We start from the raw sequence: 72,089 nt of genomic DNA on the forward strand, positions 1-72,089 counted from the left end.
AGTTACACTTTACAACATACAACAAGTTATAGTAGCATTCTTTTTCCACCAAGTTTTATAAGTATTCGTAAAAGTCATATAATTCGTAAAAAATGTGTTTTATTTTTTTCAAGCTAAAAATTCATAAATTATTCAAAATAATTATATAATCGGGAGAATAAAACTTTCAGTGAAACAAAGAAAAATTCACGAATTTTTCAAGAATTAAACGGGACATTGTTAAACAAGGATCTCCACCTTCTACACCACACATTATTGATTTGGAGATAAGAAATCTGTCTACGATTGGACAATAATTGCAACTTTATTAATTCAGATAATTCACTTGTGGAAGATGTGCTAGGTTTTTTAGACCCCACACCAATTGATGGACCTATGAAGCGCTATGTATATAATTTGAATCCAACTTTGAAGTGGGAGCCTGCTTCAAATTTTGAAGGAACCTCTTTCTTATCATATGACACATGGCATTTTGAAATTATTTTGCACCCCTATATTTCTGTCAAAATTTTAAACACCTCCTTAGAAATTCCACGTTAATACAATGGAGTGGATTTCTTCAAATTTTTGAAGTTGGCTGCCCTGGTTTCAAAGTTTTTTCCATATAATTTAAAAATGAACAAGTTTACAAATGGTACAATTCTAATTATTCTTTACCTTAGAAATTGACAATTCCTGAAATATTTACTATCGTTTTCTCATACCCCTCAGTGTTGGTGGTCCTCATGAGATGTTAATTAAAAAATTGAACAATAATCAAACTGAGTTGGTAAGATTTCAAATCTTATTAAGAGTTGTTGGGCCCACATGGATAACCACATGTAATCCAACTAGATTTCAAGGAAAATTTCATACTAAAACAAAACAAGAAAATTATTATTATTATTTCGAACTTGATCCAGAGTCTAAAAAGTGGAGAGTTATCAAAGTATAAAAGTTAAAATTAAATTAAAATATAATGGTTAAAAATAAGAATGTTGATGATCTGACTACTACATGTGGCAAAGTCAATTGACTACCTTGAAGTGACAAGTTCGGAATCATAGATATGTGCTCCTTGGTATACACAACTGCTTTTACCATAAAGAAGTGTATCTCGAGGGAATCATGTATACTGAGGAGCACAGTCAATTGAGTTTGCCACGTGGGATAGTCAGATTATCACGACTCTAAAAATAATTTAAATATTTTTTAGTCGTTGTAAATTGACTTCCTATAACCATGCTGATGTGACAATGTGCACAGTTCTTAGATTTTATCTTGAGATACAAAGAAAAAAATGGTAATGTGCAGATTGCCACATCAACACTGTATTGTAGGAAGTTAGATCAACATCTTTCTATTTTTTTTCTTCTCTTCTTTTTTTCAAATTTAGTAGAATTTTATGTGTCTAATATATCCATGTGGCATCGAATCATGGTTTTGGATGCCACAAGGTCACATACATTAAGAACCTTTCCAAATTAACTTAATTAGGAAGGAAAGTGTTTTTCTTATAAACTTTAAAGTCAAACTAGGCTTACTAACTTAGTAAGATATTGACTCTTACTAAGGGTCATTGAGCTCACCTTGTGACAACCAAAAACATGATCCAATGCCATAGGGTTTTGCAAGACAAAACTCTATGAATTTTTAAAAATCAAAATTAAAAAATATATATTATTTTAACTGTTGAATTTTAAGTTTAAATTTGGGAGTTCTAAGGTAGTTTGGAACAGTCCATTTTTCAAAACCTTGGATCAAGGCCAAAAAAAAATTATTATATTTTTTTGTTTTGGATATAAGTTTTTTCATGGAATTTGGAAAGGTGCGGTGTTGGATTGCCAATGTTCTCACTTCATCAAGTTTGTTATCGAGCAAACTATGGACTGAGGATCCATATCATAAAATTCAAATTTATGTTGTTAAATTGTTATTTACTTAACTGCATCAATTTGTATTATTCAAAAATGTGATCTGATGTCACAAAATTATAAAGGATAAAATTCTATTAAAAAAAAGTTTAAAAATATTAACTTTCACTGATGAATTTTAATTTTAAATTGAGGAGTTCAACAACTGCTCAACACCTACAATCAAGCTTAGAAAGGGTGTTTTTTTCTTTTTTTTAATCTGATTTTCTCCATAGAACCTAAAAGGCTGTCTTGTGGATTTCTAATTTGATTATACACGTGTAACTATACAATAATTGTAACAATATTATTTGTTCAAAAATTTACGAGTAGTAGTGGCCCCTATATATCTCATACCCCGCGCCACACGTACATTCTTAATTTCGAGATGACTCATATCTATCTATCTAAGCTTCAAAAGTAAAATAATTTTTCCACCTCCTAATGTTATTTCTCTAGATATTACCCCCATGTAAAATCTAAAATTCAACTTTCTTCTTTTTTTCATTTTTCAAGAAACGATGAAAGGGTATAATTCGTTTTCCCAAGAAATTTACATTCCCTTTCAAATAGATATCCTGCAATTATATTGATATCCCAACAAGTCTCCACCCTTGTTAGCAATTCAGAATATGGAAAAAATTCGAGTTCTATTTGGTTTTGAATTGCAAAAATTTGATCTAAAATTCGGCCAAAAATTCGATAAATAAAAAAGTATACGGCATATGCTTCATATGTGTTTTATCCGTTTCATTTCAAAAGTTCGAAAATAAAAAATTCGGCCATATGATAGTGATTGTGATGATGAAATTGGACATGTTAATGGTGATGGTAATAATGATGGTGGTGATAATGAGAACATTGAGGTTATTGTTCCATTGAATTTTCAAAGAAGACCGAAGTCAAGTGATAAATCATCAATTTGAAAATTTAAAGGTAATCTCAAATAAATGTACAGAAACATGTCATTATTTTTTTAAAGATAAAATGGATATTTGTCACATAAAAAAGTGGATTCCTCCAAAACTTTGAAGTATGGCCACTTCAAAATCGACTTGTTTTACACATCACAACTTACAAGTTACACTTTGCAACATACAACAAGTTGTAGTAGCATTCTTTTTTCACCGAGTTTTATAAGAATTCGTAAAAGCCATATAATTTGTAAAAGATGCATTTTATTCTTTTCAAGCTAAAGATCCATGAATTATTCAGAATAATTCAACAATCTGGAGAATAAAACTTTCAATGAAAAAAAAGAGAAAAACTCACGAATTTTTCAAGAATTAAATGGGAGATTGCTAGACAAGGATCTCCACCCTCTGCACCACACATTATTGATTTGGAGATAAGAAATCTGTTTACGATATTACAACTTTATTAATTCAGATAATTGACTTGTGAAAAATGTGCTAGGTTTTTCAGACCCCACACCATTGATGGACCTTTGAAGCGCTCTGTGTATAATTTGAGTCCAACTTTGAAACTGGAGCCTGCTTCAAATTTTAAAGGAACCTCGTGGTTATCATATGACTTGTGGCGTTTTGAAATTATTTTGCACCCTTATATTTCGGCCAAAATTTTAAACACCTCCTGAGGAATTCCATGTTAATACAATGTAGTGGACACAATTCTAACTATTCATTACCTCAGAAATTCACAATTCCTGAAATATTTACCATCGTTTTCTCATACGCCAGAGTGTTGGTGGTCCTTGCGAGATGTCACTTAAAAAATTGAACAATAACCAGATTAAGTTGGTAAGATTTCAAGTTGGGCCCACATGGATAACCGCATGTAATCCAACTAGATGTCAAGGAAAATTTCTTATTAAAACAAAACAAGAAAATTATTATTATTATTTCTAACTTGATCCAGAGTCTAAAAAGTGGAGAGCTATCGAACTATAAAAATTAAAATTAAAATATAACGGTTAAAAATAAGAATCTTGATGATCTGACTGCTCCATGTGGCAAACTCAATTTGCTATCTTGACATGACAAGTTCAGAATCATAGATCTGAGCTCTTGGGGATACACAATTGCTCTTCATCATTAAAAAAAATGTATCCCGAGGAAATCGTGTATACCAAGGAGCACAGATCTATAGTTTCGAACTTGTCATATTAGATAGTCGATTAATGTTGCCATGTGGGGTAGTCAGATTATCACGACTCTAAAAATAATTTAAATTTTTTTTAGTCATTGTAAATTGACTCCCTATAATTGTGCTGATGTGACAATGTGCACAGTTCTTAGATTTTATCTTGAGATACAAAGAAAAAAATGGTAATGTGCAGATTGCCACATTAACACTGTGTCGTAGGAAGTTAGATCAACATCTTTCTATTTTTTTTTTCTATTTTTTTCTAAGTTAGTAGAATTTTACGTGTCCAATACATCCATGTGGCATCGAATCATCGTTTTGGATGCCACAAGGTCACGTAGATTAGGAACCTTTCCAAATTAACTTAGTAAGGAAAGTGATTTTCTTATGAACTTTAAAGTCAAACTGGCCTTACCAACTTAGTAAGATATCGGCTCTTACTAAGGGTCGTTGAGCTCACCTTGTGGCAACCAAAAACATGATCCAATAACATGGGGTTTTGCAGGACAACATTCTATGAATTTTTGAAAAATAAATTAAAAAAATATTATTTTAACTGTTGAATTTTAAGTTTAAATTTGGGAGTTCTAAGGCAATTTGGAACTGTCCATTTTCAAAACCTTGGATCAAGGTCAAAAGAAATTATTATATTTTTTATTTCGGATATGAGTTTTTCCATGAAATCTGGAAAGGTGCAGTGTTGGATTGCCAAGGTGGTAATCCATTTGAGCCACAGGACCCTTGGTACCTAAGAGTTAAAATCTTTCTAACTAAGAAAATTGTTTTTCTTAAAAACTTTGGGTTTTTTTAATGTGTGCTCTAGTGTGCACATAAAGAGCAAGAAATACACTTTGATTTTTTGAAAGGGCATTTTCGATGCAAAACACAATTTCCCAAGTGTATTTACTGTCCCTTAACTAGTTGTTTTGGATGGATCGGACAATCACAATGGAATCTTCGTTCCCATATTTTATATTAAAGATAGGAGCTTTAAAGAATGAAGTGATGGGACCATGGTTCAAAATTTTGCACCATTTGGGAATTGTACCAGAAATATAAATATTTTGACAATGGTTCTAATTATCTCGAAATGTTTGGGTGTGACTCCCTATTTTGCTGCTTGTTTTATGCTATCTCAAGTGTTTTTTCCTTGGGTGATTTTCTTTTGTGTGTGTGTGTGTGTGTGTGTGTGGATAACTTGAGATGAAGCAATCTTTGATGATCACGGACCAATTGTAATTTTATCCGTTCAAAAACTTAAAAGTAGTGGAAATGTCTCCAACCTCTCTCTTAAATTCCACACCACACATTATTAATTGAGAGATTTACAGGAAAATCTATTTATTGCATTTTTATTCAAAAACTCCTGTTGTTAAATTATTACTGAACAAATCTTAGAGTGAAAACTACATCTTTTAAAAAGATTAAATACTTGTAATGCCTTCAATTCTTTAAGTTAATACCTGTCATGTCCCCTTTCAACATCTACTCTCTCCCAAAGCATGAAAAGGATATAATGAATATTTGATTAAAGAACTAAAGGGTATTGTAGATATTTAATTAGTAAATGATGTGAATCCGATTCTAAAGTTTCTTAAGAAAGAAAAACACTTTCTTAAGTTAGGAAGTAAGGTTTCCTAATTGCATCAATTTGAGGCATAAAAAACATGATCTGATGTTAGAATGTAGAAAATGTGTTGATTTCCCATGCAGGCCCTCCACACCATTGGATGATCCTAGACATCTGAGTTGATTTTGTATTAAATAGGAGGCTAATGATTTTTGAACTCGGGTTTTTCATTCAATCTACACTTGATTGATGTGGCAAGAGCATAGAATCATAGATCTTTTTCCTTGTGTATTCCGAAGAAAATGATCTATGATTTTGTACCATTGCCACATCAGCCAAGTACAGATGGAGTGAAAAAAAATCGAGTCCGAAAATCAAGACTCTAAATAGGAGCTCCAAATGAATTGAGAAAGGAAAATCCTAGAGTGACTGTGTTACCCACTTGTCAATCCATGCATATAGATAGAATTCATTTTCCAAGGAATTTATACCCCTCTAGAAATGAATTTTTTGGAATCATACTGATCCTTATTCTTCATCCACCACATGACACTTTATTAATTTTGAGATGACACATTTTAATGTACAATAATAGAAGCTTTATCCATTCAAAAATTCACAACTCGTGAAAGATGTGATATAGGTTTCTCAGACCACACTCACACCATATTTAGATTGTCCTCAAGATCTATTTAAATTTAGAGGTGATCGACACCTCTACCATCTTTAACTGTAACTTTATTTTCAAAAAATCACAAGTAGTGGAAAATGTGTCACGTATCTCTCTTAGACCCCACACCACACATTGATAAGTGAAAGATTCATGAAGCAGACTTACTTTTTGTATTTTTATGACAAAAACTACCTTAACTTTATGATGTTTGTCACACAACAAATCTTGGAGTGAGATTTACAATTTTTACAATAATTAAATATATGTAATACCCTCAGTTCTTTAAATTAATACCTGTTAAATCCTATATCTGATTCTCTCAACATCTATTCTCTTTGAAAGCATGGAGAGGATATGAGTATTTGATTAAAAGAATTAAAGGTATTATAGGTATTTAATCATTTATCCATTAAAAAATAAACATATTTAATGATGTGGGTCCCACCAAAAGTTTCATTTGTGGCATTAAACATTATCTGATGCCACGGCGTAGTAAAGGACAAAATTCTAAGAAATTTTAAGAAGCACTTTTAAAAAAAAAGTAGGGCCTGTTTGGATTGACTTCTCAAAGTGCTTCTGACTCTTACAGAGAGTCAGAAGCACTTAATCTATCGTTTGGGTATTTGATGCGTTGAAAAAATAACTTTTTCAAAGAGTTAAAATAGTGCTTTTATGAGAAGTACCGAAATTGGTACTTCTCAATTTCGTTTTTGCGGAGAACAATTTTCCCGTCAAAATTTTTAACAATTTTCCAAATTTACCCTCTCGTTTTATTTATCGATTTTTCCCTCGTTTTATTTATCGATTTTTTATCCTAAAATAACGAAACGTAAAAGAGAAGAACTCTGTCTTCTCCACATTACATCGTAAGGAAACCGTGAGAAGCTTGTTCCACAGAGCCAAGATTCATCTCCTCCGACTGTCTTCTTCTTCAAAATTTCTTCTCCTTTCGACTGTCTTCTCCTTCCGACACATTACATCGTCAAGCAGATCGTGAGAAGCTCGTTCAACAGAGCCGAGAGTCATCTCTCTCCCTTCGACTGTCTTCTTCCTCTGACTGTCTTCTCCTTCCGACTGTCTTCTCCCTCCGGCGATTACGGTGGCTAATCCCATCAACGGAAACCCTCAACAGAAACCCTCAACGGAACTCTCAACGGTGGCGAGATCATTCTCATCCTTGAAACCCTCGACAGAGAGAGGTAATTATTCTAGTTTTTTAATCCCACTTTGAAGTTCTTGATTGAAAACACAACAGAGAGAGGTAACCCTCGTCTGTTCTTCAATGGATTGAGTCCAATATTGTTCTATAACTGATTTGTCGAATGAACCTCGACAGAGAGAGGTAACTCTCATTTGAAACTCTTTGAAATTTTCGACTAAACCTCGACTGAACATCGCTTTCTTCTCAAATCTTTTCTGAAATATTTTCATGGGTTGAAAAGATAAAATTTTCATGTGGTAAATCCTGTTTAGAAACTCAAGTTTGATTTTTTTTTTAGAATGGCCTTTTTTTTCTTTAGAAAAAATAAATAATAATAAAGTTAATTGTTAATGTTGGTGTTTCTTTTTCGCCAATGTTTACGTTTAGGAACATTTGCTAAAAACTTATTCTGATGGGTTGAAGAGGAAGGGTATGTAGGACTATAGCCTACACTTTCAGTTTTTATTTTTTATTTTTTTAATTTGACCTTCAACACTATCTGTAAATCATTGATTCCTTCGAATTCCATTCGTATTTTTCCTATGTTTATATAGTAAACTTTTTCTTTCTTAGTAGTCCCTCCTTATTGGCGAACTCACCATTTTATTATTGTACGGTCGAGTTCACCACTTTTTAATTGTTATCGAATTCGACATTTTTTATTTACCAGCGAGTTCACTACTTCAGATATAATTGTTGGTTAATGATTTTTTTTTTTTTTTTTTTTTTTTTTTTGAGGTATTGGGTAATAAATTTTAGTATCTAGAGATATCATTAAACTGTGAATTTTGTTTTTTAGTTTTACTATAAGAACCTCAAGATGTATGACTCGAAGCTTACACATTTTGGCATGGTGTGAATTTCCATATGGTTCGTCATCTTTTTGATCTGTTAGGATTTGCAATAGTGAGTAGGATCCTTGTTGTGTAGAACCTAAGATGGCCTACTTTCTTCTGTACGTGTGCTGCACATGGTTTTAAAAATTAACTTGTACAGAGATACAAAGCAAGAGATGGTAGTACAACATGTTATGTTAACTATTGTTTCATAGAAACCAAATTCTGGATCTAACCATATACAAGAACACCAGTAGAGAAGACAACCATACTCATGTTTCTTTTGAGTTAGAGACAGTAGCATTGATATAAGGTGTAAACTGAGTTGAAACATGTGGAATGGGCCCTGCTTCACCACCGGGAAACATTATAGGTCTAGGATTGTAGATCACGTAGTCTTCTTCCTCCAGAAATTCAGATTTAATCCCATATTCTGAAGATCCTCCTTGCTTGTGAATGCGAACATCTATTTTGAGTGATTTAAATCTTGTAAGAGCATGTTGTTCAATTACAGCCTCTCAAATATCTACAACTTTCAAATATAATTTTAGGTGATTTTTAATGTTTTTATATGTCTATTTAGTAACTAAAATACCCTATACTTATAGAAGAACCTCGAAATTAAATTTTGTGAGCAATGCTGTAGTTATATATAAGACTCGTGAGATCGGAGTTGTCCTTCCAAGTCCCTAATCATTGCAAATGCCTTTCAAATAAGAAATCTTGGTTATGGAGACTTTTAAATCATATAGATTTAGAAGTTTTCCAATGATTCTCGATTTAATCTAATCCCTAATTGTCCTAAATGAAGATTGCTTGATGAATTGGGTCAGGATTCAATACCAAGCAATGGTTAGAATGCACCAAATTTAACTCTTGATCTCAAGGTTGTATTGTGATATATCGACAAACCAAGCTATGACTCTAAGCCTATTATTATGGGTTCCGTTCCCCACCCTAAGCTTTACCCTACACTTTAACAAACGTGTTTTGTCCTGCATGGGTTAGAAGTTTTGGACTAGGCTGATTTTTGGTGAGGATGATCTCTATGGTGAGGAGATCATCCTCACCAAAAATCAGCCCATTCCAAAACTTCTGACCCCATAAAAATGATTTACAAAAAATGGACGGTCCACGATTTTTCAACTTGTAAACATGGGGCTAAAAATTTTGGAATGGGCTGATTTTTGGTGAGGATGATCTTCTAATCATAGAGATCATCCTCATCAAAAATTAGCCCATTCCAAAACTTCTAACCCACGTAGGACAAAACACGTTTATTAAAGTGTAGGGTAAAGCTTAGGGTGTTGAACATTTCCCTATTATTATTTAGCCAAAGATTAGTGAAAAACAAACAAAAAATATATATAAAATGGAGAAAAACTTTTTAAACTGTAATCTACTAGCATTGATATATAATCTCAGGTGCATAACTATGACATGAGATCCTATAATAGATGCATTCACCTCTATCATATATGCAAATAAAGCTAGTTCAAATGCAATTTGGTAATCATTGATTGGAAGTCCAAGTGCCTAAACATAGTATTATTGAATTTCTTTAAGAGAGTTACGATTGCAACACTAACTTTTACTAACGCCACACCAACTGTGTGTAGTTCTTTTGGTGTTATATATGAATTGGTGAGGTTTTAGTAAAAATTGTTTGTTAGCATGTTTGGGTGATGTAGATTATTAACTCTTTTTTCTTTATTTTTTTGTTAAAAATCTATGGGTGATGTATAAAATCTTGAAGTTTTTTTTGTTTCTTGTAATTATAATTTCTATTGTAGTCTGTGGTGGATTGGTTTATCACAGAATCTATTTTTTACTAGTTTCCTCATCCCCAGATGTGTTCGATTTTTATCGTTGTGACTTTTGAGGATAAAATTTTATGGTTTGCTAATGTTTTGGGATGAATTTATGTTAGAATTAGTCTCATGTTCATTCGAGGTTGTGTTTTAGACTTTGATGACATATTGGGGTGCTTGAATTGATAATATTTATATAAACTGTTGCATGGATGTTAGATTGTGTACTATGCAGGTATTTTTTTTATCAGAAAAATTTTATACGTCCATTTTTAAGAGGAGATGTTGCCGAAATTTCGATAGAATTATAAAATTTATAAATTTATTTAAATTGAAAATAATTATTTTTATAATTTTTTAATATAATTTTATTTTATATATATATATATATATATATTTAGTGTAATTATATATTTTTTAAGGTATTCTGATCATTTTTTGTGCATTCTGGGTGCATTATCAACAGTAAGGGTATTCTTTATCTCTCTCTGTCTATTATATTTCTATTTGCTACATTTAGGATTTTATATGAGCCTTATCCTAATTGTAAACAATCTTAAGAGTACGTAATACAAGTCCTACATCAAACATACATTGTCTTATCTCTTCTATTGGTTTTAAATCCTATCAGAATCAGTTTGTTGTGATTAATTTTTCTCTAACACATGATATATTTATGTTTTTTTCTAACACATGATTAATTTTTTTCTTTTAAATATTTATTTAATTTTTTTCACATATTTGTTTGTTTTCATTTTAAGATGTCTTCTGAAACAACAAATATGAACAAGAACAAACAAGTTGCAACACAAAATGACAAGGGTAAAGCAAATTGGAGTCCGTATTTACACAAGACCTTTGTTGAGCTATGTGTTGAAGCAGTCGCGCAAGGTCATAGAAATGGGCCAACTTTAGATAGGTTAGGATGGAAGTTTGTTCGAAATGAATTTTTCAAGAAAACAGGATTTAAATTCGAACAAAAACAATTCAAAAATCATTGGAACAAAACAAAATTAGATTGGAAGGCTTGGTCCAATCTAATGAGTGTAACTGGAATCGGTTGGAACGGTTATTCTATAATCATGAGCGATGAATGGTGGATTGAACGAGAAATGGTAATGCATATTTTTTAATATATTTAATTTCACTTATTTATAAAGATGTCAATAAATATCTATTAATAATATTTATCATTTTTTTATAGCAACATTCTGGAGATAATAAGTTTCGTTATAAGGCATTGGAGCATAGAGATGAGTTGGACAAGTTATTTGGTGGTACCACAGCTACCGGATCTCGTGTTCGATATTCTACAACGACAAACATGACGAATGAGTCAATTGCTGATGATGATGATGATGATGATGATGATGATGATACTCCTGAATACATTCCAGCGACACAAGAAAATATACTCCCAACTCACCCTGATGATGATATTGATGAGTCACCAAGTTCAAGACCATCACAGAGAAGACCGTCAATAAGTGGGGATTCTAGATCAAAACGCAAAAAGGGAAGAAAATCTGATTTATTTGAGGTTGAATTCAGTCGTTTGGTGGATCTTTTCCAATCAAAAATTCATAAAGATAAACTTCCAAACGAGCAAAAAAAGCTTACTCCCGGTGAATGCTTGCCACTTCTTAATGAATTAGTAGATGAGATTCCTATAGGTAGCAATCGATATTCTTATGTGGTATCCAAATTCGTGGAGAGTGTAGATTTTAGGAATGCCTTTTATAACTTGCCAACAAATGATACTCGTCTATCGTACATTGATTTTGAATATCGTCGTTATTGTGGTGATCACTAGAGGATAGCATAGTTTTTTTTATGGGTCGGTCTTTTATGAATCCTTTTTTTTTTATGTGGTTAATAAAAGAAAATTTGTTTCATGGATTATGGTTGGATTTATTCTGTATGGATTAAATTTCTATTTATTTCTGGTTTGTGGATTGTTGATTATGTCTCATGGATTATAAATTATGGATTATGGTTTGATTGTTAAAAATGTTTGTTTTAATATTTTATATGATTGTTTATAGATTGAATATATTTATATGATTATTTATATGGAATATTAAATGATATTTTTTTATATTAATAATGTAAACAGAAACAAGATGGATTATTCAGATTCAGACGATGAGATTATATGTATGGCTGCACTTGTTGCAGCAAATCATTATCGCACGGCTCGTAAAAATAAATTAGTTCGACAACCAAAGACTAATTGTAATTTTACTGGACAAAATTATATGAATTATGTTTTGTCTGGGAATAATGCAATATGTCACGAACAATTTCGAATGGAGAAACATGTATTTGAGAAATTATGCAATACTTTACATGAAGATGTTGGTCTTGAAAGAACAAGGAACGTTTCTTTGGAAGTATCCTTAGGAATGTTCTTGAAGATATTGGGACAAAACGAGGGCATGCGAAGTGTTGGTGATCGATTTCAACGTTCTGAAGAAACCGTGAGTAGACACTTTCATAGAATCTTGAAAGCTGTCCTAGAATTGTGCAAAACTCTTATTGTGCCTCGTTCTTTGGATGAGATCCCTCATCAAATTCGCACAAATCGAAGATTCTGGCCTTTCTTTAAGGTAATTTTAAAGTTAAATTCAAAAAAATTATAATGTTTAATCTTTAAAATAAAATTTCTTTTTATATGAAGGATTGTGTGGGAGCAATTGACGGTACTCATATTGGGGCACGAGTTCCAATAGCAGATCAACTTCTATATTTAGGTCGAAAAGGTATAACACAAAATGTAATGGCTGTATGCTCTTTCGATATGTTCTTCACATATGTAGTTGCTGGTTGGGAGGGACAAGCAAATGATGCGAACGTGTTTTTAAAAACCATAAATAATCCTAATTCTGGATTTCCTCACCCTCCGTCAGGTTGGTATTCAAAATTTTACTTAAAAGTACATTCAATTATATGTTATATATATAAAATAATGAAATTATTATTCATTTGTAGGTAAATATTACTTGGTTGACTCTGGCTATCCATTGATGGATGGGTACATGACACCATATAGGGGTGTTTGTTATCATTTACAAGACTTTCGACGGGGTGCATGGCAGAAGGAAAAGAAAGAGTTATTTAACCATCTTCATTCCTCATTGCGTAATGTTATAGAGAGGTGTTTTGGTGTATTAAAGGCAAGATGGGCAATTCTTAGGGACATGCACACATACTCCATTGATACTCAAAGGGATATCGTCATTGCTTGCATGGGACTACACAATTTCATTCGAAATGAAGCTTTGGCAGATGTTGAATTTGCTATATACGAAGAATTAGATTATATAGATGAAGCCGTCCCTATGAGTGTAGATCAGCCTGGACCATCGAGACGTTCACAACGGGAAAGACATAGAGAAATGGAACGTAGGAGAGAAGTAATAGCTGAAGCTATAAAAGAAGCTTATGATCGACGTGATATAATTATATAATTTTATGATTTAAAAATTACTATTAACTGAATAAATTATATTTTTGGATAAATTTAATACATTTCTACCATATGAACATCTTTGTTCATTGGTATGACGATCACATATAAATTTTGTTTATGAATGTTTTTATTTTATTTTACATATGTTGGTGTGATTATTACATATGATTTTATATATGATGATACATGTTTTATTATATTATAGTTGTTATGTTTTTATACAGATTTTATTTTTTATATATCCAATATTTAAGGGAGGTTCTGTCGAATTTAAAAAAAAAAAAAGAATAAATATATTTTGAGTGTAAAATGATGTTATAATGTTTTTATTTAATAAAAATAGTAACTGTTATTTTTTTTAGCATATATTGTTGAGTTATAATGTTAAAAACAATAATTATTACATATAAGGGTATTTTGGTCATTTCAACAGAATACATAATAGTTTCCTAACACAAAACTTTGTAAGAAGTACTTCTGACAGTACTTCTCAAATCCTGTATCCAAACGTACAACACGTATTCCGCTACTTGAGACAGTACTTCAGAAAGTACTTCTGGAAGTACTTACATTTTAAGTACTTCTGACTCCTGTATCCACACAGGCCCTAATTTTCTTCATTAATTTTTATTTTAAATTTGAGAGCTTGGTAGTCATCCATTTTCAACAACTTGGACCAAGTACAAAAAAGCATTTTATCTTTTATTTTTATTTTTATGAATATGATTTTTTCCCTAAAATCTAAAAGACTATGGTGTTGGATTGCCCATATAATAATCCATGTGGGCCCAATGACCCTTAGTAAGATTTCAAATCTGACTAACTTAGTTAGGGTTGCTTGATTAAGAAAGTAAGGTTTCTTGAGTAACAAACTTTAAAACGTTAGGGAGTTTTGTAATAAAAATGCAACAGATAGGTTTATTTGAAAATCTCTCTATAAATTTCGAGATGACTCATCTATAAGCTATAAAAGTAGGGAGTGGATCCTCTGTAGTGGGTTTTCTTTGTAGTTCCCTGCAATGGTACTTGATGGTTGAGGGAGAGCCCCGTCACCGACCCATAAATATTTCTTCCGTTAAAAACTTGAGGTCACGAATCGTCCGTTTAAAAGTCTTCAGCAAACCTCAAAATTTGTCCCTTTTTTCAATTCTTTGTTTTTTAATTTGATCTACACCATGATCCATACAAAACTGTGGTATTAGATTTTATTTTCAACATATGAAATATTTACTACTTAAATGCATTGCAGGGAACTACAGAGAAAACCTACTACGGAGGATCCACTCCCATAAAAGTAAAATAATTATAGCTTAATTTATCCATTCAAAAACTCGCAAATCGTGGAAGATGTGCAATAAGTTTCTCACACCCCACATGGCCACACTAGTAATTGATGGTCCTTGAGACCCATGATTAGTTTCAAAATGATCCACAAAAAATTGTACAATAATTGTCCTAGGCTTCTTTCTCATGAGCTCACATCATCAATTTATTGTCACCCACATCATCTCTCTTTAATTATGACAAATATTTTTTTCCTTACTAAGTAAGATTTCAAATCTTACTAGTAAGGGCCGTTGGGCTCACGTAGATTACCACATTTGCAATCCAAGGCACAAATCTTCTGGACTTATGGAAAAATTTAGATTCAAAACAAAATAATAATAATAATAACTGTGGAGGGAAAATTTACCAATCTCAAAGTAGGAACACATGGTAGAATGATCATCCGAGCCATCGAACAGAATACAAGAAAAAAAGATGTAAGTCGTAAGATCGGAAGAAATGTCTAAATCTAAGGTTTTTAAAAATACGAAATCTTATACTAAGTCAGCAATTCTGTTTCAAATGAAGATCAATTAGGAGGAAATCAAGGAAAGATAAGATTAAGAGATCAAGATAAACAAGAAGTCTTCCAAAAATCTATAAATAAGGGCTCAACATCACGAAGTAGAGACACAAGATTTTCTATCTAAAAGAGGTCTTACAATGTAGGTTATTTTCTAACTTAAGCATCGGAGTCTCCGTGATACAGGAGATAAGGAAAAGACCTCAAGGATTCAAGGACCGAATGATCAAAAGGTGGAGAATCTCGAGGTATTCACAAAAAATACCTTTATAATTTGGCGCTATCCGTGGGCACAAAACAATAACAAGACAAAACATGGTGAGTACGAGGAACGAAGAACTTAGAGGAGTCTCCGCAGCACAGGCAGTTCCAAGAGGACAATAGGTTGTTGCAGCTCAGGGCACGATAGGAAATACAAAGGAGGTTTCGGGAGGAGTGGTGCCAAAGGTTCCAATATGACCGATAGTGCAGGTAGATATCGGAGATCCATGGAACATTGCAAGGGACGGGGGTTTCCGCTAACCATAGAAACCTTGCTCACTTAGAAGAGGGCTGAACTACAAGTGCTCAATGATCAGGCAAAGGAGCTCCGAGCCCTAAAAAAGATAACAAAGAATTGAGACAACGACTAGCAAAGGATTCTGAAACAAGAAAAATAACTGATGTTGTAAGAGAAATCGGGAAAGAAAGTTCAAACCCTGACAAAAGGAGAAAAGAACCACGGAGCACACATAATTCTTTCCCATCGGAAAACTTAGTGACCATGAAGGAAATAAAAGAAATATTCAAAAGAAGACGCCGCTACTAGGGGAGGTCAGGCTGAATAGTTGGCTCAATCTATTGTAAGAGATTTATAGTCATCACCCTTCTCCAAAGAGATTCTCCGAGCAGAGTCCCCTAAGAAGTTTCACGTACCAAAGTTTCATTCATTCGATATGACGCGCGATCTGGTAGAACATATCATGCATTACAAAAATCAGATGATTCTATACCAAGGAGATGATGTTCTGATGTGTAAGATGTTTCCCTCAACACTTAGGTCGGTAGCTATCTCTTAGTTCTAAGGGCTGAAAACGAGTTTGGTAAGAAGTTTCACGGAGTTGGAAGAATCTTTTGTGGCTCAATATATTCACAATTGGAGAAGAAAGATAAAAGTGAACTTAATGTAAGGCATGAAGAAGTAGAAAGAATTTGACCTTTCATCGCTCGGTTTCGAGCGCAGACAATACAAGTAGAGAATCCGGTGTTTTGAGATTTAAAATAAACAATTATCTAGAATCAGAATTTCACCATATTAGCTTATAAAATGGTAATTTACCTTTTTTCTAACCTTGTTCATGTTAAAAGTTTACCGCCTTGGTGATTTTTTGAGTTACATGTATTAATATTTTGTATTACAAAAGAAAAAAATCTGAAATCAATGTATAGAATAGTGTGGTAAAACAAATTATGAAAATCAGTTTTTCTAATCTAATTCTAACAATCAAAATCTAAATTGAGAATAAAATTCTAACAAGTCGAACAGAACTTCCTCAGCCCATTGCTGATAGGAATGTAAAAGATAATGACACACTTTCCACACCACACCTTAGACATTGAAGATCGGTATGATTGCATATAAAAATGGGCAGAAAAGTAATTTTCCTTGACGAATGTGAGGTGTACATTGTGCATATATTTTCCATGGTATTCAATTTTCCACTTAAAAAATCATTTCCCATCCCACCCCCAAAAAATGATTTTCCCACTTCCTAATGTTATTTCTCGCACGATTGCCCGGCCCCACATCAAAACTAAAAATCAACTTTCTTCTTTTTGATATTTTCTAAGGAACAACCAAACGGTAGAATTCATTTTCCCAAGGAATATATATTCCCTTACAAATGAATTCTCCGCAATCTTACCGATTTTAAGTCTCCATCCACCACATCACACATTAATAATTTCTAGATGGCACATCTAGCTGTACAATAATTGTAACTTTATCCATTCCAAAACTCACAACTCGTGAAAGATGTGCTATATATGGTTTCCCAGACCCAGCCACATTATAGCTTGATTGTCCCCGGGATTTATTTAAATTTTGAGATGATTAACACCTCTACAACCGTTCAATTATAACTTTATTCGTTCAAAATTTCACAATTAGTGTAAAATGTGTCATGCCTCTCCCTTAGACTCCGCACCACACATTATTAATTGAGACATTTGTTGTGCAGATTTATCTATTGCATTTTTATTACAAAAATTCCTTTTATGAAGTTTGTTACTCAAGGAGTTAGATCTACATTTTTTTAATTGATTGAATATCTGTAATACCCTCAGTTCTTTAAATTAATACTTATTATATCATTTTTTTTTTTTAACATTTATTCTTTCCGAAAGCATGGAAAAGATATAATAGGTATTTGATTAAAAGAATTGAGGGTGTTATTAGTATTTAATCATTTAAATGATGTGGATTTTACTCCAAAGTTTGTTTAGAAAGAAAAACACTTTCTTTACTAAATTTAATAAGTAAAATTTCTTGACTACATCAATTTGTATCATCAAAAACATAATCTAATGCCACAATGTCGTAAAGGACAAAATTTAAAGAATTTTAAAAAATGTTTCAAAAAAAGTTAATTTTCACTGTTGAATTTTAATCTTAAATTTGAGAGTTTAATAGCTGTCCATTTTCAATAGCTTGGATCAAGCCTAAAGTGATTTTTTTCTAGTTTGAGTTTTTCCATGAAAGCTAGAAAGTTATGTTGTCGGATTGCCAATATGCATATGATGAACTTAATGGAGTTTTTATAATAAAAATGCAGCAAATAGGTCTACTCGTTAAATCTCTCTATTGATTTCGAGATGATTGGTCTAAGGTGCAAAATTAAAATAATTATAACTTTATTCATTCAAAAATTCACAAACCTTGGAAGATGTGCTATAGGTTTCTTAGACCCACACGGCCACACCATTAATAGATGATCCTCAAGATTTGTGATTAATTTTGAGATAATCACCAATAATAGTACAATAATTATCGTAGGCTTCTTTCCCATGATCTCACATCATCAATTTATTATCATCTGTGTTCAATTACGAAAAACAATTCCCTTATTAACTTTGTAAGATTTCAAACCTTAGTAAAGATCCTTTTAACACCAGTCCTTTGGATTTCAAGGAAAATTTCAGATTCTAAATAAATAATAATAATTTGAAAAAAGAAAAAAAAAAAAAATTTTGAACTTCATCCGCGGCGGTGAAAATAGTGGTCAATTTAAGCATCGGTTCATGTTTTTGGATGATTTGATATCAATCTTAGTTACCTAGGCTAGCCTAACTCATTTATTTTTTAAAGATAACGACGTGACACAATCGTATAGTTGTAATTTGTTTTTAGAAAGATTTACCGGGCATACCTATTTGTTGTAATTTTATTAAAAAAACACCCTTATTTTGCCAAGTTGGTTATTTATAAATAAAACTAGCATGACTTAATGGAAAGATTTCAAATCTTACTAAGAATCTTTGGGCTGACAAGGATTATCCAATTGGAAATCTAGCATACAGATTTCTAGATTTCATGAAAAAAATCAGATCAAAGAAATCAATTATAAAAAAGAAAAAAATTCCTTTTTGAACTTTAACCTAAGTGTGGAAAATGGATGACTACGAAAGTCCTAAATTTAAAACTAAAATTCGAAGGTGAAAATTATCTTTTATTTTCAATTTATTTTTTCTTTCAAAGTTTTTATTTCAGATCATATTTTTAGATGTCACAAATTGATGTGATTAGATCCACTTCAAGGTTTAAATTATCTTCATCTATTTGGATTGTCTGACGTGATTCCCACTTGAAAGCTTGTTGGGTAACAAACTTTATAAAGTAAGGTTAGTTAGGTAATGAATTTCATAAAGTAAGGATCCCATGGAGTTGTCTGAACTCTAAGGAGATTTTTGTAATAAAAATGCAACAATCGGGTCTGCCAAGTAAATCTCTTATTTATTTATTTATTCAGAAAAACAAATGATAATTACTTAGGACAGCCTGACTCCTTTATGATCACGACTCATTCAGAACACATGGAAAATGTGCTGGTCTCCCATGCAGCCCTCCACACCATCGGACTATCCTAGGGATCTGTGTTAATGTGGAATAAATAGGAGATCCAAATGAATTGAGCAAACCCATCAGACTCAAACTAAGCTGAGCCATGGCTGCAAAGCAAGCAATACTCTCTTCATATGTTATGTTGGTGGTAGTGATCTCATTGGTGATTGGTAATTATGTGTCTGCTACGCCCTTAAACATGCAGAGGAAGTATTTGAAGAAGAGGATCGAGAAGTTGAATGATGATCAGGGATCGTTCTTAGGTCTCATCGCTGTAAACTCACCTGTAGAAGAACAATTCTTCGCTACTCGAGAATTTATACCTACCGAAATGCCATTCGCAATATCAGGTGTGTTCTCTGGCTTTTCCAAGATTTCCAGCTTTTTAGTTAGTTATTTAGTTGGTTGGTTTGTTTACGAAGAGAGTGACAAAGTTTATTGTAATAGGGAGGAAATACATGATTGGGCAGGTCAGAGGGAAGAGAGTCGTCTATGTGAGGTCTGGAGTTGGAATGGTAAGTAAACAAATTTATTCCCTACTCATCCATCACTTTCTACATTTCGCTTCTACTCTTGTACGTATCGTGCATCATTAATTGGTCAGAAAATCATTTTTTGACAACGAAATTTTTTTTTTTTGAGATATTTACGAAAAAAGTGATCAACATTAGTGAGTATCTTTTTGAATCAGTTTAGCATTTTTCTTCTCACCCTACTTGGGGAGAATAATCCAGTCGGTAGTTTTTCATCGAACCCATTCAGACCCAAATCGTTAACAGGTTGTCGATGAGTGGGATTCTTGTTTCTCGATAACCTCTTACTGATTTGGATGCTGGGAACAACCAACGTATTTAAGCGTGTTAGCATGGGAGTGTGCTTCGTATATAACACAAAGATCACATATATAGACAAATGTTTCTAATTACCCACATGAGGGATTAAGCTAATTACCCTTGGTTCTTTGTACAAATCAGAGGAACGCTGTAGAGGTGACACAAACATTGCTGAGTATATTCAAGGTGACGGGGATTATCCATTTCGGCCTGTCTGGTATCGCCGAGAGTTCCTTCTACTCCGTAAAAGTCGGAGACGTCATTGTACCCAACCAATTTGTTAACACAGGCCTATGGGATTGGCTGGTCTGTTTATCGCAATTTTAATCTCCATTAATCTCTCTTCTTCCTTCCTATTAGTGTAATTGATCACAAAGTTTTACACTTGACAGAATCCTAATGCACCTTTAAGCAACAAATATTTCGCTCACTTGGACGTTGGAAATTACAATGTACCAAACGGAGAAGAGAACAATCTGTTGGGCCGCATTGGGTATACTGCCGAGGAATACTACTCCAAGACGGGAGAGCCTGATGTCCCTGAAAATTTGGTTTGGGCTGACACAAGCTCGGAGTATCTTTATGTCGCTTACTCTTCATTGCTAAACGTATGCATCTACCCTTGCTTTCTTCTTTGTTAGTTTTTGTTCTTCAGAAGCTTCAATTATAACATATTTCAAATTTAATTCCTTCAGCCGAGATTTTCACTTGAGAAATGTGTGAACGAAAGCTTTTGCGCTCCATATCAACCCCAGGTCGCGGTTGGCCTAAAGGGCTCGACCTCTAACATATTTGTGGACAATGCTGCATATAGAGAGTTCCTCTTGGAAAATTTCGGGGTATCATCTTTGGATATGGAGAGTTCTTCCGTAGTAATGGCAAGTATTTTTTACAGCTAAATTACATGGATTATATCATCATCATCATTATCATTATCATTATAGAAGTCTTATCCCAAGAATTTTGGGTCAATTGAACGAATCTTTGTTTTTTTTTTCAAAATCCATGCCTTCTCTCAATGAGTTTCGAGATACATGCCATACAAGCTTTTAAAATATTTAGTAGATAGGGGATATTTCTATATGGGATAACATGTAAAATATTCCTTTTGGTCTTCCTCTCACTCTTTTATTGTGATGATCTACGTATGTTGGTGCCAAATTGTGGTTTGCAGACAAGCTCGGCGAATGATGTTCCGGTGATTGTCCTTCGAGGGTTGTCGAACTTTGCTGGAGGAAAAGAAGAATATGAAATGTACTCTAAATACAAGCCCTTAGCATCTATTAATGTTGTAAAAGCAGTCGTTGAGTTTATCTACAACCTTCCTGAACACTTTTCCAAGTTTGATGTAAAACCGTCGGTTTCTATGTAACCAAGTAGAGTCCATCTCTCAAGGGCAGTACTAGTCGTGGTAAAAATCCCCATGTAGTGGACATGATCATCTATAATAAATAAGTCCTTTTATCCTTGTTCTCTAGCTACTTCAATAACCATTTCGTGAGTTGAATATGACAAAATTTGGAATTCGATTCAGATTCCGGCTCATTGTAAATTTTAATTCTCAAAACATGAAGTGCGAGATCGCAAGTTTTTCAAGTGACAATCTTACTGATAGTAATTGCATTGGTAAGATTGGTGATTGCAATGGAATCTTCGCTCTGATATTTAACAAAAAGGATGGGGGGCATTAAAGAATGAGTTGATGGGATCATCGTTCAAAGTTTCGCGTCATTTCGAAATGTTGTTTGAGATATTCTAGTTGCGTCCAAGACCAAGATGAAATATTGAGTATTTTGGTAATGTTTTAGTTATTTTGAAGTGTTTCGTTCAAGATTGTCTCGATTTTTCTCCTAATTGAAACATTTACCCGAAAACATGATTTTAAAACGTGGGTGTGACTCCTTCCTTCATCATGAACTCATAGTGTAGTGAGGTGTAACTACATAGGATTTTTCTCCATCAACATGACTGTTGGGATTTGAGGAAAACAACAAACTTCTTAGAGATCAGTTCCTAGGGATACATCTCCCGGGAATTCCTAACATCCCAACGTTCATGTTGATGGGTTGAGGCTAGTATTCTCCATGTTTTTAATGAGTTGCTGCTTGTGAGGTTCTGGATTTCCGCAACTCCACTCTATAAGTTATATTATACCTATTTCACTAGGCAAAGACACATCAACGGTTCCCACAGTTGATTTCGAAGGATAGCTTCAAAGAAGAATAAGGAGAAGCTATGGTACTATTTTTCAGCCAGCTTAAGATTGATTTCAACTCTTACTGAGGATCGTTGGGCCTACATGGATTGAGGCGTATATATATAAAACCATCGACATTTTCATGGTGACACACGGTTTAGAAAAAAAAAAGATTTTTATTAAGGGAAAATTACATAAAAAGACCTAATGGATGGATGTCCTAAATAGTCCCAAATTTTTGGGCGGTATCATAATAGGTCATTTAGTAAAAAAAATTCTTTTTTAATGGTCCTAAAACTCATCTCTTATTATAATGGTTTTAAAACTCTTAAACTAGCATTTTCACATTTTCTTGACATAATTACGTTTTCCACCAACAATTTTGATCAATTCTTATGACTTTTTTTATCATATTTGACAAATGGAGAATGGGATATTCTTAAATTTGAATATTTAGATGTATTTCTTAATTTATTGGGATGAATTATTTAAAAAAAATTGAAAAACGAAACAAAAAAAAAAAAAAGATACATGCATTTTGGGTATTCAGGGAAAATTTAAATTTACCCAATATCAAAGTCAAAAAACATAAAAGCAAAAAAAGAAATACAAAAACGAAAAAGAATTCTGGATTGCATTTGTAGAGTGGAGGTTACCACTTTTTATTATATAGTTCAATATTTTATTGTCTAGCTCATCACGACTTTCTTAGGATTCCAAGGAATCCTCTACATTGTGTTTTCTCACAATCAAAGCAGATCATTTACATTGTAAAATAAAGCAAAAGATCTACCCATCACTACAAATGTTGCTAAAGAATGGACAATCGAATTAACCTCCTTCCACGGATGATGAATTCTCCAATCCTCCTCCCTTCGGGTAAAATTCTTAACATGTGCTCTTGTCCAAGTTAGTTGCAAGATGGTACATCTAAAAGCAATGTTTACATGAATTTCATCCGTCAACCCACACACAAATATGATAAATTTTCACATCAATACCTTTATTCGAGTTGGTTGCAAAAGGGTACATATACTTTTTGGATTTTTTTAACACTAGTCACAAACGCATATTAAAGTTCATTAAACAAACCTGAGAATATTTTTGGTAAAAAAATCGATATTTTTGGTAAAAAAAAATTCTTTCAAGGCAGGTTTGGTACCTAAAAAGAAAAAAAATCGATGTTTCTTGGACAATCTTCAGACACGAATCTCAACGTTTTGATGTGACGGAAATTAATTATCACTCCCTCCTTATCTTCTTGCTCCTCCAATGACAAATCTCAAAGCTTTTGATGTGACGGAAATTAATTATCACCCTCTTATCTTCTTGCTCCTCCTTATCTTTTTGCTCCTCGAGCCATAAAGGAACAAATCTCAAGGCTTTGATGTGACGGAAATTAATTATCACCCCCTCATTGTCTTCTTGCTACTCCTAATCTTTTTCTCCTCCAACCATCAAGCAACAAAGGATTTGATGTGACGGAAATTAATTATCATCCCCTCCTTATCTTCTTGCTCCACTCGTACAGGTTGGATTGTCGGTGCGAGTAAGGGCCTCAATTTCTATAACAAAATCCATTAAAATGATTGTACGGGGCTCTACAAACTTTTTTTTCTCCACATCGCTGATCTGTGTACTCATCGATTGTGCGTATATTTTCCGTAAGATTCAATTTTTTTACTCAAAACGATCTTTCATTTATGAGGGAAAATGTTTTCCACCCCACCCCTATCAAAATGATTTTCTCAACTACTAATGTTAGTATCTCATAATTACTCTACATCAAAACAAAAAATGACCTTTACATTTTTCAAATAACAATCAAATGAAAGAATTCATTTTCGTGTTTCTATTTTTCATCAAATTTATATTTCTTTAAAAACTAATTTTCCACAATCATATTGATACCTAATCCATCTCCACCCACCACATCACACCTTATTAAATCTTGAGATGACATGTTTAACCGTACAATAATTCTAATTCTATCCATTCAGAAATTCACAACTGAAGATGTGCCATAGACTTTGCACACCCCAACCCCACCAAAACTTTATAGCCCTCAAGATCAGTTTCAATTATTGTGATATAATTTTCTCTGACCCCTCACCATGCCATTAATTGAGGTCCTAAGATCTGCGATTAATTTCAAGAATCTTGTAATAATTGTGACTTTATAAATTCACAAGTTGTAGAAAACGTGCTAGCATGGCTTCTTTTAATCGGTTGGATTTGGGCCGGATCTAAGTATATCCATATTCAAAGTGGAATTGTATTATTTAGATCTGAATTTGAATTTGACGTGGATCCTACTACATAAATCCTATTTGAATAAATTTGATTTGATATCAGTTAACCCGGATCCGATTCTACTGAATTGTTTGATTCGAGTTGAGTTGATCAGATAATTCCGAATCGTATTGTTCAACATTTATTCTTTTATACTTTTTTGTTAAAAGATATATAATTTTTGCTTGCTTAGAAAATATATATATATATATATATATATATATATATATATATATATATATATACAATTTGATTTGATTAAATGGTAAACTCTACAATAGATAGTGAATTCAACACTTTGACTCACTATTCATTTTAATTACCAAAACGTGAATGGTGATGATCTCAAAGATTTTAAAGTGACAAATTCACAAGTTCAAAGTGACTATCTTGCATGCTCTAAAGCAATACTTACATGAATTTCACCCGCCAACCCACACACGAATATGATTAATTTTAAACCTGATACCTTTATTCGAGTTGATTGTGAGAGGATATATATTTTTTGGATTTTTTAACACGTGTTCCAAATACACATTAAAATGCATTAAATAAATTCCTTGGGAGCGATCTCCTGAGGATATTTTTGGTAAAAAAAATTTCTTTTAAGACAGTTTCGGTACCAAAAAAAAAAAAAAATTTCCATAGTGTCTTGGGACAATCCTCAGACATGAATCTTCTTTATCTTCTCTCTCCTCCAACCCCCAAAGCAACAAATGATGCAATTACTCTGCACCTCCACTCGTACAGGTTGGATCGTCGGTGCGAATGAAGAACGTGTTTAATTTTTGAGGGCCTCCATTTTTTTAACAATTTCTTTATGACAAAATCCATTAAAATGGTTGTACGGGGCTCTATAGACTTTTTTTTTTGAGGGCCTCCACACCCCCACATCTTTGTACTCATCGATAGAAAAGTGAAGGCTGAATACCAACAATAAACAACAATTAATGGTAATATCTCTCTTTCCATTATTTTTTTCGTGTGGTTTTCTTTTATTTTTGTCACGCTTTAAAAACAGAGTTGCAACCACTCATTGTATGATATTTTATAACAAAAGAAGAAAAATCTGAAATCAATGCAATAGAAACAATATAGATAAAAGAAATCCTGAAAATCAGTTTCTCTAGTGCGATTCTATAAATACAAAATAAAAAAAATAAGAGAATCAAAACCTAAGAATTCAAACAAAAATCCATTGGCCCACTCCTGATAGTAGTGTAAAAGATAATAATGACACTTTTCACATCACAACTTGGATACTAAAGGTCTGTATGATTGCAAATGAAAATTGGTCAGAAAAATAATTTTACTTAAAAATTGTGAGGTGTATGATTATAAGTATATTTTCCCTGCGATTCAATTTTTTACTCAAAATGATTTTTCATTTTGAGGGAAAATGTTTTTCCACCCCACCCCCATCAAAATGAGTTTCTCAACTATTAATGTTGTTATCTCACGATTACACCACATCAAAATAAAAAATGTACTTTACATTTTTCAAAACTGAAAGAATTCATTTTCCTATGCCTATTTTTTTAATCAAATTTATATTTCCTTTAAAACGAATTTTTCACAATCATATTTTGATCCCTAGTCCAGCTCCACCCATCACATCACACCTTATTAAATCTTGAGATGACATGTCTAGCCATACAATAATTCTAGCCTTATCCATTTGGAAATTCATAATTGAAGATGTGCTATAGCCTTATCCATCAAGATCTTGCCCTCAAGATCTATTTCAATTTATGTCACATAAGTTTCTCAGACCCCACACCGTACCATTAGTTGATGGTCCTAAAATCTGTGATTAATTTCAAGAATCTTGTAACAATTGTAACTTTATAAATTCACAAGTCGTGGAAAACGTGCGAGCATGGCTTCTTCTAACAGGTTGGATTTTGGATGTAAGTATATTCATATTCACAGCAGAATTGTATTACCTAGATCCGGCGCTGAATCTAACACGGATCCTACGACATAAATCATATTTGAATAAATTTGATATCAATTAATTTGGATCCGACTCGAATGAATTGCTTGATTCGGGTTGAGTCGATCGGATAATTCTGGATCAAATTGTTCAACATTTTTTCTTCTATACTTTTTTGTTAATAGGTATATAATTCAATTTGACTAATGATATATAAACTGACACAGTTGATATCTTTTTCCTAATGTATCTTGAAGAAAAATATATGTGGTTCTGTGCACCTACCACGTCCACCTCATCAATTTGAACGTGTCAATTTATCATGACTCATTCTATGTTTTTACCATCATTTTATAATATATTAAAGTAGTTAAAAAAGTATAATTTGAAAAACCTAAAAATATAATTTTCAAAGCAATGTATCCTGTGGATCTAGGTGGATATATTGATGGATCTGTATATAACTCAAATCATTGGACATCACACCATATTCAACCCAATTTTTATTCAAATCTACTCCAAGTATCAAAACCCGCTAAATTTGGATTTTTGATCATTCGGATTTTTGATAAAAGTCCCTACCCATTTTATGCCATATCCATGCGATCAATTGATCGTCCTCTAGATCTGTGATTAATTTTGAGTACAACTATAACTTTATTAAGAAATTCAAAAATTAATTCACCGAAAATGCTACCCTCACTAACAGGTTGACATTCTTCATCAACATGACCATTGGGATGGTAAGGATTCCAAAGACAAAATAACCCTAGGAAAAGGTGTATTAATCCCTAGAAGATTGAAACTAATCTCGAGAATATCAGTGCTCGTATTTAAATCCTAACGATCATATTGATGGAGAGACTCAATCGTAGGTTGAGGCTAGAAAAGCGCTTTAATTCACAACAAATGGAAAATGTGTTGGTCTCCGATGCAGGTCCTACATTACATCGGATGATCCTAGGGATATGTGTTAATTTTGCATTAAATAGGAGATCCAAATGAATTGAGAAAGGAAAATCTTAGATATTGTGTTACACACTATGCTGATCCATGCATATTTATGTGATAGATATTGATAGAATTTGTTCGCCACTCTTGCAATACTGATAATAAAGTATCACTTGTAGCTTGTTATAATCTTCCGAACAAATAAAATGTATAAAACATTAACTTCATATGGCAAGTAAGGGTCGGTCTATGTTCGTTGTAAAATCAATGTTTAATTTATGTGATTAAACAAATAAAATTCCTTTAATTTTTTTTGGCAAGTGAGGGGTCAAATCTACAATAAAAATGGGGGTTATCAAAGTGTAACAAAATTAGCAAGAACTAAACGAGTAAATTTTTAAAATTGAATTTGATGTTGGAATTGTAAGCTAAAATTGAAATTACAGAAAAGTAAATACAAAAATTAAATTCACAAGAAATAAAGCAAGTTAAGGAGTCTAGGGGAATTGATTCCGCCAAGAGACAAGTTAGTAATTAGTATTAGTCTTTTAATTTAATGTCCTTTATATGATTCAAATTAAGATCGGGTAAACGATCTTAATTCAGAAGGGAGATCAAATAGTCTGATTGTCAAATGTCCAAATGTCCAAGGTTTCCTTCCCATATAAAATGATACCTCTTAATGATCTTTCATCATTTTGAGCATCCTTCATAATGGGACTTACCCCAATGATGAAAGCTCACATCATGCAATGAAGGATAATGAAAAATATTCTTAAAATAAAATTAAGAGAAAATATTTTTGTGAAGAGAAACCTATTAAGATTTAAGAGAATTTAAGACATAAATTAAAGGAACTAAAACTAAATTACAACTTGCTCGTGGTTTCCACGATTTTCCTTGAAAGGGAGTCATTGCAAGATCTAACTTAAATTGAAAGAGAGAGAGAGAGAGAGAGAGAGAGAGATGCTTGGATTGATCTTGATCTTGATCTTCACTTTGCAATCTTCAAGAAACTTCCAACTTCTTCAACTTACAACAAAATTAAACTAAAAATTATAAGAAAAATATAGAAAAAGATGGGGGGAAGAGAGATGGAGTTGGACTCTATTTCACCACGAGTCTTTTTTATCAAAAATGTGCACAAATTTCCTCTTGTAATTATCTATGTTCACCTCATCGCGGTCAAGGTCCATCGCGTTGCAGTTAACTTTGTGTATTTGACTTTGGTTTTTCATTGTTTACTCTAATCCTTTGACTTATCCACTTTTAGACTCTAATATCTTGACTAGGTCTCCTTGAATATTTGCAAAACAGATATTACACAAAAGTTAAATTCCAAATATTAAATTTAAAATATGCAAAATGTCCTAATTTACCTAAAAATCATTAAATTAATTTAAAAACATACTTTAGAGATTTACTAATTAAAAACAATACTTTAGGTTGGAAATTCAGACAATGTCTCTATTATTTTGACATTAATTCTACATTTTACATTAATCCTACATTGTCTGGTACTTATCAAAATTCATTTTCCTTAGGAATTTATATTCCCTTGCAAACGATCCCTAGTCTCCACCCACTACATCACACCATATTAATTTCGAGATGGCATACCTAGTTGTACAATAATTGTAATTTTATCCATTTAGAATTTCACAACTCAGTGATGTGCCATACGTTTCTCAGACCTACCCACACCATAACTTGGTTGTCCTTGAGATTTGTTTAAATTTTGAGACGTTCAACACCTCTATATCCATACAATTGTAAATTTATTCGTTCAGAAATTCTCAAGTAGTGAAAATTTCTCTAGGCCTGTAGCTTATTAGAGCCCACACCACACATTATTAATTGTGAGATTATCAGACAAACCTATTTGTTGCATTTATATTAGAGTCGTGATAATCTAATGTTTTTTTCCAGATGCCCCCTTACACCCCTATCACAGAACCATAGATTATTTGCTTTAGGATACACAAGAAAAAGATATATGATTCTATAACTGCCAGGTTAGAGAGCATATTGGGACGTTTGAAAAAAAGAGCGTCAAATTATCAGTAGTCTTTTATTATACAAACTCCCTTATTTTATGGTGTTTGTTACAAAACAAACCTTGTAGTTGGATCTACACGTTTTGTAATACCTCCAGTTCTTTAAATTAATACTTGTTATATATTTTCAACATCTATTCTCTCTGAAAACATACAAAGGATATAATAGGTATTTGATTAAAAGAATTAAAGATATTATAGGTATTTAATTATCTAAATGATGTGGGTCCCACTCCAAGATTTATTAAGAAAGAAAAACAATTCCTTTCTAAGCTAGTAAGGAAGTTTCTGCCACATCAATTTATGGCATCAAAAACATGATCTGAGACCACACTGTAGTAAAAGAAAGAATCTTAGAACTTTAAAAAAGAACATTTCAAAAAAAATGTTTGCTTTCACTATTGAATTTTAATTTTAAATCTGAGAGTTTGGTAATCGTCCATTTACAACAACTTGGAATCAAGTCCAAAACTGATTTTTTTTTTATTTATTTTAAATATGAGTTTTTCCGTGAAATCTAGAAGGCTATGGTGTTGGATTGCCGATATGATTATCCATGTGGCCCTAACGACCCTTAGTAAGATTTGACATTCTACTAACTTAGTCAGGCTAGTCTGATTTTAGAAATTTAGGTTTGTTGAATAATAAACTTGAAAAAGTAAAAGTGTTTTTTAATAAAATTGCAACACATATAGGTCTACCAGTAAATCTCTCTATTGATTTCGAGATGACTCATCTAAGCTTTAAAAGTAAAATAACTTTTTCCATTTAGAAATTCGCAAATCGTGAAAGATGTGCTATAGGTTTCTTAGACCCATACGGCCACACAATAATTGATTGTCCTCTAGACCTGTGATTAATTTCGAGATGATCACAGACAATCATACAATAATTGTTCTAAGCTTCTTTCTTATGACCTCACAACATCAATTTATTGTCTACCAGATTTTTCTTTAATAGGTTTTTTTAAAGTATAATGATTTTGTAATTCAACCTGACAGGGTAACCCAAAATCTCAACTGACGTATATCCCGAAAGAGCAGTAGATTTTTTCCCTCAAGATACAATATTGTACATCCCCATAAAACATGTGCAGTTGTGTATCCCAAGGGAAAATATCTTCGGTTCTTGCATTCTGTCAGGTTGAGTTACAAAATCAACACTTTTTTATTTTTTAGCGTGTGGAAATACACCTGGGGAATTAGTATCTTGGGGTATTTTGATAAAATAATCATTTTGAGTGCATTTTGGATACAAAATTTAATTTCTTAGGAGTATCTATGGCCGGTACAAAGCCCGTGTTCATTATGAAAAACGATTCGGCTACTAAATTAGTAAGATTTCAAATCTTAGTAAGGTCTTTGGGACCAACACCAATCGTCTTGATTTCATGGAAAAAACATTTTGAACATTATCCGAAGAAGTGAAAATGAGAGGCTACGAAAACTCCCAAATTTAAAATTCAATAGTTAGAAAAAAATTTCTAAATATGTTTTCAAAGTTCTTTAATTTTTTCCTCAACGTCCCTGTGTCATATGATGTTGTTTTCGGATGCCACAATGTGAGCAGTAAGGTTTGAAATCTACTTAGCAAGTTATGCTAGCCTGACTTAAAAAATTATTTCGAGATAATCGACGTGACACAATCGTACAATTGCAACTTTATTTATTCAGAAATTAACCGCAACACATGGAAAATGTGCTGGTCTCCCATGCAGGCCCTCCACACCATCAGATGACCCTAGGGATCTGTGTTACTTTTGTACTAAATAGGAGCTCCAAATGAATTGAGAAACCCATCAGTTGAAGAAGTGAACACAAACTAAGCTGAGCCATGGCAGCAAAGCAAGCAACAGTCTCTTCATATGTGATGTTGGTGGTGGTGGTGATCTCATTGGTGGTTGTTAATTGTGTCTCTGCTAAGCCCTCAGACGTCTTGAGCAAGTATTCGAGGAAGACAATCCTGAAGTTGAAGGATGACCGAGGACCACGCATTGGTCTCATCGCTGTAGACGCACCTGAAGAAGAAGCATTCTTTGCTACTGGAGACTTTGTACCTGACTCAGAAAATCCACTCCTTGATCTAGCAGGTGTATTCTCTGGGTTTTTGAAGATTTTAAGCTTTATTTAATTCTTTAATGAAGAGAGTGACTGTATTTTTGGGTTGTGTATGTGATAGGGAGGCGATACCATTATGGGAAGATCCATGGGAAGGGGGTCGTCTATGTGAGGTGTGGAGTTGGACTGGTAAACAAATTTATTCCTTATTCATCCATCACTTTCTGCATTTTGCTTCTACTTGTGTACGAGTCATGGATGGTTGTTAGAAAACTATTAATTTTTTTTTTTTTTGTGTGTGAAAAAATGGTTTTGAAGGTCGCTAACCCATCTTATATACATGAGAGAATGTGTCACATCATCAAGATGATATCCAATCGGTTATATATAAGAGTAGAGTGACCATCCATTTTCGAACACTTGATTAAGGATTAAAAAAAAAAGCTTCTTTTGATATATTTTTTTCAAATCTGTTATTTTCCTTGAATGTGGTGTTCTATGGACTTTAGAACAAAAGCTACCGGAGAAAAGGGCTATAGAGAATCTGCTCTTGTTTTTGTGTTTGCACTCAAAAACGTGCCAGCATAATACCTGACATTATTATAGGAACAAGACATCGATCTGGATCACGACTCTTAAAAAAACTATGAAAAGTAAAAAACCTTAACTATTTAAAAAGTAAATGGAAATTACTTTCTACTTTGTATCCCAAAGACACCGAATCGCATGCCTAGGGTGGAGGATTGAAACCCTCCTCTCACACCTCAACACATATCACATAAGGCACAATCCAAGAAATTAATGCTTAAAATCTCTCCTTTTGAAAATTTCCTTGGATTGTGGCTTACGTTGCAAGTGTTGAGGTTTGGGAGGAGGGTTTCAATCCTCCACCCTGGGTGCATCCGATCGTGACTCTTGTATCCAAATGGGCTCTTTATGGGTCCAATGTAGTTTCTTATTGAATCCATTCAAACCCCATCAGTTGTCTAGTGGGTTTCTTTTTTCTCGATAACCTCTAATTGATTCAGATGATGGGAACGAACCATATGTTAATGTGTTAGCACGTGCATATGACCTAGAAATGAAATGAAAGCTATGATCCTTGCATATTGATATAATGTATAGGCTCCATAATAAAATAGCGAACTCTTAAAAAACGGGACTGTACTTGGTATATAACACAAAGATCACATTTATAGACAAATTGTTCTAATTACCCACATGACGGATTAAGCTAATTACCTATGGTTATTTGTACCAATCAGAGGAACGCTGTAGCGGCAACAACAACAATGATTTATGAACTCTATGTGACGGGGATCATCCATTTTGGCGTTGCTGGTAACGCCAACAATTCCTTATCCATCGGAGACGTCATTATCCCCAAGCGGTTTGCTCACACAGGCCTATGGGATTGGCGGGTCTGTTATCGCAATACTAATCTCTGTTTAATCTTTCTTCCTCCTTCCCATTAGTGTAACTGATCACAAATTTTTACAATTTTCAGAATCCTAATGAGCCTTTATCGAGCAATGATGTTGCTCACTTGGAGTTTGGAAGTTACAATGTACCAGAGGGAGAAGTGATCAACAAGTTGGGAAGCGTTGGGTATAGTCCCGAGGAATACTACTCCAACGCGGGAGTGATTGATGAACCTGAAAAAAAGTTTTGGGTAGAAACAAGCAAGAACTTGCATGATTTGGCTTCCAAATTGAAGGTCGGATGCATGCACCCTTTGCTTTCTACTTAATTTTTTAGTTTTTGGTCTTTGGAAGCTTCAATTAAAATATATTTCAAATTCATTTCGTTCAGGGGATGGAACTTCAGAGGTGTGTTTTCTCTAGTTGCCTTCTACGTAAGCCCGAGGTGGTGGTTGGTCTAAAGGGCTCAACCTCTGACATATTTGTGGACAATGCTGCATATAGAGAGTTCCTCTTCAAAACTTTCGGGGTATCATCTTTGGATATGGAGAGTGCACACGTTGTTATGGCAAGTATTTTCTTTCTTATACAGCTAAATTATTTGATTTCAATCTCACGTTCTTTTTGGTCGTACTATCACTCTTTATTGCGATGATCTACATATGTCTGTGCCACTTAACATTTGATTTCAACTGTTTTGCTTTACAGACAAGCTTGTCCGCTGATAGTCAAGTGATCGTCTTTCGAGGTTTGTCAAACTTAGCTGGAGCAAAATCAGAAGAGGACCAGAGCTCTGACTTCAGCTCCTTAGCATCTATTAATGTTGCCGAAGCAGTCGTTCAGTTTATCAAGACTCTTCCTAATGAATATATGGACTTTTAATCTAAAACCTATGTGATCAAGTAGAGCCCTTAATCTGATCGATCAAGGGCAGTGTTAGTTGTGGTCAAAATCCCAATGTAATGGACATGATCATCTATGATAAATAAGTCCTTGTATGCCTTTTTTTAAGCTACTTTACTTACATGGAAACAAATGAAACTCTCAAGGATGAGTCCTCATAACATGACTCACCAGGTGGCATACTCAAATGACTCCATGATGTGATAAGTTTGGGTACCGTAGATCTAAATACACGATTGCACTTTCCCATAAAAAATGTATCCCAAGAGAACCGTGTATCCCGAGGCATATAAATCTACGATTTTAAACTTGTTCACGTCATGTAGTCATTTGAGTATGCCACCTGACATGTCATATTATCATGACTCGTCAAGGATTTAGGCACTACTACATCAACTCATGAGTTGATTTTTTGATTTTTGGTGAGGATGATATCATCATCATAAAGATCATCCTCACAAAAAATTAGCCCATTTCGAAATCTCTGACTCATACATAGAAAAAATGTTTGGTGCAATCTTTGGTTCTCTTCAAGACCTCCAAACTCTACCCATATATATATATAGTGTTCAATGGTTAACTTTTTGGCAAAACATTTTTCAAAACATGAGTTAGAAGTTTTGGAATGGACTGATTTTTTCATGTTTTGAAAAATGTTTTGCCAAAAAGTTAGCAATTGAACGGGACCCTCTATATATATATATATATATGGACTTCTTCCAAGGAAGTAAAATTTGGGCTAAGTTGGTCAGCTATTGAACTAAGCACCTTGCCCAAACATCTTTGTTATTCATTCAGATGAACCATTGAATAAAAAAGTCAAAATTGTCCACGAAAGCAATCAAAATGACTTTGAAATGAGAATCTCAAAAGAACATATATAACATATTGGATAGCTAGATTTTCATGAGTTATCTAAAAATATACATAATGAGTGCTTATTTTGTAACTAACTTGACATCATTACTCAAAAACTCACTGACGTGGCAATTGAAAGAATTGTAGATTTTTTTCCCTCAAAATACACGACTACACATGTTTTATGGAGATGTGCAATTAAGTATCCCAAGAGAAAAATCTAGGGTTCTTACAGGATACATGTCAGTAGAGTTTTTGAGTCACCCTATCAAGTTGAGTTACAAAATCATTACACATACATAATAGTTAGCTAAATAGACTTCTTAATCTACAACCAAAAATATGCCATGTAGAGAACAATATAAATTTGCATCTCGACCTATGCTCTTGTCTCACCCGCCACCCACCTATAAATAATATGGTAGATTTGACATGTGTTCTTGTTCGAGTTGCTTGAAAGAGAGTACATATCGTAGGCCAATCCTTAGACATGAGTCTCAAGGCAATGAAAATACCTCACCCGTAATAAATAAATAAAAAGGCTCATAATTCAACACAGTGATGTCCCGTTCCCATAATAAAGGTAAAGAGTCCACGTGGCATTTTTTTGTTGGAGTTTAAAATACCTAAGGCTCTTAAGTAACTTGCGCACAAAGCCCAATGTGTTTGAACTAATGTGCCACATAGGCACCTAACATCGTCATAGGAATGGGACACCACTCTGCATGGTGGTTTTCGTTTGTTCGAGCCACTAGAAATGAGAGATGCTCCTACCTGTATAATATTTTACTAATGAACCATGTTCATGTTAAACTTTACAGAAACTGCCTTGGCTATTTTTTTAATTTATCTGTACTAGTATTTTGTAATACAATCACAGAAAAAGGATCAACAAAAGAAAAATCTGAAATCAATTTATAGAAACAAAATAGATGAACAATTTTTTGATAATCAATTTCTCTAATCAGATATTAACCATAAACACATATTTTCCACACTGCCCCTTAGACACTACAAGTCTGTATGAAAAATGTGCAGAAAAATGATTTTCCATGAAGATTGTGAGGACGATTGTGCATATATTTTCCACTTAAATTAAACAATTATTCACCTAAGAGAGAAAATGGTAATGCATAGGTATGCAACTCGGTTCTATTTGTAGCCAAATCATAACCAAACAAAAATAGGTTGGTTATACTAAATAAGAATCAAAACCGAGCCAACATAGCAACATAACCAAATCAAACCAAACCGAACTAAGCTCGAATGGGTTTGGTTCTATAGACTATCGATATCCAATCAACCTACTTCGAAGCAACATATTTTTAATGAAGAAAAAAGTAAATAAATAATGAGTATGAAATTTCATATAATAAATCATTAATCTATGCGATCATTAATTTAGAGAGTTGCTATTGGCACCCCAACTTTTACTTATTATACCCAAATATCTTAAGTTGTTTATCACACTCCAATTAAAGATTAAAACACACTATTCGCACCCACTTTTTTCCTCACCATCCCAACCCAACCAAATAATTTTCCCACCTCCTAATGTTATTTCTCTAGGGATTACCCCCACGTCAAAACTACAAATTAACTTTCATCTTTTTATAATTTTTCAAGAAACAATGAAAGGGTAGAATTCGTTTTCCCAAGAAATTTACATTCCCTTTCAAACAATATCCTGCAATTATATTAATATCCCCACAAGTCTCCAGTCTCGACCCTCTGCACCACACATTATTGATTTGGTGATAAGAAATATATCTACGATCGTACAATAATTGCAACTTTATTAATTCAGATAATTCACTTGTGGAAGATGTGCTAGGTTTTTTAGACCCCACACCATTGATGGCCCTTTGAGGCACTCAGTGTATAATCTGAGTTCGACTTTGAAGCGAGACCCTACTTCAAATTTTGAAGGAACCTCTTGGTTACCATATGACATGTGGCATTTTGAATTAATTTTACACCCCTATATTTCTGTCAAAATTTTAAACACCTCCATAGAAATGCCACGTTAATACAATGGAGTGGATTTCTTCAAATTTTTGAAGCTGGCTGCCCCGCTTCAAAGTTTTTTCCTTATAATTTAAAGATGAACTAGTCTACAAATGGTACAATTCTAACTATTCATTCCCTCATAAATTCACAACTCCTGAAAGATTTACTATAGTTTTCTCAAACCCCATAGTGCTGGTGGTCCTCGTGAGATGTCAGTTAAAAAATTGAACAATAACCTGACTAAGTTGGGAAGATTTCAAATTTTATTAAGAGTCATTGGGCCCACATAGATAACCACATGTAATAACCCAAGGGGTTGGCTTACTGGCAAGCCGAGCCTCGATAAGCTCCTCAGGAAGGGTAGGTCAAATGTTCGAAACCCCACGAAGCAATGAATTCTTAGGGGCCACCCTCTAGGGTCTAGTTGACCCTAAACTCAACTAGTTGCACGTAGGACCTTAGGAGGGGGTGGTGCATGTGACAATTGGATTAGTCTCACCCCAATTAAATATTAAAACACACTATTCAAACATTACAAAGGTTTTAACTCAAAATTATAATTTCATTACAAAACATTATGACACTTTCTAAAAAAAAATTAAGTAATTGTTTACGATTATGATTAGGCTCATGTAAAATCCTTAAAAAAAAATAGAAATCTAGCAAAGAAAATAGAGCTTCTATCGACTGTTAGACTCGCCAACTTTTACTTAATCTCAATCATTTACTTATTATCTTTATTTTTAATTAGGGTGTAATAAGTAAAAGTCAGGTTCCAAAAACAGTTCTCTTAATTTATATATATATATATAGGGCCCCGTTCAGCACCAAACATTTTAGCCAAATCATTTTTGTCCTGCATGGGTTAGAAGTTTTGGAATTGGCTGATTTTTGGCAAGGATGATCTCTACGGTGAGGAGATCCTCCTCACCAAAAATCAGCCCATACCAAAACTTCTAGCCTCATGTTTACAAGTTGAAAAATCGTGGACCGTTCATTTTTTGTAAACCATTTTTCATGGAGTTAGAAGTTTCGGAATGGGCTGATTTTTTGTGATGATGATCTCCTCACCGTAGAAATCATCCTCACCAAAAATCAACCAATTCCAAAACTTCTAACCCATGTTTTGAAAAATGTTTTGTCAAAATGTTTGGTGCTGAACATTTCCCATGTATATATATATATATCGGGGACGGATCATGAGCCATATGTAAAAACAATGTAATAATAATAAATTTTCAAAATATGGGTTAGAGATTTTGGATTGAGTAGATTTCTTTTGTGAGGATGATCTCTATGATGAGAAGATCATCCTAAAAAATCAGTCCAATCTGAAACATCTAACTCCATCTAAAGTGATTTAGATTGTGGATTGTCGATTTTTTACCAATAATTTGTAAATCACTTTTGATGGACTTACAAATTTCAAATTGAACTTATTTTTTGTGAGAATGATCTTCTCATCATAAAGACCGTCATCACAAAAAATCAGTTCAATCCAAAACCTCTTACCCATATTTTGAAAAACCATTGTTTTTACATATGTCCCATTGTTATATATATATACATATTTTGAAAAACCATTGTTTCTATATTTTGGATTCTGATTCTACCCAAACCTTGAATTGAGAATGAACTAAATAGACCGATTCTCCATTTTCTTAGTCCAGAACTGAATCACGACTTGCTTAAAACCAAATCAACCCAGTCCAAAGCTATCGATTTGATTCGATTCTCGATTTAGACTCGACCAAGTTGCACCCACGCCATCTCAACTCAACAAAATAATTTTCCCACCTCCTAATGTAATTCCACTGGCTAATACCCCCATGTCAAAACTAAAAATCCACTTTCTTCTTTTTGTCGTTTTCCCAAGGAATTTACATTATTTTTCAAACGGATATCCTGCAATTATATGGATATACCAAACAAGTCTCCAGTCTCTGCACCACACATTATTGATTTGGAGATAAGAAATTTATGTACGATTGTACAATAATTGCACTTTTATTAATTCAGATAATTCGCTTGTGAAAAATGTGCTTGGTTTTCAGACCCCACATGAAGTACCTGTGAGGCGCTCTGTGTATAATTTGAGTCCGACTTCGAACCGAGCAATCTCCTCAAAAATGCCACGTTAATTCAATGGAAATTTTGAAGCAGGCTAGCCGCTGCAAGGTTGTTCAATATATTTTAAAGATAAACAAGTCTACAAATGGTACAAATCGTGAAAGATTTGCTGTGGCTTTCTCAGACCCCACACTGTTGGTAAGATTTCAAATCTTATTATTATTCGTTGGGCCCACATAGATAAAGTTGCTGTCGCTTTCTCAGACCCCCACACTGTTGTTAAGATTTTAAATCTTATTATTATTCGTTGGGCCGACATTGATAATCACGTGTAATAATCCAAGGGGTTGGCCTAATGACAAGTCGAGCCTTGATAAGTTCCTGAGGAAGGGTAGGTCCAGTGTTCAAAATCCCAAATGTTGTACCCACTTTTTCCCACGCCACCCCAATTCAACAAAATAATTTTTCCACCTCCTAATGTTATTTCTCTAGCAATTATCCCCACGTAAAAATTAAAATTCAACTTTCTTCTCTTTATCATTTTTCAAGAAACAATGGAAGGGTAGAATTCGTTTTCCCAAGAAACTTACGGTCCCTTTCAAACAAATATCCTATAATTATATTGATATCCTAACAAGTCTCCACCCTTGTTAGCAATTCGGAATATGATAAAAATTCGATTCATGAAAATTTGAGTTCTATTCGATTTTGGATTGCAAAAATCTGATCTAAAATTTTGCCAAAAATTCAATAAATGAAAAAATATGCGGCATATGCTTCATATGTACTTTATCCGTTTCATTTTAAAAGTTCGAAAATAAAAAATTTGGCCATATGATAATGATGGTAATGATGAAATTAGACATGTTAATGGTGATGATAATAATGATGGTGGTGATAACGAGGACATTGAGGTTATTGTTCCATTGATTTTTTAAAGAAGACTGAAGTTAAGGGATAAATCATCAATTTGAAAAATTAAGGTGTAATCTCAAATAAATATATAGAAACATATCGTTATTTTTTTAAAGATAAAATGGACATTTGTCATGTAAAAAAGTGGATTCCTCCAAAACTTTGAAACATGTCTGCTTCAAAGTCGACTTATTACACATCACAACTTACAAGTTACACTTTACAACATACAACAAGTTATAGTAGCATTCTTTTTCCACCAAGTTTTATAAGTATTCGTAAAAATCATATAATTCGTAAAAAATGTGTTTTATTTTTTTCAAGCTAAAAATCCATAAATTATTCAAAATAATTAAATAATCTGGAGAATAAAACTTTCAGTGAAAAAAAGAAAAATTCACGAATTTTTCAAGAATTAAACGGGACATTACTAAACAAGGATCTCCACCCTCTACACCACACATTATTGATTTGGAGATAAGAAATCTGTCTACAATTGGACAATAATTGCAACTTTATTAATTCAGATAATTCACTTGTGGAAAATGTGCTAGGTTTTTTAGACCCCACACCAATTGATGGACCTATGAAGCGCTATGTGTATAATTTGAATCCAACTTTGAAGTGGGAGCCTGCTTCAAATTTTGAAGGAACCTCTTTGTTATCATATGACACATGGCGTTTTGAAATTATTTTGCACCCCTATATTTCTGCCAAAATTTTAAACACCTCCTTAAAAATTCCACGTTAATACAATGGAGTGGATTTCTTCAAAATTTTGAAGCTGGCTGCCCCGGTTTCAAAGTTTTTTCCATATAATTTAAAGATGAACAAGTTTACAAATGGTACAATTCTAATTATTCTTTACCTTAGAAATTCACAATTCCTGAAATATTTACTATCGTTTTCTCATACCCCTCAGTGTTGGTGGTCCTCATGAGATGTTAATTAAAAAATTGAACAATAATCAGACTAAGTTGGTTAGATTTCAAATCTTATTAAGAGTCGTTGGGCCCACATGGATAACCACTTGTAATCCAACTAGATTTCAAGGAAAATTTCATACTAAAACAAAACAAGAAAATTATTATTATTATTTCGAACTTGATCCAGAGTCTAAAAAGTGGAGAGCTATCGAAGTATAAAAATAAAAATTAAAATTAAAATATAATGGTTAAAAATAAGAATGTTGATGATCTGACTACTACATGTGGCAAACTCAATTGACTACCTTGAAGTAACAAGTTCGGAATCATAGATCTGTGCTCCTTGGTATACACAACTGTTCTTTACCATAAAGAAGTGCATCCCGAGGGAATCATGTATACTGAGGAGCACAGTCAATTGAGTTTGCCACGTGGGATAGTCAGATTATCACGACTCTAAAAGTAATTTAAATTTTTTTTAGTCGTTGTAATTTGACTTCCTATAACCATGCTGATGTGACAATGTGCACAGTTCTTAGATTTTATCTTGAGATACAAAGAAAAAAATGGTAATGTGCAGATTGCCACATCAACACTGTATCGTAGGAAGTTAGATCAACATCTTTCTTTTTTTTTTCTTCCCCTCTTTTTTTCGAATTTAATAGAATTTTACATGTCTAATATATCCATGTGACATCGAATCATGGTTTTGGATGCCACAAGGTCACATAGATTAAGAACCTTTCCGAATTAACTTAGGAAGGAAAGTGTTTTTCTTATAAACTTTTAAGTCAAACTAGGCTTCCTAACTTAGTAAGATATTGACTCTTACTAAGGGTCGTTGAGCTCACCTTGTGACAACCAAAAACATGATCCAATGCCATAGGGTTTTGCAAGACAAAACTCTGAATTTTTGAAAACCAAAATTTAAAAAAATATATTATTTTAACTGTTGAATTTTAAGTTTAAATTTGGGAATTCTAAAGTAGTTTGGAACAGTCCATTTTCAAAACCTTGGATCAAGGCCAAAAAAAGATTTATTATACTTTTTTGTCTTGGATATAAGTTTTTTCATGGAATTTGGAAGGGTGCAGTGTTAGATTGCCAATGTGATAATCCATTTGAGCCTCAGGACCCTTGGTACCTAAGAGTTAAAGTCTTTCTAAGTAAGAAAAGTGTTTTTCTTAAAAACTTTGGGTTTTGTTAATGTGTGTTCTAGTGGACACATAAAGAGCACTAAATACACTTTGAGAATAAGCATACGAGGCTATTTTGTACACAAAGTTTTTTTGTAAGGGCATTTCGTTGCAAAACACAATTTCCCAAGTGTATTTATTATCCCTTAACTAGTTGCTTTGGTTAGATTGGACAATCTTCGTTCCCGTATTTTTTATATTAAAGATAAGGGCTTTACAGAATGAAGTGATGGGACCATGATTCTAAGGGCCTGTTTGGATACCAGGAGCAGAACTACTCTTCCAAAGAACAGGAGCTGAAGTACTCTATGGAGGAGCTGGAAAAGTAATTATGTGCAGAAATGGTGTTTGGCAATCAACTCTATGAAGTACTGGCAGAAGTACTTTTGTGCTGGAAGTTTGTTTGGGAACCATACTGACTTCTCATGACTTCTAGAAAAAAGACTAGAATACCCTTATATTATACCAGTTACTGTTTTTTATCTTTTAGTGTCATAATATGCCTTCAAACTATATTGTTTTTGACATTTTAACTATAAATATTAATATAATATAATATAATAAATATTAATATAATATAATATAATATTTTAAATATTAAATATTAATATAATGTGTTTAAATCCATTATACTCAAAATTTTTAAAAAAAATTGACAAACTGTCTTTTAGTGTCATAATATGCCTTCAAACTATATTGTTTTTGACATTTTAACTATAAATATTAATATAATATAATATAATAAATATTAATATAATATAATATAATATTTTAAATATTAAATATTAATATAATGTGTTTAACTATAAATGTTAATATAATATAATATAATAAATATTAATATAATATAATATTTTAAATATTAAATATTAATATAATGTGTTTAAATCCATTATACTCAAAATTAAAAAAAAAAATTAATATTAATAAATGTTTCTTTTGTTTGATTTAAGGGCAAATGAATTAGAAATATTTTCATAGAAAATTAATAAAGTTAGGGGTATTTTGGTAAAACGAACCGTTAGATTTTGACTCCCCGCAAGAAGAGTTTTGAGAAATAGGTTTTCTTGACTTCTTCATAAAGAGTAATTTCTTGCTCTTGCGCGGAGTAACTCTTCGAAAGAGTAGTTCATACAAACGCATCCAAACGACTTCTAACTCCCCGCAAGAGTCAGAAGTAGCCAAGGAGTCCTATCCAAACGCCTACTAAGTATCTCGAAATGTTTGGGTGCGACTCCCTCATGAAGTCATAGTGTAGTGAGGTGTCTGACAAGGACATGGTTTTAATGAGTTGCTGCTTGTGAGGTGCTGAATTTCCGTTACACTATTCAATAAGTGAAGTATCAACTCATGAATTAAATTGTTACCTACCAAATCTCACTTCATCAAGTTTGTTATCGGGCAAACTATGGAGTGAGGATCCATATCATAGAATTCAAATTTATGTTATTAAATTGTTATTTACTTAACTGCATCAATTTGTATTATTCAAAAATGTGATCTGATGTTACAAAATTATAAAGGATAAAATTCTATTAAAAAAAAGTTTAAAAATATTAACTTTCACTGATGAATTTTAATTTTAAATTGAGGAGTTCAACAACCGCTCAACACCTACAATCAAGCTTAGAAAGGGTGTTTTTTTTTTTTTTTTTTTAATCTGATTTTCTCCATAGAACCTAAAAGGCTGTCTTGTGGATTTCTAATTTGATTATACACGTGTAACTATACAATAATTGTAACAATATTATTCGTTCAGAAATTTACGAGTAGTAGTGGCCCCTATATCTCATACCCCGCGCCACACGTACATTCTTAATTTCCAGATGACTCATATCTATCTATCTAAGCTTCAAAAGTAAAATAATTGTAACTTTATCCACTCAGAAATTCACAACTCGTGGAAGATATATCTTTCTAAGACTCCATGTCATTAAATGATTGTCCTCCATATATGTGTTTAATTTCGAGATCAAGTGTAGCCTTTTTTTTAGAAATTCAGAAAGTAGTTCACAACTCACACCATTAATTGATTGTCTTCAGATATGTATTTAATTTGAAATACAACTATACCTTTACGAGGGATTTACCTGACAGACTTAATTGTTGCATTTTTATTATAAAAAAACCCTTAATTTTATCATGTTTGTTACCCAGCAGACCTTATAGCAATGATCCACGTCATAAAATCCATAGTCATGGGGTTAATTTATAACTAATTTTCACGGTCGAATTTTAATTTTAATTTGGGAGCTCGGTAATCATCCATTTTTAACACATCCGGTCAAACTCAAAAAGGATTCTTTTTTGAATTCTTTTCAATTGAATTTGAGTTTTTCCACGAAATCTAGAAGACTGGTGTTGGATTTCCAATTTGATAATCCATATAAGCCCAATGACCCTTAGTAAGATTTTAAATCTTACTAACTAGTCATGCTAGCCTGATTCATAAAGTACGGTTTGTCGGTGTTTTTGTAATAAAATTGCTCTCTAACTTTATTTCGAAATTCAGACCCGCCCGATAATTTAAAAAAGGGCTAGGCCTTTATATTGAGCCCACAAAGTTAAGACCGGACTTAATAATTTTTTGCTCTGGGTTGGGCTAGGACCTCATAATATCCAACCCGCTACTTAATCTTATAGAAATATTTATAGTATATTAATTAGAAAATATTTTTCTAATAAAAGTAAAATATGTTATATAATTACAATTTAACTCTCATATATAACCTTTATAAATTAATAAAACTTTAATTTCAACTACGATTAAATATATTTCAAACATTTATACAACAAATTATTTGAAAAACACAATTTTTTCATTAAAAATATTGAATCTTAGTCATTCTAGTTGGCCCGAACCCAGTTTTGAGTCAAGCCCAAGCCTGTTAGGACCGGTAGGGCTTAGTACTTACTCCCAACACTAGTATAGGGTAGTCTAGGTAGAACCCATCTCTTTAGGGCCGGGTTAGGGCCCAATCAAGCCCAACCCGAACCAGCCCATTGACACCCCTTAATGTAAGTTTAGGCCTAAGACAAAAGTTTGGAACGAGGTCCTTTTTATCTTTTATATATTATATAAATAATATTAATAAAGTTCTTATAAAATGATAAAAAAAAAAAATTTTACAATCTACTTTTTTCCTTTTTGAGATGAAATATGGATCTTAGGAAAATAAATTAAAATTTCCACGATGCAGACCTCCAACATGGCCCATGCCCCTATGTTTTGGTGAATATTAGAGATGCCCTAGTGTTTTGAAATTGATAACATGCCTCCATTGACCTCAATCTTCTTAACATAAAATCCTAGATTATTCTACCTAAAGCCTACGTTGTTTTCTATCCAAAACCATTTATCTTAAAGCTCTTCAACTTTTGTGGTAAATTAATTTTAATCCATTCAACCTTATTTTCAATCCATTGTTTTCTAAATTTCCTTGACCATCATACACAAGCCTAGATTTTTCTACCCAAAATTCTATCATTTTATACTTCCGCATCAATCTTATTTGGACTTGAAGTTTCAAGGTAGAAGTAAATAGAATATCAAGGTTCAAGATGAGGGTTAAAATTTTTACCGAAAGGTGTAAATAACTGGTTTTGGGAAGAACATTAAGGTGTTTTAGCTAGTTGTTGAAGATGAGTGCATTGGAGTTACATGTTAGATATTGAAAAACTAACTTAATAGATATTGAAGAGATTAAAGATGACCGATTTTGGAATGAAAATATGCTTTGGCTTGAAGTTGAAGACAAAGGTATTAAGTCTTTTTCATTAGTCTATTAAGAAGATTGAGGTCAAAGAGACGTGTGCAAAACAAGATACTTTTATTTATAATAAGAGAAAGTGGAGTAGAAGTGGTTCGATTCCCACTTTCACATTTAAACTTTAAAGTCGGACTAGCTTGACTAACTTAGTAAGATTTTCAAATCTTGAGGGTCATGAGCTCACATTGTGACATCCAAAAACATAATCGAAATTTTTTTTTTTTAACTATTGAATTCTAATTTTAAATTTGAGAAGTTCGGTAGCCATCCATTTTCAACACCTTAGATTGATAGATTTTCTTCTCTTTTTTTGGAATCTGAGTCTTTCCATGAAATCTAGAACAATGTGGTGTCAGATTGCCAATGTTGTATTCTATATTGGCACAATGACCCTTAGTAAGATTTTAAAATTTTACAAAGTTTGTAAGTGATCAGGGCTTAGAAAGTCATTTCTAGGGTCCTAATTACAGAGACTTTAAAATTTAATTATACAATAAATCTCATAAATAAACATAATTCATTAATAGTACATGTTTATTATTATTTTCGAATAAATTATGATTTTTTGTCTAGTTTCAATTATTTATTTGTATAGGTAAAAGTCACAAGATCCAAAAGGATGAACTAAGATGATCAAAGAAGTACATTGCAATTCAAGACCCAAGACTACGGATTGAAATCTAGATCCATTGGGTCCACAAGAGCTGTGACGCGATGAACCCTTGGGTGGCACGATAAAGTCAACAGAAAAGGCCTCAAGAACCAAGACGATCAAAGAAGTAAATTGCAATTCAAGACCCAAGACAAGACTACGGATTGAAATCTAGATCCATTGGGTCCACAAGAGCTGCGACGCGGTGAACCCTTGGGTGGCATGATAAAGTCGATAGAAAAGACCTCAAGATTTGTGCAATGTAATGACTGCTTAATTTGTAACCTAATAGATTAAGGTTTAGATTTTTTGTAAAACAAGAAAGTGTTCCGAATTTATGAAACCCTAATCTGGTCTCTATATATAAGAAACCAAACAAGAGCCATGGATCATCTTCTCTAATCCTTTCCTATTTTCTTTTTCTACCTCTTTTCTTCTAGTTTTCAGTTTTATGTTTACTTTCTATTTAATCTTTGTAAATAGAATGAGTTTTATTGCCAGTTTCCGGCAAAGATTAATAAAAGAAACATCATTCTCTTCTCTGTCCCTTCTTTTTTTATTTTTTTATTATATTTTCTTTTATTATATTTGTAATGATCTCTGGCTAGACCCATTCGAAAGGTCAATGAAGCCTGAGTAAGATTATCTCAGAAAGTTTAATTTATTTTTATCTGTGATTTATTGTTTAATTGTGATGTTATTTTGTTAAGTAGGAATCATCAGATCTAATATTTGTTTTCCTCATTTTGATAGTTTAAGCGTAGGTAAGTTCAAGTTAAATTATGCTTTGTTAGGGATATTATATTTAATCTTTTGATTTAATCTTATTAAATCTAATCATAGAGGTCAGACTTAGTATTTTGGGTTAACGAATTTAATCTTCTAACTCAACAACACTAGATTGTTGATTGGATCGAGATAATAAAAGGACAAATAAACTGATGAAATGGATTAGACAGATCTAATTCTTTACATTGTGATTTTATTTCATATTTATCCTTACTAATTTAAAGTTAGTTTTATTCAGTTTTCTTTAGTTACTTTGAACTGTGATTGTTTTAAGTGAGAAATTGTGGATCAATGTTGTCTTTGTGAATCGATCCTTGCTTACCAGGATTTATTATTTTGTTCTTTATTTTTATTGATAGTCTGCAATAAAAAGTAAGGAAAGTGTTTTTATAAATTTATTTTAGTGAGGGTCATTTTGGTAAATAAATAAATAAAATTGCAACACACGTTAATTAGTTTTCAAAATCACAAAATCAAATATCTGGAATCGAAGCAACCATTGGTTCTCCATGATTCCAATGTCCCCTAGAGAAAAGAGCCCAATTATGATCTAATTTGATTACTTCAAGGTAAAGTTTTCTACTTGGATCCGATCCATATTTTGCTTCAATTAGTCAACGGGTTTCGAGTGGAAGATCCGGAACCTCAATTGGGCCAATTTGTTGCTCCATGTTGACCCCCTCCATGTAGTCCCAATCGTGAGCTAGCTACATCAATTAATAAAAGATAGCATATGAAGAGCAATAATGTGGTGTTGGTACCAAAAAGTTGATTAAATTTGATTAGGTGAATAATTTTTAAATTTCCTAGATGAATTTGAAGTAAATTGTCCTTTCAAAGGTAGAGGTGGCTTAGATATTAGAAATATTAGGAGAACGAATTGGAACCTTGAGAAATAGTTGTGTTGTTTTGTTTGAAAGTAGATATTTTGTTGAAGAAAGTCATTGTAGCGAAGTATGGTTGCACACAGAAATGATGCCTTCTAGATGAGGGTTTGAGAGCTTCTTCTTTTCTAGAGGAAAATTTTCTTCTTTCATAAAGGGAGAGCTTCTGTTTTTTGAGAGAAAATGATCCAAATCTCCTCCAAATGAAAAAGGTTTTGGTATTTATCAACTTAAAGATAGTTTAGCTTTTCAATTATGCCCTGACTTAAATAACTTTGATTGATTTGTTTAAATGATAAACTCGTTCAAATCCAATTTTAAAGATTTTATGGATTATTTTTTGGTCAACCTCATTTATTTAGATGTAAGGCCCAATACTTAATATATGGATCACTTGATTTTGTTTAAATCATGGGTTTTATTTGAGAGAACCCAAATTCCAAACTTTAGAGGGTCTATCCTAATCAATGGGCCCCATTTGGATTTGTGAGCCTATTTATGACTTTTAGGGATTTTATTTTGATTTATAAATTTATAAAAGCTTTCTTAAAATTTTGATGCCCACAATAATTTTCAATGATCAAACTTGTAAGGGGTTGAATCCAAAATCATACGATGGGTCTAAAGGGGAAAAAAAGGTAAACTAGATTCTTTGATCTTAGCCACCCTATTTGATAAGTACTGTTTTATCTCATTCATCAACCTTTCGAGGTTCTCAATTTTTTGAGAAAAATTAAAAAATAAAACAAAATAATAGAAAAATTCTAATGCCACACCAACTTTTGCTAATGCCACCTCAATTCATATGTAAGTCACCAAAGATTTATTACACAATTGGGGTGGCGTTAGCCAAAGTTGGTAGGCAATACAATCTCTTTTCTTCTTCTTATTCTTCTTCTTTTTCTTCTTTTGTAATTTAAAGTTTCCAACCATCAGTTCTACTGTTCTAGTGACTTTAAATTTTATGTCGTTACACACTTTGCTGATGCGGAGGTGCGCACAGAATCATAGATGCATTCCACTCATATCTATGGTGCTAATGTGTCATACACACATCTACATTAGCAAAGTGTGAAACGACGTGAATTTTAAAGTCGCTCCAATATCATAAAATTAAAAACTTGACCCATATGTGCGATCATTTGATCAAATTGGAAACCTGCAAGTCAACCAGATGAATCAAACAAAAATATATTTAAGAATAATGATTTTCTAATTAGAAAGTCTTCACTCTGTCAATACTCGGCTGATGTGTTATTGACACTGAACAATAGATTTGTTTCCTCGGAATGCATTAATGCAAACCTTCATAAAACTTGTACATTTGTGTATCCGGAGGAAACAGATATATGGTTCCATTTCCTTAACATGTTAGACGACTATTGACGGAGTGAAGACTTTATAGTTAGAATATCAACATTCTATATTTAATTTACAAACAGTTAAAAAAATGGATTTTATTATTTTAAACAAAAATATTTATTTTTTGGGGTGGTTCAAGAGACATAAGTAAAAATAATGGTTTTTCAAAATATGGGTTAGAGGTTTTGGATTGAACTGATTTGTTGCGAAGATGGTCACTATGATGAGAAGATCATCCTTACAAAAAATCAGCTCAATCTGAAACTTCTAAATCCATCAAAAGTGATTTACAAATTATTGACAAAAAATCGACGGTCCACATTCTAAATCACTTTTAATGGGATTAGAAGTTTCAGATTGGACTGATTTTTTTTTTTTTTTTTTTTCGGATGATCTTCCCATCATAGAGATCATCCTCACAAAAAATCAGCTCAATCTGAAATTTTTTATTAATGTTACATTATTTTTTCATATGTCCCTTGATCCTGACCCTTTATTTTTTATTCTCCAAAAAGTATATTATAGGTTGGAAATTGGTGCATTTTACGAGTTGACTTGGCTTGGGTGTTGGTTTCGAAGTAGAGTCACCTCGAAATCCAATCGAGTTGCAATGATGAGTTAGGTTTTGAGTCCATAAATTTTAAAATATGATTCAAACTTTAATAAAAGTCATTGTTTATGATCATTCAGCTAAAATTTTTTTCTCTTCACGTATCATTGACTGTCTAAATGCAAGGAAGTACTAAAATGAATATATAATCATGTAAATCGAGATTTTATTCCTCATGAGTAGTTTTTTATTTTATTAGAGGACATGACTTGTAATTTCTTATAGCCGCTTTTAATGAATAATGTAGAGCACTTCGTAGCCCGTGCTTATCCATAAAGGCAAAAAAAAGACCCCAGACTGATAAGGAAATAATGTTTAGTCCTGGTAGTATGAGTCACCAAGTGGCATACTCAATCGACTCCCAGACATGGAAACGTTTGGGAACCATAGATCTGTATGCCTTAAGATACATGGCTCTCTTGGGATACATTTTTTTTATGGGGAAGTGAAATCATGTATCCCGAGACATACAGATCTACGATTCCAAACTTGTCATGCCAGGGAGTTGATTGAGTATGTCACCTGGTGAGTCATATTATCAAGACTCAATAATGTTTTCAGCCTGAGGAAGATGTCCTCATTGGGGCCCAGACCTTTGAATAGTTAAATATATACCAAAAAAGACTCACTTCGATTTTCAAAGTCCCCATATCACATATAATAAATTTAGGCCGCCAGTGTTGACTAACACTTGCTTTAATTAGATCTAGGCTTCATGCGAAGTAAGGTACTGACCATGGCTGCAATGCAAGCAACACTATCGGTGGTGGTGGTGGTGATATCGGTGATTGTTTGCGTGTCTGCTAGGCCAATAAACAGGCAGAAATCTTTGATCACAATTGCAGAGCTGAACCGCGATGGGCCGTACTTAGGCCTCATCACAGTTTATCCACCCGAAGAGAAGGCATTCTTTGCTACGGGTGCCTTTGATCCTCACCCAAAGCATCCATTTGTCAATCTATCCGGTTAGTTTAATTTGCTTTCCATTTCTATATATTTCTCATATTTGTTTTGAAGAATTTTTATCTTGGTTGGTTAATGAGGATAGTGTGGGGATGTAACAGGTCGACGATTCCAAGTGGGGAAGATCCATGACAAGAGAGTTATCTATGTGAGGTGTGGGGTTGGAATGGTAAACAAATATATCCCTAGTCTTCATTTGTATATATTGAATGTCCATATAAGCTTGCCTGAGAACATGCCCGTGTGCTTGAAATCATATTACATGTAGTATTGATACCGTAACAGATTAAAATTTTAAAATTAAAGAATTTCTATTTCCACACCAAACTTTTATTTTGAGGCAACGATCATATAATTAAATGTATATCAAATTGTGGGAATAATTTATTTATTTTTCCAATCTTGGCATGCTATTCTTTATCTCTCAGCCACATTATTTCTATGCAACTAATTAAAACGAAAGAGCAAAAAACAAAGGAGGGGAGAGGCTGTGAGAGAGATGGATGGACATAGAGAGGGATAAAGAAACAGGGGAAGAAAGAAAATTTAATTGGTGTGTCTATATTCCTTTTTTTGGTGTTTTATACATAAATTCATTAATCATTAGCATGTTATAAACAATATAAAAAAAAAGTTGGTGACTGCCCATTTTATTGATACACACTATTAAATCAATGGCCCAACTTCTAGATGATCAGAAGTAGTTCAAAATTCACAATGACACTGCATGAATCTAACAAAATTGAAGAATTAAGCTAATTGGTGTATTGGCCAGCGGAATGCTGCAACAGCGACGCAACAAATGTTGGATCTATTTGATATCTCGGGGATCGTCCATTTTGGTATCGCTGGTAATGCCAACAGTTCTTTGTCCATCGGAGACGTCGTAATCCCAAAGCAATTTGCTCACACAGGCATATGGGATTGGCTGGTCAGTCCATTTCAATTCTTATGCAATCAATCTTAATTTCTTTCTTCATGTCATTCATGTGTACACTGATTGTAACTTGCATGGTTGACTCTTTGATAGAAACCCAAGGCAATTTTAGGGAAAAACAAAGTTGCTCACTTGGATTTTGGAAAATACAATGTACCCAAGGGAGAAGAGACTAATCTTTTGGGGCGCATCAGTTTCAGTACTGAGGAATACTATTCTGGGTCAGAACAACCTAATATCCCTCGAAATGTTGTGTGGGCAGAAATAACACAGCGTTGGCTCCGCCTTGCTTCCAACTTGGAGGTCAGATACATGTACCCTTTCCGCGATGCATTTGGTGAGAGTGTTTAGGAAGTGCTTTTTTATGTGTAGTGATGTGAGGCATTTATAGTGAAAAAATAGATTCTCTTTGCATTTTGGATATTTTAGTTAAGGAAAATGCTGAAAGGACAAAAAGTATTTACTGCGATTCTCACAAGTCTGACATGGGATGTGCACATAACCATAGATGTGTTTCCCACGATACAAGTAAAAACCATCTATGGTTATGTCTGCGTGTCCACGTCAGACTTGTGAGAAGCACATTAATTCCTGTGTCACCCCATTATGACTCTTTTAGTAATTGACTTAAAACCCTAGAAATACTTTGGGGTATTTTAGTCAATAAATAAAAAAATCAAAAACATTTTCTTCCAAAATGTAATTAGCTTTCTGTCCAAAATTGTCACGGAAATAGAATCCGAAGGTTAGTTTGGGTAGTTTCTGTTTTTGGTCCATTTTCTAATACTAATCGAATTTTCATGAAATTAGAAGAAAATTTTCACCGAACACTGATTTTAAGCCCAAACTCATTTTGGTGGTCTAGAAATGGGGGATGTGCAAACCCCCCCACACAAAAAAAAAAAAAAACACCTAGTCTTTCTTCTTTAGAAGCTTTGATTGAAACATGTTTCGAATCTAATTTCTACAGGAAATGGAATTGGAGAGGTGTTTAAACTCAAGTTTGTGCCTTCCAAGTAAGCCCAAGTTAGTGATCAGCCTCAGAGGCTCGACATCTAACATATTTGTTGACAATGCTGCTTATAGGGAATTCCTTTTCAAAACTTTTCGAGTTTCATCAATAGATATGGAGAGTGTGGCTGTAGTGATGGTAAGTATTTTTCGACTCGATCTAATAAGAAATTAATCAAAATATGCATGAACATATATAAAATCAACCATGGTGGCTTGCAGACAAGCTTGTCAAATGGCTTCCCAGTGATTGTCATTAGAGGGCTATCAGACTTGGCAGGAGGACAAGCGGGACAGAACTCGATCGACGTATTCGGACCCCTAGCGGCTCTCAACACTGCCAAAGCTGTAATTCGATTTGTTGAGCTACTTCCTTCCAAGTGACATGTCTGGAGTTTACCGAAGAGCTGAACGGATCAATCTCATATGAAATATCATTCCTAGGCATCATTTTAGTACATAGAAACCTTGAGATCATCAGCAGTAATGCAATGGTAAAAAACGGGGGATAATTAAGCCCTTATTTCTTATGTTAAATCCAAATGTCTAAACTATGAAGAGCTTTCTCTATAAGAAAATTGACTAGGTATATATCAAATCTAGTGAAGACTAATCCGAATTTTCAAGATATGTGCCACAGGTATGTCGATTTTTGAATGCCCAAAAAACCATAATTGAAAAAAGAGATTTTTTTCACACTTCGATTTAAATTTTAAATCTAGGACTCAGTGGTAGTTGTTCATTTTCAAACTCAAGGTCTAGGTTAAAAGATTTTTTTTTTTTTATCGAATTCTTTTTTCAAACCCAATCTAGACCACAAAATCAAGAAGGATGAAGTTTCATTTGGATCAACGACTCAACGTGGCTGCCCACATGCATAGCCCAAGCCTGGACCTCGGTCCAGGCTCTACATAGTACATAGTCCTTGGGTCCATGCTAAAAAAATTTTATCCCTTCCCCCTATCTCCCTCCCCACATTTCAAGCCCTTAATTTGTAGGGATATATGAGAGAGAATCCTAGACACCCAATCCACATATGATGCCAAGCTTGAGGACCACAAAACACAATAGGTCAATATCCATGGGAGATGTTATTCCCAACCTCATGGCTCCCAAATGTCCAAATGAGAGTGGCTGCCATTTAGGACACAGCTTTGTTAACAAAGTTGAATTTAGCTCATATAGTTATAAAACAAAATATGTTAATAGAAAATCTTCAGTTTAGGGGAGAACATAGGTGAAACTAGGGGTGCAACTTGATCCGGTTCAAATTACCGAGAACCAAACCAAACCGGAACGTTTGTGTTGGTTTGAAACAACTTTCAGTTCGATTCTAGTTAGGAAAATGCAAAAACAACCAATTTGGTTTGGCTCTTGGGTCAAGATTGGTATAGAACAAAACCCCTTATAAAATAAAATAATTCTACAGAATATTATTATGGATTGGAGCATGAAGAAAGGTGCAGTGGATGATTGATTAACATATATGTTATTTAAAAATGTTATTATTTGATTGTGAAATATTTCTTATTTCTTATTTATTTGTTTCATTTTTAAATAACATATATGTTTTTTGGAAGCATGTTTTAGGCGATTGGCAACCCAAGAACCGCACCAAACCAAACCGACCTTATTTCAATTTGTTTTGGTTTGATTCTTGGGTCAATTCGATCCGATTCTACTTCTTGCTTAGTAGAATTGACCTAGGTTAGTTCAGTTTTGTTTTTCCCCCAAATCAAACTAAGTTGCTCCGGCCCTTTGAATTATAATTTGAATCATGATAATATGACTACCCCATGTGGCAAACTCAATCAACTACATTGACATGACAAGTTCAAGCAATCGTAGATTTGTGCTTCTCGGGATACATGGCTACAGTTCCCCATAAAATTATGTATCTCGAGGGAACCGTGTATCCCAAGGAGCGCAAATCTATGGTTCCCAAACTTGTCACGTTAGGTAGTCAATTGAGTATGCCACGTTGGGTAGTTAAATTATCACGACTCTTATAATTTTAATGGACACATGGTTCCTTTATTTGAAGCTTAACAATCTCATTCCTTAAAATAAATCTCCACTCCATAAAGTCCTATTAATCCTTTTTGTGAGACATTGGTGTGGTATTTACCAATAAGACTTGATCATCTAATTAGTCATGATAATAAAGATAGAAAATAGTATAAATTATACACAAACACATGCAAAAGTGTAAAGAATGAATACCAATAATCAGGGGCGGATTTACAGTGGGGGCAGTGGGGGCAATTGCCCCCACAAGAATTTCTAAAATCCATAAGGAGGTATTAATAATTTTAAATTTTTTTTTAACATTCTACTGCTTTGCCCCCACAGAAGTTTTGAAATTTTTTTTATTTGTAATTTGCCCCCACAAAATTTTAACATTCTACTACTTTGCCCCCATAGAAAATCAGAAAATTTTTCTATTTGTAATTTGCCCCCACGAAGACAAAATCCTGGCTCCGCCCCTACCAATAATGAGATAATATCTCTTTCCTTTTTCTTTTTTTTTGCTTTTGAGAACTAACTGTGTGCAATTCTTTGGTGATTTACATAAGAATTGATGTGGCATTAGCAAACGTTTGTGTGGCAATAGCAGCTTTTTTTGTCTCCATGTGTTTTTCCTTTTAATCGTGCCACGCTTGAAATCAGAGCTGCACCTACTTTTGGAATGATGTTCACTCTCTTTTAACTTTTGTCTAGGTTAAACTTTACAGGACAGTGCCTTCCAAGCAAAAGGGTTTTTTTTTAGTTAAATTTTTTTTAACATTTATAGTTTAAAGTAAATTAAACTGGCGTCATTTTATAGAAATGTAGTAGAGTGAAATTCTGATAATCAATTTGTATAATTTTAACTCTAAAAATCAAAAATCAAAATCTAACAATTCAAACAAGAAAAAAAGACGAGTTGAGTCGTCCGAGACAACTTGGTCTCGTCCACGGACAACACGCGACGTCAAAGCGAGTTTTGAAATCATGATACAGACCCTCAATCCAAACCACACGTTATAATTTGCTAGATGACAATAATAATAGTATAATAAGAGTGTAACATTATTTATTTATTCAGAAATGCACAACCTAGCAGAACCTTACATAATGATATAACGATACTTATCAAAAAAATGCACAACTCATGGCAACTGTGCTATGTCTCCCCCAGGCCCCACACCATTGAATGGACCAAGAGAAAGTTGTATTAAATGAATCAAGAAAGCTCATTAGTTGAACTTGTGGTGTGACTCATGGCTCCAAAGCAAGCAACACCACATGTTGTGGTGATGGTGGTGATCTCATTGTTGGTTGTTAATTGTGTGTCTGCTACGCCCTCAGACATGCTGAGGAAGTATTCGAGGAGGACGATCCAAAAGGTGAACCGTGAGGGACCATACATAGGTCTTATTACTGTTTACTCACCTGAAGAAAGAGCATTCTTCAGTACTGGAGCCTTTCAACCTCACCCAATCCATCCATTTCTCGATCTGTCTGGTTCGTTCTCCTGATTTTTTTATTACATTATTTCCAGCTTTAATGAGTTAAGTTTGTTAGTTAACGAAGAAGAGAGTGTTTGGGTTGTAATTTTAGGGAGGCGATTCCGTGTGGGGAAGATCCATGGCAAGAACGTTATTTATGTCAGATGTGGGATTGGAATGGTAAATAAATTTATTTCCTTCTCATTAGTTTTTAAAGCTGTTTTCACTTTTGACGTCTTGTCGCGTCCATATGCGAGACCGAGTCATCCCGTTCAACAATGAGAAAAATGAACTGTGATTTTAAATCTCGTCCAACGTGTTTGACTTGTCTATCCATTTAATTGGTGGATGATACTGATACCGAGACATATCGGATGAGTCATCTCGGTCTCTAGCTAGATTTAAAAATATGATTTTACTCACTTATGTTGCTGTTGCTTAGATAACCCATTTTTTTTTTTCTAATTTATCATAGAATCCTGATAATATGACTTGCCAGGTGGCATACTAAATCGACTCCCTGACATGGACAGGTTCAGAACCATAGATGTGTACGCCTTGAGATACACAACTCCCTCAGGATACACTTTTTATGGGGAAATGCAAACATATATCCCGAGCGATACAGATCTATGATTCCAGGACTTGTTATTTTATAAATTAATAACCAAGAATATTTTTAGAATGTTTAGAAGATCAAGACACCAACCTAAAATGACATAACAGATACCCTGTTTGGTAAAATGAGTATCCCTTGCTAGATATTTTAAAACATGTATGACACAGAAATTTTGGCTTATTAATTTCTCATCAAGCTCACAAGAATCTATACTCGGTAGATAAATAATAAAGTCACACTGAAGTGACCCCAAGATTGTCCCTCATATCACACTTTCCTGATATAGAAGTGTGTAAGAGCATAGATGTTTTTTCACTTGTATATCAATGAAAAGCATCTATGGTTCCAATACACTTCCACTTAGGAAAGTGCGATATGAGGTACAAGCTTGAGGTCACTTTAGCATTATTCTACATGATAATAAAAATGGTAAAATGTGTCAGCATGAGCATGTGAGATGTTTCCATAATAAAAATGGTTAATTTCTTATCAAGCTCACAAGAATCTATACTCTGTAGATAAATGATAGAGTCGTGCTGGAGTAGCCTCAAGATTGTACCTCATATCACACTTTCCTGATGTAGAAGTGTGTAGGAGCCATAGATGATTTTTCACTTGTATCTCGATGAAAAGCATCTATGGTTCCTATACACTTCGGCTTAGGAAAGTGCGATATGAGATACAATCTTGAGGTCACTTCAGCATTATCCTAAATGATAAAATGTGTCAGCATGAGCATGTGAGATGTGTGTTAGGATGAGCATGTGAGTGTGCCTCTTAGAGGTAAAAAAAAAGACCATTCATTGGAATGTAATCAAAATGAGTCTTGTTGGAGTGAACCTCATATCACACTTCTTGACGTGAAAGTGGATGGGAACCATAGATGCTTTTTCACTTGTATCTCGAGGAAAAGCATCTATGGTTCTCATATATTTTCATTTTCACATCAAGAAGTACGATATGAGGTTGCAGCCTAAGGTCATCACTTCAGCGTTATTCAATCTAAATATCATATTGAGGGATTAAACTAAGAGAAAATTTTCAAAACGTGATCAACTTTTGATGAAATTCTCATTCCGACTCACTGTTCATTTTAATTCCCAAAACATAAAGAGCAAGATCACAGCTTTTTCATAGTGATGATCTCACTGATATTTATTTGAAAAGTGACAATCTCGCTGGTTATAAAAGTAGCAAGATCGTCACTTTATAAACAAGTGAGATGGTCACTTTTCAAATAAATATCAGCGATCTCGCTACTTTATATCAGAGAGATCGTCACTTTGAAATATCTTCGATCTTGCTCTTCATGCATTGGGAATTAAACTGAACAGTGAGCCAGAATCGGAACTTCTTCAAATTCAGCTCACGAAATGATAATTCACCCTAATCCATGGTTCTTTTGTACAAAGCAGAGGAACGCTGCATCGGCAACACAACAAATGGTGGACCTATTCGATGTGTCGGGGATTATTCATTTTGGAATTTCTGGTACTGCCAACAGTTCTTTGTCCATCGGGGATGTCATTATTCCCAAGCAATTCGCTCACACGGGCCTATGGGATTGGCTGGTCTGTTTATTGCTAATTTAATTTCTATCAATCTCTCTTCCTCCTTTCCAATATTAGTATAATTGATTGCAAGTTTTACACTTGACAGAACCCTAATGCACCTTTAGGGAGCAGCGACATTGCTCACTTGGATGTTGGAAGCTACAATGTACCCAAGGAAGAAGAGAACAATCTGCTGGGCCGCATCGGGTTTAGTACAGAGGAATATTACTCCACATCGGGACAGCCTAATATCCCTCAAAAATTGGTTTGGGCGGAAACAAGCCAGCATTGGCTCCACGTTGCTTCCAAATTGGAGGTCTGATACATGTACTCTATTCTATCTAATTTCTTAGTTTTTCGTCTTTGAGAGCTTCAATTAAAACATATTTCAAATTTAATTCCTTCAGGGGATCGAACTGGAGAGGTGTTTGAACTCGAGTTTTTGCCTTCTTGATAAGCCCAAGTTGGTGATTGGCTTAAGGGGTTCAACCTCAGACATATTTGTGGACAATGGTGCATATAGGGATTTCCTCTTCAAAACTTTCGGGGTATCATCTCTGGATATGGAGAGTGTGTCTGTAGTGCTGGCAAGTATTTTTTTACAAGCATTTAATTTTCCATAAATTCAAATCTTTAAGTTAACAAATTTAGGGGAAAATACGAAATAGGGCAGGAAATAAGCTAAGATAGGGGTTATCCCCCATATGGTATAACGGGCATCTTGTTTGGTAAAAAAGTCATTACCAAACAGGGGATATCATTATCCTCTATATTCTAAATATTTTAAAATGCTTATGGAACAGAAATTGACTTTATTCAAGTGATTTCTTTTTGGGTCGCACTGGAGTGACCTCAAGATTGACCTCATTTCGCACTTTTCTGACATGGAGGTGCTTACAGAACCATAGATGCTTTTCACTGGTATCTCGATGAAAAGCATCTATGGTTGGTACACACCTCCACGTCAGCAAAGTGCGAAATGAGATAAATCTTTGAGGTCACTTCAGTGTTATTCTTCTTTATATTTGTTTGCACTATCTCAATTTACGTACTTTTTAGTCTTTCTCTCGCTCTTTTCAAGCCTTCAACTTGTATATTCCTCGAGTAAGGATTTCACTTAATTTGTTTTATAGACCATAGTGATGGTCTATTAATGAAGATAGACCTCCACCCAATATTTAATGGGTCCTGACTAAAAATACTATAGACTAAAACATAAAGCAATGATCCCTCAGACATGCATGTTCACACTGCTTTAGAAATTAATCAAGTAAAATCAATATAATTATCAACTGTGGTGGTTTGCAGACAAGCTTGTCGAATGGTTTTCCAGTGATTGTTGTTCGAGGGTTATCGGACTTAGCTGGAGCACAAGCAGGAAAGAACCCGGTCCATGAATTCGGCCCTCTAGCATCTCTCAATGTTGCGAAAGCTGTTATTCAATTTATTAAGATTCTTCCCGGAGAAATTTCTGGATTTTAATGTGAAACATTGGTTTTCTATATAACCAAGTACATGATATTCAAGGGCAAAGAGTAATTGTGGTCAAAATCCTGATGTCAAGAGCAACCATGTAATGGAAATCATTTGTGGAAAATAAGTCCTTTTATCCATCCCAGTTCAAACAATCATAACTGTTTGTAACAAATCTAGATCATTTAAACAATGTGCCTATACGTGCACTCGGTCAATGGAGCCATGAAGACACTTGAAGCTCCTATTCAGGGAACTCTATTCATAAATGTGTTTCATTGGTTCTCGATTCTAATTAATGGCTCTCTAATTTATTAATTTAGAAGTTCCTGAGGATTAAGACAAGGGGAACCTCTATATATCCTATTTTCCTATTTGAAATTATTGTAGAAGTACTAAGGAGGATGGTTTCCAAGGCCGTGTCACCGAATTCAAAGGAGGGATTCTTTCTTGAAATGGATGGGATGGTGATGTCTCATTTGTAATTTGCATGCAAATGACACTTCTCGGGCCAGCTCCATGTGATATATGAGAAAATATTAGATGTCTTCTATATTGTTTTGAAGCTATTTCTCATCTTAGCATTGATCTTCAAAATATCAAAATCTTCTCTTTCTAGCTTCCCAATCTATTAGAAATTTGTTAAAGGAGTTAGCTTTAAGATTGAGAGAGAAAACAAGATGATATTTTGGAAAGATAAATAGTGCAGCGATCAAGAGCCCTCATGTAGAGACATTCTCTTAGATTTTTTGCTCAACCAGATAAGAAGGAAATTCTTACTCAAATTTAAATATGTGGAATGGTAAGGACTCATCTTGAGATTTTGGAATGGCTTAATGACTTGGTCATTGAGGATATATGATATGTCCCTCTTGATTCCCCTATTCTTTATGGTACAATTTGATTTTGAGATCAAAATGACGCTTCCTCTGCAAGATCTTTTCTAGAAATTATATCTAATTATTCTAATAATAATTTTCCCTGCTTCTTTTTAATTTTGAAGAGAGAGATATAATCACATATCCAAGTTTGTCTTATATCAAGAAAGTTCATGATTTTATATTATTGCGCTTAGCGGCACGAAAGAGTTTGGTCTTATATTATTGTTTCCTTTGTAAAAGCAAAATGGAATCAGTGATTCATCTTTTCATCCTTTGTGTCATATTGCCTAAAAGATTTGTCACTTGGACATTACCGAATTATATATATTAAGGAGATTTGACGTAACTGGCACATTAGTCGTTCAGTTTTGAACTTTCATATAATTGATTTTAAGTCTTCGTTGTTTCATTGGTAATGCGCTTTCAAGGAATGAAAAGGAAATTTCTTGGAAGATCACGTTTTCAAATGGAATATGATAGTAAAAGTAGAGTCATTGTTGGCTTATATTTTTCCCCTAAAAAATGATATAGAATATTTCGATTTTTCTTCTGATCATGACTGAAACATTGCACCGAAATGAGATTTGAAACATTGATGTACATCCCAAAAGTCCTCACCATTGAGTAATATCAAGGCTTAACAATGAGAACAGAATAATGAGAGTCAACAAGATGGGGATGACAGTAGGTAGATGATGTTGATAATGGAATATCTTAGAACACATATTGTGAAATTAAAGAAAAAATGAATTACTCGTAGGAAAGTCTATCTAGGATTTCACAAAATCCTAGATTGACCAATCACATGAAACTGCATGTATTGAAGGCATCCCCAATTTACAAAATTACCCAGTCAACTTGCAATTATAGGAAATCTCGTATTGACTTTCTAATGAGTAAAAAATTTCTTGAAAATAAATTGGCCAAAAATCTAAAAATTACTTTGTTTAACTTTGACTCCCTGGTCAATTATTGGTTCCATTTTTAACTTGGCGTCTTCCCTCTCCCTGGGGTCAACTATGTTGACTAATCCCGAACAGTTTATTTGGTAATTTAAACTGCAGTAAGTGAGATTTTACAAGACTAATTTATGGGTTATTTAACAGTGGAGCACAATATATTCCATGTTTAATTAAATATGTGGTTTTATTTTTCAAGTGTTTGTAACAGTTATTTTGTCATGAAAATAGCTTCTATCTGATTTTTCAACTTTTCTTAGTTTATGATGCATTATCTGACCACTCATTTCAGTGATTTCATGTTGCTTCATTGGGAAGTTTCATTCTCAAAAGTGTCTTTTTCTTGTTAGATTCCCTATTATATTTCTTAAAAGGACAAGATGCCTAAGCAAGCACATAATATTATATAGCCATCACACACTGAACAATTATAGTGTTCTTGGACTGATTAAGTAGGCCTAGGGATAACCGGGCAAGACACCCCAGTAGGACGAACAAGTCGGATTATGGTCGTCATTGTTGAAGAGATAATCGCACTGTGCAATCTGGTGGCGATTGATTCCATGTAAATTGTTAGAGATTTCAATACTAATTGATTCGCTCTCTATGGTCTGTTCCACGGAAGCCTCTATATAATTTGCAGAGTTTTGTGTCACCCACGAATGATCCTCTAGCGTGGCCTTCAATTTCATAACCTGTACAAGTTTGTAACAAACAAAAGTAAAAGAAATTGGAAGAGATACATGCATTAGGTGACCTATCCATCTATATGCATGGATGGATGGAAATCTTAGATAGCTAGGAACATGGTTTTAAAACTCGGCCAAGTTAGAATAAAATTGGAAGGTGCTGGCCGAGTTGGAATATCTATTGGCCTAGTGGCAAGCCGAGCCTTGATAAGCTCCTCAGGAAGGGTAGGTCAAGTGTTTGAAACCCCCACAAAGCTATGAATTCCTTGGGGCCACCCTCGAGGGTCCGATTGTCGACTCAACCAGTTGCATGTAAGACTTACCGAGGGGACGGTTCGTTTGACTGTGGGATCTCACCTGAAGGGTGGGGATGCCCACGATAAGCAATATATATATAAACCCTCATTAATATATCAAATTAAAAATGCCTCACTAGTTCTAAAAATTTGGGATTATTGCCTCTCTTAAGCCTTAACAACATAAAATCACATAAAACACCTCTATGTTTTTATTAAAAACGGGTAGTCAGTCAATGCTCAAAGGAGACATGAATGGATGCATTACTAATTTGTTTAATTAATGGAGAAAGTAAATTTAAAAGAACAAAAAAAAATCTAGAAGTTTGAGAGGATCTTACTACCTCTTCTTGGAGCTTCTGTTTCTCTTTGGAGATGAGATGGAAGTCCCTTTTAAGTGCATCATAGAGACGTTGGAGTTGCTTGGTCTTCCATCTCGCTCGACGGTTTTGGAACCAAACAGCTACTTGTCGAGGCTGAAGCCTTAGTTCCCTAGCCAATCTTATCTTCCTCTCGGGCTCCAACTTCATCTCCTCTTGAAAACTCCTTTCTAATCCCTCTATCTGATCATTTGTCATCCTTTTCTTCCTCTCATTGTCGTTGTTGTTGCTGCTGCTGCTGCTGTTATTACTTGGAGGAACCATGTGTAGTGGTGCCACTTTCATCTCCACCCCTAATATATATATAAAACAAGTTCAATCAAAGACATGTAACGTAGATAATCTTAAATAAGAGAGAGAGAGATCTTTACACACCTTGGAATGGGTCGAAATCGTGGTCGTAAATGGGGGTCAGTGTGTGTTCTCCTGTAGGAGGGGCAAACGATCTAAAGTTACCACGCCAAGCCATCTTTGTTACTGTGCCTTGTCAATCTCAATGTCTATTTATAATATTGAGAGAGGGAGAACATATGACTTGGAAGTGTTGGGACTTGGGAGTCCATTTGGTTCTGATAGGGGTACAACTTTTCCCAGCTAGGATTGGTTTGGGCTAGTTGATATGGAAACCCAACCTGAAGATGGGTTGGTCACTTGGTGTTAGATATAGAGGTCACACCAACCCAACCCAATAGAGCCCACTCAATGGAGCATGGGGTAGAGATTTGTTGTTAAGTGCCAAACTGTCATGTGCATCCTCTACAAAGTAAAAGTGTAGGGTTTTTTTTTTTTTTTTTTTGATAAATAAATTAAAGTGTAGTTTCAAAACTCAAGTTGGTTTGAAAGTCAGCCGAGCCAACTTGACTCGGTTGGGTTTCTATGTGTCTCGGCCCCTAAATTTAATGTAACCAACCTGTTGAGTCAGCTTGGAAAATTATTCAATCAACTCGGTTGAGTCAGCTCAATAATGCTCCAAGCTGAGTCAAAAACATAATGAGTTAATTATATTTGGTATTTGTGGAGAAAATAGCTGGGGTAAATTTCCAAATAATTACAAAAGTGTTCAATTTTTCAAAAGTGTTGTTATTGTTGACAAAGTTATCACATAATGTTGACAATTTGATAACATTTTAACAATATTATGTGATTAATTAGGTCAATACATGTAACACTTTCAACATTTTTTAGAACTTCGATAATTATTTGGGAATTTACCCAAGAAAATAATCCTACAAATTAGAGTCCGAGATAGACCAAATGGGGAAAAAACCCAAATCCAAACGAAGCTAACACCCTACCAATCTACCTAGTGAGAAGCCATTGCATATGTGACTCGTTTGTCAAGTAACCGTCAATTAGACTTCAACAGACATGTGTAGAGCCACCTTTTAAGGCTAAAATCCAAGGAACAAGATCTTATCACATAAACAAGGATAACCATAGGAAGAGAGCACGTCCTCTAGCAATCTGTCACTAATTAATTCAACAAGCGTCACAATATGCAAGGTAATATGTCTCAAGGCCTGACGTCACAAACAACCGTAAAGACATGGGTGTGAGAAAATCTCTAAATAAGGCCTTCATACATAAAGAAATGTATAAAATCTTCATCTGTCATGCCTAAACTTTGTCAAAATTCTTATTGATTCAATCATTAGAAAATAATTTTCAGATGATTCCCGCAATGATATATTTTTAAAATATTGGACTAGTCATTTTAGATCTCAAACTAGTTGATATGTGTTATTGTTTGTGGAGCTTGATGGTACTCGCCAGCAAGGAGTACTATTCTTCTTTGAACACAGTGGAGACATCGGCTATTTTCATAATTTCATTAGCACCATATAAAATCCTAATTGTGTTTTCTCAGGGTATGCATTTCTTTTTTTCTTTCCTTTTTTTTTTCGAGGTGAAAAGATGTAATCTATCACTGCGAGTTTTTCTCTTCATAAAGGAATCGATGTGATCCATGGACCTACCTCAATATTGAGGGAACCACATAAAATCTGTCTTCTCTGTGTGATTTGTGTTTGTTTTTTTGTTTTTATTCGTTTATTGGTTCAATTTCCCCTATTTTCTTAACATTATGATGAACGATACACATTGACATCTCAACCAATAGTCCATGATTCAATCTTTCGGGTCTTGGGCTAGCTTGGGTCCATTGGGTCAGGCATTATTAGTTTGAACTGTTTGAAGCTATGGTTGATCCAAACCCTCCTGAATTGTAGCAATGGCGTTTTGTGAGTCATAAGTGATCGAGTGGAAACTGAATAGTGTTGTCTTTTTCTTTCTTGAGAGACAGAGAGAGAAAGATGAGAGAAGAAGAAGCGTGTGTTTTACTGGAAGGGATTTGCAGAAGTGTCGGACAAGTGTTGGAGGGATGAGACAGAGAGAGAGTGATCAAAGGTCACCATCTGGTCCCCTTATTAGCACCCACTGTTCCTTCCTTATAGCTGACAAATACCCTTGGCCCCTATCTCACGCCTCGTCCTTCCCCAACTACGTTGCTTTACTTTCTCTATCATTCTCTCTCTTTCCCTCTCTCACCAGATAGATCGGGCCACATACTATTGCACGTAGATGTTAGTATGGAACGTGGAGGCAATAAGGAGACAACCTAACTGTACTCTCTTCTCTTTCTCTTTCCTGCTATAGTCAAAAAGAAGCAAAGAAAGTTTAAAATCTAGATTCATCTCTATGCCTTATTGAAAATAGTTAAAAAGGAGAATTTTTCCTTTTTTTTTTTTATAACTTCCTTTCTCTTTTTAATTTCTCTGTACTGTTGGTGGGTTGGTCGGTTAAATCTCATTGAATAAAAGTTTCTGAACTAAAATGGTGTACATTCGAAAGGTATAATAGCCACAGGCCTTTTAGTGGCTTAAATTTATGTCTTTCAAATTTGACTGTGGTTACACAGTACTAATCCTGCCTTCAATCCTAAAACTTCCTCGACTTGGGTCGGATTTGATGCTGAAATTGAACTTTAAGTATCAAGTTAGTGTGAATTTCGACAAAGTATAAGAATTTAAATTGGAGAGAATTACTGGCCTTTGACTTTAATTGATTTTCTATATGTTGAATTCACACTACTTGAACGTATCGTTATTTGTTTGGTTGATATCATGCTCGAAAATACTAACAAGTGTCAGCACCATACCAAATCCTATTGTTCGATGTATAAATGATGTGGCCATTTATCAAATTGTCAGCACACATATCCACTCTTCTTTCAAGCAACATCAGGGATGATGAGTCCATGAAATCATGATGGAAATACACTCGGAATATGAAATAAAATTATCAATATTAACATTTAAAATTATCTGTATTATGTGACAAATTAGTTTGCCAAGCCAAAAAAAATACATGACAACCTACTTCATTAAAAATATGCTTACCCCGTGATGACGACACCAAAATATTTGAGGTACCAACTAGCTTAGTTAGTCAAGTGTGTAGGTATATACCATACACTTGAATTCAAAACCTACCCTCAACCAGTTAATGTTCTCGTGAAAAGCAGGCTTACCCTATGGCTACACCAAATACAGGTTTCCTAAGGTCTCGTCCTTATTCCAACAGCCAAGTGGACACTAGAATGTTGGTTGTATTTATATTTTACCTATAAAAAATTAAAAAAATATATTATAGATCCCATAGGCAATAAATTAAGAGAAAGTCGACTAAGAAAATTTCAGCACGTCCAATGAAATTCGATAGTAACCCCAATTAGAAAAAATATTCAAATTGAAATCATAAAAATACAAATGGAAGATCCAAAAGAAACTTGGATAGAGATAATGAAAGTAAATAAAAGCCTACTCTCAATAACAAAAATATACTTGATTTTGGACAAAGTAGAATGAAGAAATGAGATTCGCTTAACCAACCCAAGTTCTTGGTCGTAGGTTATCACTGTTGTGATCATTCCAATATTTCAGATAATGATTAAAATGAAGATAAACCTTTTCGCATCATTAATAAACTATTACAAATATTTGGGGTCGGTCAAATGCCCCTTTGACCTGAGATCTTCTTCTATGAGATTTACATAAATGACTTAAATATCCTCTACAACCAGGTTCACATCAAGAGTGGCGAACATAACTCAAATTCAAATCGAGCGGACCAATGGACCAAGTAACATAGGACTAGACCTTTATTGGTTTTCAGTACCAAACTTCCCCAAATTTAGGCGTAGATAATTGATTACAAAAGATACTGAACAGCCCTTTTTATATCTTTTACTTCGATCCAACAATGAAAGAGTTGTCTACCACTTCACTTCCCATCCTTATTAATGTCATGCAGTTGCAGTACACTATATATGTCACACTGATAGGAAGGCCCAACTTGATCAAGATTAGTGCGCTCCAAAGAGTGTGCTTTATGGAGTGTAAAATGATGGGGGAGTGATGTAGTTATACAATCATCATCAGATGTACAGTATTGAGTTGTCCCTTTAGATGTCTGCCTTGACCCATGTGAACTTGGCATATCTTGCATGTATTTACAAAATATTATATTGATTGGTGATTTCTAACCACCATACGTACAAACCTGTTCATAAAAATCCCAGAATAAAAGTCCCTAGAATACAATAGCTAGAAATCACCAATCAAGCTGATCTTACTCACTGATCTCTCATTCAATGAGAGAGTCTGGATTCTGTTCCACTAGGGAGTTGGATACATATTATTTATTCCCAAGACTTAATATTACATGCCATCATTTTGTGTTGTGACTTATGTTGGATTATATAGAAATAAAGGGATTACGACGGTTAGGTACTGTGAATCACATGATCAATGAACACAAAGAGAGATTTGAAATCTTTTCAGAAAATAATAAATTATTTATAGCTTTCATACAATCCCTAATATACATAAGGGAGAAGAGACTCCAATGTTTTTGTCACAATAGTTCATTTCAAATCATCACAACTGTTTTGAACCATCACAAGTAGTTACAATCTGAAAGAGAGATCTGAAATCTAGAACCATATCCTACTCGATTACCCAACAACAAAAATATAATTTCATATTCAAATAAAATTCAGTAAAAATTTGGGTGACCCAAGAATCGATTAAGAAATTGGGTATGGTCATCCGACTAAAACTTGAGTAAAAATTTGGATTTGAGTGTTATCCTAAAATTTGGGCAAGAAATCGAATATGAGTGTGTATGTTTCAATTCAGGTATGGATTCGGTAAAAGTTTTACTCGATCTGTTGTCAGCCCTATGTACAACCCTCTATACATGATTGTGTTGCCCCTTGTTGTGTTGGGTGGCTAATTCACCCTCCTTCGTCGTGATATTTTGTTGGGCTGTTTTTTATTATAAGTATGCACTAAAAAACAAATTGATTGGTGATTTCTAGGTATAATTCAAGTTTTTTCATCATTGAAATCTGCCCATAGACCAGTTTATAAACCCCGTGATATTTTATTTTAAAAATATCATATTTTTATGGTGCGATAATAGCATAGCCCTAAAGAAAGTGACAAAAGATTTTAACGAGAAATCATCAATTAAGCTGATTTCTCAAGTATGTATCATTTTGGACCAAATATCCAATACTAGGACACCATAAAAAGTGTGCCAAACAGTATTATTGTGTCGAGTGGCTAGTTTACTCCCTCTTTGCCATGATGTCTTCTTGTGTTGTTCATTAAGCCACGAAAATTGGCATACCCTTTAATATACTTAAACAATAAATTCAAATTGATTGCAGGTGCCAACTAGCTTAAGTGGAAAAGTCTTTGGGTTCTGATACTAGAGACTTGCGTTCGAACCCGTCAGCACAGAGTTACTGAACTCATTAAAAATAGGCTTGCCGAAAAAAATATCTTCGAATTAGTTGATGATTTGTAGATGCAATTGTATCTTTATCTTTGGAATCGACCCATAAACCTGTTCATAAATGATATAAATTTTTAGCCAGAAATCACCAATCAAGCATGAGTATATATATACTAGTGTAATGATTTTCTGACGCCCCCCTTTAGCACACTCCCATCACAGAACCGTAGATCAGTTGCCTTAGAATATGCATAATCATAAATCTTTTCTTGTGTATCCCGATGTAATTGATCTGCGACTCTATGATGAGGGCATGCGTCAAAAGGGGCATCATATAATCACGACTCATATATCTATATGGGTTGGGTTCAAGGGACAACAAGATGGGCAAAAGTTTTTTTGTAAATCACTTTTGATGGGGTTAGAAGTTTTGAAATGAGCTGATTTTTTGTGATGATGATCTCCTCACCAGAAGCATCATCCATACCAAAAATCAGCCCATTCTGAAACTTCTAACCCATATTTTACACACAAAAATTGACTATCTTGTTGTCCATTGAACCCGACCCTATGTATATATATTGTTGTGTGCCAAACATTCAATACTACTAATAATACTGGACCATAAATTAAAAGTGTCATAAGATGGTGGCTTCACTCCCCGTTTGGAATGATGTCTTGTTGTGTTTATTTATGCATTAACCCATGAAGATTGGAAAAAACGTTAATATACATATACAATAAATTAAATCAATTTGCAAATTGATTGGTGATTTGTAGATAAGATTCCAAGTACTTTTTTATCATTAGATTATGTGCAGAAGCCTGTTCGCAAAGCCCATGATTGAAAAGAAAAGAAGCTAAATTATTTTTGCGAGAAATCACCAATCAAGCAGATTTTGTGTGAGTATGCATATTGTTGTGTGCCAAACATTCAATACTAGACTAGAGAATATTTGTCGTAACTCATAAGACATTGATGTTGGCTTCACTCCCCATCTGTTATGAGGCTCATTTATACACAACCCGTAAAAATTAACACACCATTTAATATGCATGTATGCAATAAAAATAAAATTGATTGGGAATTTGTAGATTTGATTCAAAGTAAAATAATAATAATAAATAATATTGCTGAGGTGACCTCCGTCTGGAACCTCACATCGCACTTCTTGATGTGAAAGTGTATGGGAACCATAGATGCTTCTCATCGAGTTACGAGTGAAAAACATCTATGATTCTTATCCACTTTCACATCCAGAAGTGCAATATGAGATTCTAGGCAGAAGTCACTCTAGCACAACTCATAAATAAATGATCCTCGGAATCTGCCCATAAACCTGTTCATAAAGCCTATGATATGCCACACACACAAAATTGATTAAAAAAAAATTTAGCTAGAAATCACTAATCAAGGGGATTTTGTGTGAATATGTATATTGTTGTAAGCCAAACATTCAACACTACTAGACCATAAAAAAGTATGTCATAAGATGGTGGCTTGTTGTGTTGTTCATTTACGCCATTAACTCGTGAAAATTGGCACCCTTTTAATATACATATACAAATAAAAATCATATTGATTGGTGATTCGCAGATATATTTTAAGTATTTCTTTTTTTTTAACCCATTAGCTTGTTCATAAAGCCCTTGATACCAAAAAAAAATAAAAAATTGTTAAACATATATAACTAGAAATCACTAATCAAGCGGATTTTTGTGAGAATATATCCATCCATTATGGTGCCTTGTTAAGATGTTCATTTATGCATTAACCCGTGAAAAGTGGCACACTGTTTGATATTGTGTATATACAATAAAAATCGAAGTGATTGGTGATTGTAGATATGATTCTAAGTTTTTTTTTGTTTTTTTATCAAAGGAATCCACCCCTAAACCCGTTCATAAAGCCCATGACACCAAAAAGAAAAAAAATGCTAAACTCTTTTAGATAGAAATCAAGCGGATTTTTGTGTATGTGTATTACTGTGAGCCAAACATTCAATAATACTACTTAGACCATAAAATGTGTATTCATTAGATAGTGATTAACTCATTCCCCCTTTTTTCATTTTTTGATAGGTGATTCATTCCTCATTCATTATAATGCCTTGTTATGTTGTTCATTTGTAGATGCATTTTAGGTATTTTTTTGGACCTATAATCCTCTTCATAAAGCCCATTATACATTTTTAAAAAATGCTAAAAGTATTTAGCTAGAAATCACCAATCAAGTGGATTCTTTATTTTAAGTATTTTTTGACCCATAAGCTTTTTCATAAAGCTCATGATAATAATAAAAAAATGTTAAAATTGTTTTTCGAAAGAAAACACCAATCAATCGGGTTGTGTGGAGTATGTGTATTGTTGTGAGTCAAACATTCAATTCTACTAAACCATAAAAGGAGTCTGACGCCACTTCAAAATTTTAAAGGAACCCTCCTCGTTATAAGGCACATGGTGTTTTGAATTTCTTTCACATCCATACATTTCCACCAAATTTTGGAATACCACCTTGAAAATGTCATGTGTAATCCAATGGAGAGGGTTCCATCCAAATTTTGAAGCGGTCGCTGGGAAGTTTTTTCCCATAAAAAGTGTGCCATGAGATGGTGGCTAATTAACTCTCCATTCCTTATGATGTCTTCTTATGTTTTTCATTTATGCTACTAACTATTGAAAATTGGCTCAGCGTAGTGTTTCATATACATATACAATAATAATCAAAGTGATTGGTGATTTATTTTATGTTTTGACCCCTAAGCCAGTTCATAAAGCCCATTGTACATAAAAAGAGAAAAACAAATGCTTAAAATATTTAGCTACAAATCACCAAT

The 72,089-nt window shown here is 33.7% G+C and overlaps 6 protein-coding genes across 7 annotated transcripts; 5 read left to right on the plus strand and 1 right to left on the minus strand.

The window, feature by feature from the left end:
- The first annotated feature begins 10,539 nt into the window (after positions 1-10,539).
- On the plus strand, positions 10,540-11,902 carry LOC147385942 (L10-interacting MYB domain-containing protein-like). Its single transcript, XM_086423203.1, has 2 exons — positions 10,540-11,204; positions 11,294-11,902. The coding sequence occupies exons 1-2, from the start codon at positions 10,851-10,853 to the stop codon at positions 11,900-11,902; spliced, it is 963 nt and encodes a 320-aa protein (XP_086279329.1). The 5' UTR covers positions 10,540-10,850.
- A 7,670-nt stretch (positions 11,903-19,572) lies between these two features.
- Positions 19,573-21,808, plus strand: LOC147385943 (bark storage protein A-like). Its single transcript, XM_086424174.1, has 6 exons — positions 19,573-19,859; positions 19,957-20,024; positions 20,484-20,648; positions 20,735-20,950; positions 21,038-21,220; positions 21,517-21,808. Exons 1-6 carry the CDS (start codon positions 19,613-19,615, stop codon positions 21,712-21,714), a joined length of 1,077 nt encoding a protein of 358 aa, XP_086280300.1. The 5' UTR covers positions 19,573-19,612; the 3' UTR covers positions 21,715-21,808.
- A 9,742-nt stretch (positions 21,809-31,550) lies between these two features.
- LOC147385944 (bark storage protein A-like) lies at positions 31,551-34,264 on the plus strand. Its single transcript, XM_086424139.1, has 6 exons — positions 31,551-31,864; positions 31,954-32,021; positions 33,098-33,253; positions 33,340-33,549; positions 33,645-33,821; positions 33,962-34,264. Exons 1-6 carry the CDS (start codon positions 31,609-31,611, stop codon positions 34,133-34,135), a joined length of 1,041 nt encoding a protein of 346 aa, XP_086280265.1. The 5' UTR covers positions 31,551-31,608; the 3' UTR covers positions 34,136-34,264.
- A 16,119-nt stretch (positions 34,265-50,383) lies between these two features.
- LOC147385945 (bark storage protein A-like) lies at positions 50,384-53,736 on the plus strand. Of its 2 annotated transcripts, XM_086423377.1 has the most exons (6): positions 50,384-51,163; positions 51,263-51,330; positions 51,937-52,092; positions 52,192-52,401; positions 53,069-53,248; positions 53,332-53,722. In XM_086423377.1, exons 1-6 carry the CDS (start codon positions 50,914-50,916, stop codon positions 53,491-53,493), a joined length of 1,026 nt encoding a protein of 341 aa, XP_086279503.1. In that variant the 5' UTR covers positions 50,384-50,913; the 3' UTR covers positions 53,494-53,722. The 2 variants fall into 2 exon arrangements, with proteins under 2 accessions (XP_086279503.1, XP_086279505.1); XM_086423379.1 differs by lacking the exon at positions 52,192-52,401 and having other exon boundaries at positions 53,332-53,736.
- A 2,588-nt stretch (positions 53,737-56,324) lies between these two features.
- On the plus strand, positions 56,325-60,400 carry LOC147385946 (bark storage protein A-like). The gene is made up of 6 exons (XM_086423376.1): positions 56,325-56,616; positions 56,713-56,780; positions 58,635-58,790; positions 58,879-59,088; positions 59,180-59,359; positions 60,081-60,400. The coding sequence occupies exons 1-6, from the start codon at positions 56,373-56,375 to the stop codon at positions 60,252-60,254; spliced, it is 1,032 nt and encodes a 343-aa protein (XP_086279502.1). The 5' UTR covers positions 56,325-56,372; the 3' UTR covers positions 60,255-60,400.
- A 1,995-nt stretch (positions 60,401-62,395) lies between these two features.
- On the minus strand, positions 62,396-64,034 carry HB51 (homeobox 51). The gene is made up of 3 exons (XM_086423732.1): positions 63,826-64,034; positions 63,415-63,743; positions 62,396-62,780 (listed from the first exon to the last, which is right to left on the minus strand). Exons 1-3 carry the CDS (start codon positions 63,917-63,919, stop codon positions 62,544-62,546), a joined length of 660 nt encoding a protein of 219 aa, XP_086279858.1. The 5' UTR covers positions 63,920-64,034; the 3' UTR covers positions 62,396-62,543.
- Between the last annotated feature and the right edge of the window lie 8,055 nt (positions 64,035-72,089).

This window comes from Akebia trifoliata, chromosome 14, assembly GCF_017979445.1.
Source record: "Akebia trifoliata isolate Shusen 1 chromosome 14, ASM1797944v1, whole genome shotgun sequence".
Taxonomy (NCBI): Eukaryota; Viridiplantae; Streptophyta; class Magnoliopsida; order Ranunculales; family Lardizabalaceae; genus Akebia; species Akebia trifoliata.

What these genes read in the sequence shown, in the direction of transcription:
- LOC147385942 (XM_086423203.1), top strand. Translation starts at nt 10,851, where the DNA reads ATGTCTTCTGAAACAACAAATATGAACAAGAACAAACAAGTTGCAACA. An exon ending in GGTGGATTGAACGAGAAATG is followed by an intron (nt 11,205 to 11,293) that starts GTAATGCATATT and finishes ATTTTTTTATAG; the next exon opens with CAACATTCTGGAGATAATAA.
- LOC147385943 (XM_086424174.1), top strand. Translation starts at nt 19,613, where the DNA reads ATGGCTGCAAAGCAAGCAATACTCTCTTCATATGTTATGTTGGTGGTA. An exon ending in TGAGGTCTGGAGTTGGAATG is followed by an intron (nt 20,025 to 20,483) that starts GTAAGTAAACAA and finishes TGTACAAATCAG; the next exon opens with AGGAACGCTGTAGAGGTGAC. An exon ending in CTTACTCTTCATTGCTAAAC is followed by an intron (nt 20,951 to 21,037) that starts GTATGCATCTAC and finishes TAATTCCTTCAG; the next exon opens with CCGAGATTTTCACTTGAGAA.
- LOC147385944 (XM_086424139.1), top strand. Translation starts at nt 31,609, where the DNA reads ATGGCAGCAAAGCAAGCAACAGTCTCTTCATATGTGATGTTGGTGGTG. An exon ending in TCCACTCCTTGATCTAGCAG is followed by an intron (nt 31,865 to 31,953) that starts GTGTATTCTCTG and finishes TGTATGTGATAG; the next exon opens with GGAGGCGATACCATTATGGG. An exon ending in ATTTGGCTTCCAAATTGAAG is followed by an intron (nt 33,550 to 33,644) that starts GTCGGATGCATG and finishes CATTTCGTTCAG; the next exon opens with GGGATGGAACTTCAGAGGTG.
- LOC147385945 (XM_086423377.1), top strand. Translation starts at nt 50,914, where the DNA reads ATGCGAAGTAAGGTACTGACCATGGCTGCAATGCAAGCAACACTATCG. An exon ending in TCCATTTGTCAATCTATCCG is followed by an intron (nt 51,164 to 51,262) that starts GTTAGTTTAATT and finishes GGGATGTAACAG; the next exon opens with GTCGACGATTCCAAGTGGGG. An exon ending in CAGGCATATGGGATTGGCTG is followed by an intron (nt 52,093 to 52,191) that starts GTCAGTCCATTT and finishes ACTCTTTGATAG; the next exon opens with AAACCCAAGGCAATTTTAGG.
- LOC147385946 (XM_086423376.1), top strand. Translation starts at nt 56,373, where the DNA reads ATGGCTCCAAAGCAAGCAACACCACATGTTGTGGTGATGGTGGTGATC. An exon ending in TCAGATGTGGGATTGGAATG is followed by an intron (nt 56,781 to 58,634) that starts GTAAATAAATTT and finishes TGTACAAAGCAG; the next exon opens with AGGAACGCTGCATCGGCAAC. An exon ending in CGGGCCTATGGGATTGGCTG is followed by an intron (nt 58,791 to 58,878) that starts GTCTGTTTATTG and finishes TACACTTGACAG; the next exon opens with AACCCTAATGCACCTTTAGG.
- HB51 (XM_086423732.1), bottom strand. Translation starts at nt 63,919, where the DNA reads ATGGCTTGGCGTGGTAACTTTAGATCGTTTGCCCCTCCTACAGGAGAA. An exon ending in CGATTTCGACCCATTCCAAG is followed by an intron (nt 63,744 to 63,825) that starts GTGTGTAAAGAT and finishes TATATATATTAG; the next exon opens with GGGTGGAGATGAAAGTGGCA. An exon ending in AACAGAAGCTCCAAGAAGAG is followed by an intron (nt 62,781 to 63,414) that starts GTAGTAAGATCC and finishes AAACTTGTACAG; the next exon opens with GTTATGAAATTGAAGGCCAC.